The sequence below is a fragment of the Apodemus sylvaticus genome, chromosome 4 (assembly GCF_947179515.1).
Source record: "Apodemus sylvaticus chromosome 4, mApoSyl1.1, whole genome shotgun sequence".
NCBI lineage: Eukaryota > Metazoa > Chordata > Mammalia > Rodentia > Muridae > Apodemus > Apodemus sylvaticus.
Genome location: NC_067475.1, coordinates 156,854,084 through 156,926,172, shown reverse-complemented (window position 1 = coordinate 156,926,172; position 72,089 = coordinate 156,854,084). Strand labels below are relative to the sequence as shown.

The following is a 72,089-nucleotide window of genomic DNA, read 5'->3' as shown; positions in this document are numbered from 1 at the left end:
CTTTTCTGTAAATTGTAGTGTCATGAGCATGATAGAGAGAAACTTCCTTCTCTAATTCTTAAAAAAATTATTCATTTTCCTTTATCCACATCTTTATTGGTTTATTTTTATGGAGGAGAGTTCAACCTTCTTTTGTTGTTGATAGTGGTGGTGTGCTATGGTATATGGTGTGTGTATACATGATACGTGTGTCTGGTATATGTACTTGTGTGTATGGGAGCCTTTGTTTGCATAGGAATGTCAGAATAGAACATTCTATCATTTTTCTATTAATTGCCACTGTATGTCTTCAAGACAGAGCCTGTCTTTGAATATAGAATTTGCTATTTTGTCTCAGCTAGATCAGTAGCCAGGAAGCCCCAGTAATCTCCTTGTTCATGTCTATCCCAATGTTGTCAGCTACAGCAGAACATGATAATGTGCTCAGCATATTACTTGGGTACTGTATCAAAACTCAGATAGTCATGGTTGTATACCAAGTACTTTTAACTTAAACCATCTCTTCAGACCACACTTACCAATCTATGTCTCCAAATTTATTCTAGTGTACAGGAATCCATGCCAACATCTAAAAAGGACCCTTCTGGAATGGGGTTTCTACTGTACCTCCGAAATGGTAAATACTTTAAAGCAGAGTCATCGTTAGCCTGGAAGTCTAACGTGGTGTTTACCAACTCTCAGATTCCCAACATAGAACACTAAAATAAAAGTACATTAAATTCTGAAGGTAGCTATGTTGCAGAGTAGTTTTAAATTAACAATAGTTATAATAATCATTTGTGTTTGAAATTCCAGTCCTAAACCAAGCTTGTGGTCACCTGCAAGATCAGCTCACATGGGAGGCACTACCATGTTCTCAGAGGCAGTGACAGCAGGAGTAGTGGCAGCTACAACGGGCATTGTTATATTACAAGGAGCTATTTTTATTTAATTTTTTTACCATCCAGTCATTATCCCCCACACAGTTTGCCTTCTGATCATTCCTTATCCCATACCCCCCCAATTTCCAAGAGGATGTCCCCATGCTCCACCCCAACCTACTAGACATCCCCACTCCCTGGGGCCTCAAATCTCTTCAGGGTTTGGTACCTTTTCTCTCACTGAGGCCAGACCAGGCAGTCCTCTGCTGTATATGTGTCAGGTGCATCATATCAACTAGTGCATGCTGCCTGGTTGGTGGCTCAGTGTCTGAGAGATCTCAGGGGACAAGATTAGTTGAGACTACTAGTCTTCCTAAAGGGTCATCCTCCTCCTTACCAACTTCCAGTTTTTCCTTAATTCAATTACAGGAGTTCCCAGCTTCTGTCCATTGGTTGGATTTAAGTATATGACTCTTTCAGCTGCCTGTTAGGCTTCTTGGAGAACAGCCATACTATGTTACTGTCAATAGGCACACCACAACATCAGTAATAGTGCCAGGCCTTGGAGCCTTCCTTTGAGCTGGATCCCGATTTGAGTTTGTCCCTCAACCTCCTTTTGCTCAGGCTCCTCTCCGTTTTTGTCCCTGCAGTTGTTTTAGACAGGAACAATTTTTGGTCAGAGGTTTTGACTGTGGGATGGCAACCCCATCTCTCCACTTGACGTCCTATCGTTCTACTGGAGGTAGACGCTACAAGTTCCCTCTCCCCACTGTATGGCTTTTCATCTAAGGTCACTGGCTCTGATTCTTTAGAGTCTTTCACCTCCCAAGTATCTGGTACATTCTAGAGCCCCAGCCATCCTCCTACCTCCTGAGGTTTCCTGTTTCCATTCTTTCTGCTGACCCTCAAGGATTCAGTCCTTCTGTTCCCCACCTCTGAAATATGTGATCATGTTCCTCTTTTCTCCTCCCTGTCTCCTCTTCCCTCCTTCCAACTACCCCCCCCCGCCCCCTTGATTCCTTTCTTCTCCTCCAAAGGGGGATTAAGACATCCTTACTTGGCCCTTTCAGCTTGTTAACCTTCTTCAGTTCTGTGGATTGAACTTCCAAACAATTTTCCTTATGAGTATCAATGCAAACATACTCAATAAAATCCTCACAAACAGAATCACAGACAGAATCAACACCATTATTCATCATGTTCAAGTAGGCTTCAACCCTGAGATGCAATGTCGGAACAATACACTAAAATCCATTAACATAAAACACTATATAAACAAATTCAAAGAAAAATCACATGATGATCTTGCTAAATTTGTTGATAGTGGTGGTGTGCTATGGTATATGGTGTGTGTATACATGATACGTGTGTCTGGTATATGTACTTGTGTGTACAGATGCTCTGAAAAAGCATTTGACAAAATATAACATTCCTTCATGTTAAAAGTATCAGAGAGATCAGGAATTCAAGGCCCATACATAAACACAATAAAAGCAATATACAGCAAACCAATAGCCAGTATCAAATTAAATGTAGAGCGACTTGAAGCAATCCCTCTAAAATCTTACTTTCCCCATATCTATTCAATATAGCACTCAAATTCCTAGCTGGAGTAATAAGACAACAAAGGGAGATCAAGGGGATAAAAATTGGCAAAGAAGTCAAGGTACTACTTGCAGATGATATGATACTATACATAAGCAACCCCAAAAATTCTACCAGAGAATTTCTACAGCTGGTAAACAACATCAGCAAAGTGGCTGGATATAAAACTAACTCAAGCAAATGAATAGAATTCCTTTATATAAATGATAAACTGGTTGAAAAAGAAATTAGGGAAACAACACCCTTTATAATAGTCACAAATAATATAAAATATCTTGGGGTAACTCTAACCAAACAAGTGAAGGATCAGTGAAACAAGTGAAAACAAGTGAAAGAACATGACAATAACTTCACGTCTCTCAAGAAAGAAATTGAAGAAGCCCTCAGAAAATAGAGAGATCTCCCATGCTCATGGATTGGTAGAATTAATATAGTAAAAATGGCATCCTATCAAAAGCAATTTACAGATTCAATGTGATCCCCTTCAAAATTCAAACACAATTCTTCAAAGACATGGAAAGAATAATTTTCAAATTCAGCTGGAAAAACAAAAGCCCAGAATAGGGAAAACAATTTTTAATAATAAAAGAACTTCTGTTGGAGTCACCATACCTGACCTCAAGCTATACAACTATAGTAATCGTTAGATCAAATAAATCTTATTTCCTACCCTGGGCCCACAGAAGGAATAGGACTAATAGCCAATCAAGGAAAGAGCAGTAATAATAGGTCTAGTTACCTTTGAACTATTGTGAGTGGGAGAAAAATCACTGTCTTTATTTGTAGCTAAGCTTGATACACTCTGTCAGATAGGCCCAAACCTAGGTTAACCCAGATGCCTTTCAGTTCATGTTGGTGAGTCACAAATCAACAGGCTTGGCAGAAGTGGAATGGCAGTGGCAGATGAGAGTGCTCAGTACTCAAAGCTGAAAGATGCAAATAGAAAAACATTAAAATTAAAAAATATATAAAAAGTTGATTTTCTATTGTATGAGAAGATTTTCAAAAGAATCCTGTAGACAAGTTTCTATCCCTGATAATTTACCACTCATGCATCCTTATTCTTCCACTCATCCAGTGCTATCTGCCAGACAACAAGGGAAAGGGCACATACAAAATTCCTAAGAATCTTTCTTACTGCCTTGATGCTAAGGATTTGATCCTGGAATTTCTAGAATAATGATAGTCTAAAAAAATATCAAAACTATGTCTGTAAGGAAATGGGATGCAATTTCTCTGAAGTCCAAAACTCCTGTTTATTCTAAAATTATGAATGACATTTCCAAATACTACTCAAATAAAAAGCATGGCCCAAGTGATTCAGAATGACACAATTCTCTAAATTAACTGTCTAAACTAAAATAACTTACTCAGCCAATTTAAAGAGATGTGACTTAAACATATTTAAAATGTCGTAACTCTATCACAAGCGGGCGTCCTCACTTGGGTCCTTTAGCTTGTTGAACTTTCTGACTTCTGTGGGCTCTATATTGGGTATTCAACAGTCTTTGTTGCTTTGTTTTGTTTTGTTTTGGCTAATATCTACTTATTTGTGAGTACATACCATGCATATCCTTTTGGGGTCTGAGTTGCCTGACTCAGGATGATATTTTCTAGTTCCATCCATTTGCCTGCAAAATTCAGAATGTCCTCTTTCTTAATAGCTGAGTAGTTTTCCATTGTGTAAATGAACCTCGTTTTCTGTATCCATTATTCTGTCCTGGGATATCTGGGTTGTTTCCAGCTTCTGACTATCATAAACAAGGCCTCTGTGACCATAATGGAACATGTGCCTCTGTGGCATGGTAGGGATGTGCCTTAGTCCCATTTTGACAGAAAATAAAGCAACCAAAAGGGGGGAGGGAGGAACCTGACAGGGAAAGGGGATGGGGGGCAGATATATGATCTGATATTGGGTGAGGGAAAAGGACTAAAGCCTTGAGCTCTAGCAGAAAGAATGGAAAAAGAGAACTTCAGGAGGTAGGAGGTTGTAGGACCCTCCAGAATGTACCAGAGTCCTGCGAGGTGAGAGACTCTCAGGACTCGAGGAGAGGGACCTAAGATGAAATGTCTTACATTGGGAGAAGGAACTTGTAGGGCCCACCTCCACCAGAAAATGTACCTAAGTCAGAGAAGATGTAACTAACCCTCAAGAGGCTGGAAGCTCCAGGGAGTTTAGAGGTCAGGTGGGGTGGGGAATGGGGGAGGGGGTAGGGACATCCTCATGGAGACTAGGGACTTGGAAAGAGGTATGGGATGTGGAACAGTTGGAGGATAGACAGGGAGGGGAATAAAATCTGGAGTTTAAAAGAAATAAAAGGAAATGTCTAACTCAGTTTATAGAATGACCTCTTTTTCTCATCTACAACTAAACACCAATAACCAGTGTTGTGGCTAGTCATTTGTGGCTAGTCCTTGGTGGCTAGTCTAGTCCTTGGAGCAAAACTTCGCTGTACATGTTATTTTGGTCAAATCAAACTTTCTAAATGATGTTATAAAAGACCTCAACAATAATGAAGTCTCTCTCTCTCTCTCTTTCTCTCTTTCTCTCTTTCTCTCTCTCTCTCTCTCTCTCTCTCTCTCTCTCTCTCTCTCTCTCTCTCTCTCTCTCTCTCTCTCTCTCTCTCTCTCTCTGAGAAGAATGGGCAAACTTGTCTTGTCCTCCATTTTAGTGAGATTGCTTCAAGTGTGTCTCCCTTTAATTTGATATTGGCTGTTGGTTTGCAGGAAATAGCTTTTATTTTGTTTAGGTATGGGACTTAATTTCTTGATCTCTCTAATACTTTAACATGAAAGGTTGTTGTATTTTGTCAGATTCTTTTTCTGCATCTAAGGAGATGATCATTTCTCTGTGTTTGCTTATATAGTGGATTATGTTAATGGATTTTCTTATATTGAACCACTCTTGCTTCTTTGGGATAAAGTCTTCATGATCATGGTGAATGATGATTTTGATTTGTTATTGGATTCAGTTTGCAAGAATTTTATTGAGTAGATTTGCAATGATATTCATAAGCAAGATTGATCTGAAGTTCTGTTTTTTGCTTGGGTCCTTGTGTGGTTTAGGTATCAGAGTAATTGTGGCTTCAGTCAATGAGTAAGGTAGTGTTCTTTCTGTGTCTATTTTATGGACTAGTTTGAGGAATATTGGTATCATGTCTTCTTTGAAGGTTTGGGAGAATTCTACACTAAATGCTTCTATCCCTGGACTTTTATTGGTTGGGAGACATTTATTAACTGTTTCTATTACTGTATGGGTTATGGGACTGTTTAGATAGTTTATCTGATCCCGATTAAACTTTGATACCAGGCATTCATCTAGAAAATTGTCCATTTCATCCAGATTTTCCAGTTTTGTTGATATAGGATTTGTAGTAGGATCTGATGGTTTTTTTTAAGTTCCTCAGTTTCTGTTGTTCTATCTCCCTTTCCATTTCTGATTTTGTTAACTTATATACTGTCTCTGTGCCCTTTGGTTTGTCTGGCGAAAGGTTTATCTGGAGAAAATTTTGTTGATTTTCTCAAAGAACCAGCTCCTGGTTTTGTCGATTCTTTGTATAAATCTTTTTGTTTCTGTTTGGTTAATTCCAGCCCTAAGTTTGATTATTTTCTGCCTTCTACTCATCTTTGAGTAGATAGAAGATATATTTGCTTCTTTTTGTTCTAGAGCTTTCGGGTACGCTGTTAAGCTGCTAGGGTATGCTCCCTCCAGTTTCTCTTTGGAGGCAATCAGTTTTAAGGTTTTCTCTTAGCAGTACTCTCGTTGTATCCCATAAGGTTTAGTAAGTTGTGCCTTCATTTTCATAAATTCTAAAACGTCTTTAATTTCTTTCTTTATTTCTTCCTGGACCAAGTCATCATTGAGTAAAAAGATGCTCAACTTCCATGTATATGTGTGCTTTCTCTTGCTTTCATTGTTATTGAAGGCAAGTCTTAGTCCATGAATTTTATAGAATGCATGGGATTATTTCAAACATCCTGTATCTGTTGAGGCCTGTTTTGTCACTGATTGTATGGTTAATTTTTGGAAAAGGTACCATGAGGTGCTGAGATGAAGGTATATTAGTTTGTTTTAGGATGAAATGTCCTATAGATATCTATTAAATCCATTTGGTTCAGATCTTCCATTAGTTTCACTGTTTCTCTGTTTAGTTTCTGTGGTATGTCCATTGATGAGAATGCAGTGTTGATATCTCCCACTATTATTGTGTGAGGTCTTATTTGTGTTTAGAGCTTAGTAAAGTTTCTTTTGTGAATGTGGGTGCTCTTGCACTTGGAGCATAGATGTTTAGAATTGAGAGTTCATGTTGATAGAGTTTTCTTTTGATGAATATGAAGTAGCCTTCCTTATCTGTTTTGATAAATTTTGGTTGAAAGCTGATTTTTTTTAACATTACAATGGCTACTCCAGCTTGTTTCTTGGGACCATTTGCTTGGAAAATTTTTACTCTGAGGTAGTATTTGTCTTTGACAATGAGGTGCATTTCCTGTATGAAGAAAAATTCTGGATTCTGTTTACATATCCAGTCTGTTAGTCTATGTCTTTTTATTGGAAACTTGAGTCTAGCAATTCTACTAAAATCAGGAGTGGGTCAAAATAAAACTCTCTCCATATCTGTTCAATATATTACTTGAAATTAGTTAGAGAAATAAGACAATTTAACCAGTTCAAGGGAACACAGACTGGAAATGAAAAAGTCAACATATTATTTATTTCCAGATGCCAGACAAGGTAACACAGATTCAGAAAGATAAATATAGTATACATTTTATTATTTGTGTATGGTTCTTTGAATAAGAATGGTGGCTCTCAATAGGCTCATATTTTTGAGTGCTAACTCACCAGAAAGTGTCACTATTTGAAAGAATTAAAAGGATAAGGAGGCAAGCCTTCTTGATTTCCTCCATTTCTGTTTGTTTTTCCTTGATTTTTTTTTATGGGATTTATACGTTTTCTCTTTAAAAACCCCTATCATCTTCATAAAGTTTATGAAAAAAAAATCTGTTAGAGTTAGCCAAGTTTATCAAAAGAACTAGAGTACCTAAATTAAGAAAATTAGAAAAAGAATATTCTTATAGATTCTAATGAAATTGTGAAAATCATAAAGACATTCTTTAAAACCTATATTCCATGCAACTGGCAACCCTAAAGGAATGGATGAATGCCAAGATACAAACAACATATTTAAATAAACGAGATTAGATAAAGAATTTAAATAGATCCCTAATGAACAATGATATTGAATCATTAATTTAAAAGTCATCAAGCAAAGAAAACCAAAGTACAAGATGGATTGATTTTGAAATTCTACCAGAACTTGAAGTAATCATTAACAATAATACTTCTCTACTGAGTTAAATTGAAATGGAAGGAATGCTCTTACATAGTCTTCAGGAAGCTAGTTTTACCTTGATAGAAAAAGGAGATAAAAGGGAAACAAAATAAAATCCCAGACTTATCTCCCCAATAAACACAGGTACAAATGATAATGAGGTTCCACAAGTTTTCTATTTATTCTTAGTCTAAGTGAAGTTTCTAAACAGAGGAACAAATTTTCCAGTCATGTGGCTGGTTCTCACTGTAGCTCTTTAGAAGTGTGGGGAAAGCATGCACAATCCTGTGGGTGGTGAATTTTGTGGTGAGGGCTGGGAAAGCAGACCTCTATTCTGTCCTCAGCATGCCTAGGCTTGGGTTACAGCAGTAAGGACTGGTGCCACGTGAGAAGGCCACTCTTGATGGCGTATAAATGGAAGGGAAAAGAAGAGGAGAAAACCCATGTAATAATGCTCCAGGACATCACACAGAATGGATCTGGCTGTCAGGATTAGTACCATATTAATGCCACTTACAGCATTCTCCATGAACCATACAAAGTTTTGACATTGTAACTAAGTATGGAGACCCTAAATAGAGAGAAATTAATCCTTCAAATTCTGCCTTCACACTTTTTGGTTGGACATCTGTGAACAAAACAGATTGCATATATCTAAATTGTTCTGAAGAGATGTCACAGACTCCCAAGAACCACTGTGAATATTTTAGAGTCTAGCCTGACAGAAGGATCTGTCAATGGGATCTGAGCCCTGAGTGCATCCCTCTAAATCACAGAAATCCACTATTCAGAGAGATCGCTAGAATTGGGAAGAGTCTCTTAACTGCAGTACTGGCTAATCCTTGATTATATGATCAAATGTGTGTTCTTCTATAATATGATTAATGATGGAAATAATGAAGCCTTATCTAGTTTTATTAGTGTAGAATGATAGAAAATGTCAACACTCAAGCATAATTTGTGTTCCCAGAGAGGAGAATAAATTTAAGAAAGTGGAAAAAATGTATAGCATCTGAAATTTTCCAAGAAGAGCAGTACAGGTTTTCCAATATTTTAACTTTGATAAGTTTACTTGTGTTCTGCAAGAGAAGTAAAAGACCTTACTGAAAGAATTTCTAAATCTTTTATTTCTCATCTGTCTATTGCAGGTGTGTTTTACTTATTGTTTAATATATCCTACCTGGCAGTTTTGACACTTCAGGAAATCATTGCATCAGGTGTGTCTGGGTACAAAGGATCATAAACATCCACATCTTCTTGCCTGTAATTAATTTTTAATTCTCTTGCACACAAGCATATCAGGCTCTGAGGATGTTCCAGGCCCTTTGTGGAGCAGATACTTCTGCCTCGAGCATGACGCCTGGAAGCCCTCAGTCTCACAGGGTTGTACTGTAGTCGAGTTGGATTGATTTTACCTTCCTCACCTCCTGAATGCAAGTACATGTCTATCTCATCTGGAGAGTTTGAAAATAATGCAACATCTTTAAATATAACAGCAAGACTGTACTCAAAATTAGAAAGCAGTGAGATCTCTAAATAAGAAGATTTTGATATTCAGATTAAAAATGACCTACAGAAGCCTGGCTTAGCACTTTTATTTTTCAAATACAGAAGAAAATTCTAGATATCTAAATCTTGTGATGGGAATAGCATTAAAAACAATTGAAGAGTAATGCAAAAAATAATATCATAACAGAAATATAACTGTAACAATAAACTTTTAACTATATATTTATATATTAATAAAATCAACATTAATATAAAAAGTTTGGATCTCATTCAAAGGTTTTACATCTCATTCCCACTTTCTGTCAGCTTTCTGCCTACCAATGTTATGTGATTAACACCCCATAATTTTGTTAGAAAACTTTGCCTGATATGATGTACTTTTAAACTGTAAGCAAAAATATAGCCTTCTTTTTTAAAATTAAATTAAATTTTTATTGGATATTTTATGTATATACATTTCAAATGTTATCCCCTTTACTGGTTCCCCCTGGAAATCCCCTCCAGTTCCCCACCCTCTACTTCTTTGAGAGTGCTCCCCTTTCCCCCTGCCCTGGAAGTTACATACACTAGGAAATCAAGCCTTCACAGGACCAAGGACTTGTCCTTCTCTTGAACCCCTGTTCCTCTTCTATTAGTTTCCATGTATCTGGTTTTAAGTGGAGGTCCTTGATTTGCTTGGACATGAACTTAGTACACAGAGATAAGAATGTATCAGTTTGCATTGAGCCAGTACCATTTGTTGAAAATGCTGTCTTTTTTCCACAGGATGGCTTTAACTCGTTTGTCAAAGATAAAAGATCAATTTGAGTTCATTTCTGTGTTTTCAATTATATATCATTAATCTACCTGTCCTGTCACTATACCGATGCCTTATTGTGTTTGTTTGTTTGTTTTTTTGTTTTGTTTTGCTTTTTAAAATCACTATTGCTCTGTAATACAGCTTGAGGTCAGGGATGTTGATTCCCTAAGAAGTTCTTTAATTGTTGAGAATAGTTTTGCTCTGTTGAGTTTTTTGTTATTCCAAATGAATTTGCAAATTGCTTTTTCTATCTCTATGAAGAATTGAAGGGAAATTTTGATGAGGATTGCATTTAATCTGTAGACTGCATGCAACAAGATGACCATTTTTACTATATTATTCCTATGCAATCCATGACCATGCAAGATCTCATGAGATCTTCTTCAATTACTTTCTTCAGATACTTGAAGTTCTTGTTATACAAATCTTTCACATGCTTGGATAGTGTCACACCAAGTTATTTTATATTATTTGTAACTATTATGAAGGGTGTTGTTTCCCTAATTTCTTTTTCAGCCTGTTTATCTTTATAGTATGGGAAAGCTACTGATTTGTTTGAGTTAATTTTATATCCAGACACTTTGCTGAAGTTGTTTACCAGGTTTAGGAGTTCTGTGGTGGAATTTTTGGGGTCACTTAAATATGTGCATATCTTCTGCAAATAGTGATAGTCTGACTTCTTCCATATCAATTTTTATTCCTTTGACCTCCTTTTGTTGTCTAATTGCTCTGGCTAGGAATTCGAATACTATAAATAATAGGTAGGAAGATTTGGGGCAGTCTTGTCTAGTCCCTGATTTTAGTTGGATTGCTTCAAGGTGTTTTCATTTAGTTTGATGTTGTCTACTGGTTTGGTGTATATTGCTTTTGCTATATTTATGTATGGGCCTTGAATTCCTGACCTATCCAAGACTTTTACCATGAAGAGGTGTTGAATTTTGTCAAATGCTTTCTTAGCAAATAATGAGATGATTGTGTGTGTGTGTGTGTGTGTGTGTGTGTGTGTGTGTGTTTTAAGTTTATTTATATAGGGGATTACCTTGGTAGATTTCTGTTGAACCAACCCTGCATTCCTGGATGAAGCCTACTTGATCCTGATGAATGAAAGTTTTGACGTGTCCTTTGATTAGGTTTGCAAGAATTTTATAGAGTATTTTTGTATCGATATTAATAAGGAAAATTAGTCTGAAGTTTATTTTCTTTGTAGGGTCTTTGTGTGGTTTAGGTATAAGTGTAATTGTGGCTTCATAGGATGAACTGGGTAGTGTTCCTTCTGTTCCTGTTTTATAGAATAGTTTGAAGAGTATTTTTATTAGGTGTTCTTTGAAGGTGACAGAATTCTGCACTAAACCCATCTAATACTGGTCCTATTTTTGGTTGGGAGACATTTAGTTACTGCTTCTTTCTTTATGGATTTTGGTACTGTTTAGATGGTTTATGTGATACTGATTTAACTTTGGTACCTGGTATCTGTCTAGGAAATTATGGGAGTAGTGGGAAACACAGAAATTGGAAATACTTTACTCTGAGGCTTGTAGTCTCAGAGTAAAGCCTCTTGAATTTCACCAAGCCTGACTTGAACAAAACTTATTTCCTATATAAATTACTGTCTCCCAGTATGTTTTAGTAAGGGTAGTAGAATCCCCTTCCATTCACCTCAACCTTGTTACTATTTTATTGGGAACTTCATATCAGTTTGTAAATGCTGATGAGTGACATCAATCTGTAGTTGCAAATGGATGCTATGTATTCTGCCAATTTGCTGTCTTCTGTTACTCCATTTGTGTGAAAATTCTGTTGATTTATCCATACATATAAGCATGGCTGTAAAATGGATTATTTTTAATATATGGACATTCATTTAAAAAGATATATTATTTGTGTCTATTGGGAAGAGTGTGTTTCCATGATTTCTTTCTTTGGAGGCTTGCTTTTTGTGTGTAGGAGAGCTACATTTTTGTAATCTTCTTCATGAAGAGTTAATTTTGTATCCAGCTGTTTTGTTGAAAGTGTTCATCAGATATCAAAGTTCTCTGGTGGGAGTTTTATGATTACTTATATGTACATCTGGAAATAATGATATTTTGGCACACACCACCCTATCCCACATGTTTGTGCACCCTTAGTGTTCTGTATTGTCTTATTGCTCTATCTAAAACTTTAAATACTATATTGAATAGTTATTGAGAGAGTGAACATCTTTGCTTTGCTCTTGATTTCAATGGAATTGTTTTTTGTTTCTGTCCTTTTAATTTGATGTTAACCATTGGCTTGTTGTAGATTGTCTTGATGTTGTTACGTATGTTCCTTCTATCCCTAATCTCTTCAAGCATTTATTGAGTATTTTAGGGAGTATTTTTCACTTCTTTGTTCATAAGAGAATTAATTGTTTAGTAACCCTCTCTCTGTTGAGACTTTGTCTTATTTGGTTGTCAAGATAACTGGCATCAAAAAATGAATTGGTCCATGTTTCTGTTTTTTAGAATAAAGGTATTAACTTTTTTAAAAAATAGCTGGTAGAATTCTATGCTCAAACAATTTGAGCTTTAATTAGGGGTAGGGTATATATTAATGACTGTGTCTATTTAACTAGAAATTACAGATGTATTCAAATTGTTTAATGAATCTTGATTTAATTTTAGTAAGTGATACCTATTTTAAAAATAACACAATTCTTTTAGATATTGCAATTTGTTAGAATACAGGTGTTTAAAAATATGTCTTTGTAATTATCTACATTTGTCAGGTGTGTGATGTTACATCTTTTTTATTTCTGATTTTTAACATTTGGATATTCTTTCTTTGCCTTTCTTTGCTTAGTTAGCATGGGCAAAATATAACTGTCTTAACAATTTTCTAGAAGAACAAACTGTTCAATTGATTATTTTTTCTCTATTGATTTGAGCTCTCCGATTTTATTTTTCTCTGCATCTTTTACATGTAACTATTTCTTTTTGCTTCAGGAAGAGCTTTCAGGTATCTTGTTAAGTTCCTATTAGAAGATCTCGCCAGGTCTGCTTGCTTGTTTGTTGGTTTGTTTGTTTCATTGTTTTACCTATGAACTTTCCTCTTAGAACTTCTTTCATTGTGTCCTATAAGATTAGGTCTGTTGTCTATTTTATTTTATCCAACTCAAGAAAGATTTCCATTTCTTTTTGTCTTTACCCAATTTTCATTCAGTAGAGAGTTGTTACATTTACATGAAGTTTCTAAGCTCTCTGTTTCTTCTGTTGTTTTGATATCCAGCTTTAATAGATGGTAGTCAGACATGATGCAGTTATTTATTTTCATATTCTTAAGATGTGCTTTGTGTCAGAACTTATGGTCAGCTTTGGAGAACGTTCCATAAGCTGCAGGATAGAAGGTGTATATGTTTTTGTGTGTTTGGGCGAAATGTTCTGCAATATCTAGTAGGCTCATTTGGGTTATAAAGTCTGTTAAACATTTTTCTGTTTAGTTTTCCTCTTGCTGACATGTCCATTAGTGACAGTGGAGTATTGAATCTCCCCCTACCAGTGTATGAGAGTAAATATGTCATTTTAGCTGTAGTATTATTTCTTCTATAAACTTAGTTGCCTATGTGTTTGGGTATAGATGTTAAAAATTGAAATGTGGCGGCGGCGGCGGCGGCGGCGGCAGCGGTGGCAGCGGCAGTGCAGCAGTGGCTGGTCCAGCTGAAGGGCCATCAGCAGTGGAACCAAGGCGACACAGGGTCCAGTTAGGCCCTGCGCCCACAGCCACTGACCTTCGCTGACCAGCCGGGCAGCAAGCAGCTGCAGTTGTGCGGCGCCTTTCCTGCACGGAAGCCACTTCAGAACTCGGCCTCCCACCAGTCAGGAGAGGTGCATCCATCTTGGTTCCGGACTCCAGGGATCAGACAGACTGAGATCAGCCTGGGTGGCAGTACCACATCTCCAAGTCCTGCAAGAGGCTAGCTGGGCTTCCGGGCGAACAGCTGGGAGAAATCAGTGTGCTCCAGTGAATCCAGCGGGCCCCAGCGGGAGCCTTCGGGTGCCTGCTTTGGAATTGAACAGCCTGGGCAGCTGCACCCTGTCTACAAGCAGTGCAGGAGGTAAGCTGTGCACCAGAGGCCAACTGGGAAGGGGCAGCTTGCACTGGGGAGTCCAGCACTGACAAGACAAACTAACACCAGTGAGAACTAGATGGCAAAAGGCAAACGCAGGAACTTCACTAACAGAAATCAAGGCAATATGGCAACATCTGAACCCAATTCTCCTCCACCAACATGTCCTGGATACCCCATCACACCAGTAAAACAAGATTTGGATTTAAAATCACTGGTCATGATGCTGGTACAGGAACACATGAAGGACATACTTAAAGAAATTCAGGAGAAAATGGATCAAAAGTTAGAAGCCCTTGCAAGGGAAACACAAAAATCATTCAAAGAAATCCAGGAGAATACAAAAGCCAACAAGGAGGAAATGCAAAAAACACTTAAAGAAATACAGGAGAACTTTGCTCAACAGGCTGAGGTCATGAAAGAGGAAAGACAAAAATCTCTTAAAGAATTACAGGAAAGCACAAACAAGCAAGTGAAGGACCTAAGCAAAACCATCCAGGATCTAAAATCAGAAGTAGAAACAACTAAGAAAACTCAAAGGGAGACAACTTTGGAGATAGAAAGCCTTGGGAAGAAATCAGGGGACAGAGATGCAAATATCAACAACAGAATACAAGAGATAGAAGAAAGAATCTCGGATGCCTAAGATTCCATAGAAACCATGGACTCAACAGTTAAAGAAAATGCAAAATGCAAAAAGCTTGTAACCCAAAATATCCAGGAAATCCAGGACACAATGAGAAGACCAAACCTAAGGATTATAGGCATAGATGAGAGTGAAGATTTACAACTTAAAGGGCCAGCAAATATCTTCAATAAAATTATGGAAGAAAACTTCCCTAACCTAAAGAGAGAGATGCCCATGAATATACAAGAAGCCTACAGAACTCCAAACAGACTGGACCAGAACAGAAATACTTCCCGTCACATAATAATCAAAACACCAAATGTTCTAAACAAAGAAAGAATACTAAAGGCAGTAAGAGAAAAAGGCCAAGTAACATATAAAGGAAGACCCATCAGAATCACAGCAGACTTTTCACCTGAGACTATGAAGGCTAGAAGGTCCTGGGCAGATCTCATGCAGACTCTAAGAGAACACAAATGCCAACCAAAACTACTATATCCAGCAAAACTCTCAATCACCATAGATGGAGAAACTAAGATATTTCATGACAAAACCAAGTTTACCCAATATCTATCCACAAACCCAGCCCTAAAAAGGATAATAGGAGGACAACACCAATACAAGGAGGGAAACTTCACCCTGGAAAAAGCAAGATAGTAACCTTTCATCAAACCCAAAAGAAGTTAAGCATTCAAATTTAAAAAATAACTTCAAAAATGATAGGAAGTAACACTCACTATTCCTTAATATCTCTTAACATCAATGGACTTAATGCCCCAATAAAAAGACACAGACTAACTGAATGGATACGTAAACAGGAACCTACATTTTGCTGCTTACAGGAAAAACACCTCAGGGTCAAAGACAAACACTACCTTAGAATAAAAGGCTGGGAGACAATTTTACAAGCAAATGGTCTCAGGAAACAAGCTGGAGTAGCCATTTTAATATCAGATAAAATTGACTTTCAACCCAAAGTCATCAAAAGAGACCCTGAGGGACACTTCTTGCTGGTCAAAGGAAAAATACAAAAAGAAGAACTGTCAATCCTGAACATCTATGCCCCAAATGCAAGGGCACCCTCTTTCGTAAAAGAAACTTTATTAAAACTAAAAGCACACATTGCACCTAACACAATAATTGTGGGTGACTTCAACACTGCACTTTCCTCAATGGACCGATCAGGAAAACAAAAACTAAACAGGGACACAATGAAACTAATTGAAGCTTTGGACCAATTAGATTTAACAGACATATATAGAACATTCTATCCTAAAACAAAAGAATATACCTTTTTCTCAGCACCTCATGGTACCTTCTCAAAAATCGACCATGTAATTGGTCACAAGACAGACCTCAACAAATATAAGAAGATAGAACTAATCCCATGCCTCCTATCTGATCACTATGGAGTAAAAGTGGTCTTCAATAGTAACAGAAACAACAGAAAACCCACATACACGTGGAAACTGAACAATACTCTACTCAATGATACCTTGGTCAAGGGAGAAATAAAGAAAGAAATTAAAGACTTTTTAGAACACAATGAAAATGAAAACACAACATAACCAAATCTATGGGACACAATGAAAGCAGTGCTCAGAGGAAAACTCATAGCCCTGAGTGCCTCCAAAAAGAAAATGGAGAGAGCATACATAACCAACTTAATGACAGACCTGAAAGCCCTAGAACAAAAAGAAGCTATTTCGCCCAGGAGGAGTAGAAGGCAGGAAATCATCAAACTCAGGGCCAAAATCAATCAAGTAGAAACAAAGAGAACCATACAAAAAAATCAATAAAACCAGGAGCTGGTTCTTTGAGAGAATCAGCAAGATAGATAAACCCTTAGCCAGACTGACCAAAGGGCACAGAGAAAGTATCCAAATTAACAAACTTAGAAATGAAAAGGGAGATATAACAACGGAAACTGAGGAAATCCAAAAAATCATCAGATCCTACTACAAGAGCCTGTACTCAACACAACTGGAGAATCTGGAGGAAATGGACAATTTCCTTGACAGATACCAAATACTAAATTTAATCAGGACCAACTAGACCATCTAAACAGTCCCATAATGCCTAAAGAAATAGAAGGAGTCATAGAAAGTCTTCCAACCAAAAAAAGCACAGGACCAGATGGCTTCAGTGCAGAATTCTACCAGACCTTCAAAGAAGAGTTAACACCAATACTCTTCAAACTATTCCACAAAATAGAAACAGAAGGAACACTACCCAATTCCTTCTACGAAGCCACAATTATGCTGATACCAAACCCACAAAAAGATCCAACAAAGAAAGAGAACTTCAGACCAAATTCCCTTATGAACATCGATGCAAAAATACTCTATAAAATTCTTGCCAACCGAATCCAAGAACACATCAAAACGATCATCCACCATGATCAAGTAGGCTTTATCCCGGGAATGCAGGGTTGGTTCAATATACGGAAATCCATCAATAAAATCCACTACATAAACAAACTCAAAGAACAAAACCACATGGTCATTTCATTGGATGCTGAAAAAGCATTTGACAAAATTCAGCATCCCTTCATGCTTAAAGTCTTGGAGAGAACACGAATTCAAGGCCCATACCTAAACATAGTAAAAGCAATATACAGCAAACCGGTAGCCAGCATCAAACTAAATGGAGAGAAACTTGAAGCAATCCCACTGAAAACAGGGACCAGACAAGGCTGCTCCCTTTCTCCTTATCTTTTCAATATTGTACTTGAGGTACTAGCTCGGGCAATTCGACAACATAAGGAGGTCAAAGGGATACAAATTGGAAAGGAAGAAGTCAAACTATCATTATTTGCAGAAGGCATAATCGTCTACCTAAGTGACCCAAAGAACTCCACTAGAGAGCTCCTACAGCTGATAAACAACTTCAGCAAAGTGGCAGGTTATAAAATCAACTCAATTCTGGATCTTCAATCCTGTTCCATTGATCCTCCTGCCTGTCACTGTACCAATACCATGCAGTTTTTAACACTATTGGTCTGTAGTATTGCTGGAGAACTATTAGCTCAAACTTTCCATGTTTTATGTAATCTCTGGCTTTAAGTAAACAACTTGAGGGGCTGCAGAGGGCCTCAGAAGTATAGAGCATTTTTTATATTTCCAGAGGACCAGAGTTCAAGTCCTAACATCCATATCAGGCAGCCAATAACTTCCTGTAACGGTTGCTCCAGGAGACCTAAGACTTCCAGGTTCCACTCCTCTGCATATGCCCACATACATACATACACATAAATGAAAATATAATCATAAAAAGAGTGGGAGATGATGGCGATGTGGCCCATCCATCAAGAACTTTGGTTATTCTTCCAGAGGTTCCATATGGCTGTCTTCCATTGCTAGCCATCATGAAAGCGTAATGCTTCCCATCTGCTTCATTGAGATTCCATGTCAGAACAGTCAAAAGTCTCAACTTCATGAAAGCAAACAACAAATTCTTGTACAGATACAGGTCAAGGTGAAATCACATATACGGTTGATATGACTGTGAACTCAGGTGACCATTAAAATAATCACCGTAGCACTTTCAGAAAATTTAGGAATAAGTTTCATTTTTTAACTCCTGGTTACATGCACAAATGATATAAGATGGCATAGCACAGACATACTTGTACATACATGTTTATTACTACACTCTCAAAACCTCAAACATGGAATTAATTTGATATCCATCAAAGAATAAATGAATAAATAAAATGTGGTATACATACCAATTAGAATTTTATTCAGTTTTTAAAAAGATTGAGATCATGAACATTCCAGAAAAGTGCATGAAATTTGGATCATTATAAGTCATATAAAGCAATAAGTTATATAAGGCAGACCAAGTTAGGCAAATATTACATTTTCTCTCATATGTAAAACGTACCTAAAAATGTATACTTGTATATATGTGTATGTTCTAATGTGTAGAAAAAGGGAGAAAATTTTGTGGGTTGTAGAGTGTAACTGTCATGGAAAAAGAAAAGGAATTACTTTGCAGGAAGTTGAGAATCAGAAAGAAGAAAGCATTAAAGAGATTGGAGCACACTGGGGAAGATAAAATTATACATACATACGTATATGTATATGTGTGTGTGTGTGTGTGTGTGTGTGCATCACAATGAAACTCAAAATATTGCTAAGAAAAATAAAACAGGAAATAATTGTGTAGTATATAATTTTACATTTTAATATTTTATTTTATATATTTATGGGGAGAGTGTTATAACTTGATTAGTTGTGATATTTAATGTTGTAATCAGGGTAGTCAACATTTCTAGCTGAAACATTATACAGGTTGGTATTGTGTCAATTTGACACAAGTTAGAGTAATCAGAGAGGAAGGAGCCTCAATTGAGAAAATGTCTCTGTGAGATCCAGCTATAAGGAATTTTTTCCATTAGTGACTAATGGGGTGGGCCAGCCCATTGTGAGTGGTATCATTCCTGGGCTGGTTGGTAGTCCTGAGTTCTATCAGAAAACAGGCTGAGCAAGCTGTGGGAAGCAAACCAGTAAACAGGACCCCTCCATTGTTTGTTTTCAGTCATGTTTTGTCATAGAAACATTAGAAACAAAGAAACATTGTTACAAGAATAGAAACCCTGAATAAGACAAACATTTAAAAAATATCTTGGTGAAGGAACCAATAAAAATATTTATGGGATATAGCCTTATATCCAACTGTGTGTGTGTGTGTGTGTGTGTTTGTATGCATGTGTGTGTATGTGTGTGTACGTGTGTATGTGTGTGTGTGTGTGTGTGTGTGTGTGTACTGATCCAAATAGAGACATTCACCTTTTTTCTTGTATGCCTAATATGTTAAATAATAGTTTGCTTTATACAATAAATTTGTTTTCATAGGACAGGAACTCAGTGTTTTTTGAAAAGTATTTACCAGATGCTATATGGTCTCGTTCAGTGTTGTTTTTTGTAATAATTGCTACAGCTCCCCAAAATCTGCATATGCAAGTAACTCACACATTACAATAGGTCATGAATCATTACTTGTTAAATCATCAAGTAAAATTTTGGTCATTCAGAATTCTGGACATTATAAACCCTTTCAAATTAGCAGTATCTATAGGGCTGACTAACTTTCTCTGAAAAATCAGTGAGAACATATTTTCAGCATTGAATGTTGTGTGATCTCTGTCATCACTTTTGAAGTCTATCACTGTAGAGGGAGAGTAGTCAGCAATGAATCACTGACTCTGGCTCTGTGGACTGAGTACAACTATTTCTTTACATATGCCGCACATAACACAAACTTTTGCTTTTTGTAAAATTATCCTAAATTTGAATTGTGACAAATTTACCAAAAAGTTCTAAGTTTTTCTGCATGTCGAAGTATATTTGCCAACATGATAAAACACTGTGGACACTTATTTCTCTCTTAATGAGAAATAAAATTTCCATATTCTTTTAGTTTGTGTTCATAAACTTTAATCTTATTTCTACCAATTATTCATAGGCTAAAGATGTTTAAGAGGTAGAATTGAAAATTTGCAGCAAATTTCAAATAATGGTGGGAATAATGTGAGCATGTGTTTAAGAGTGTATATGTCTAATTGCAATAAGATTGTACTCAGTTTTAAAATAATATTGTTTCTTCTTTTCATATATATGTCTTTAGTCAGCATGTAGAGAAGGAATTGATTTTTCTGGGTCTTCAGATGGGGAGACATTGAAAAGTAATTGGCAGTAGCAAGTGATTGTGTCAAAACAAGCAGTGTGTCCCTTAAAGTTAGCTTGAATCCAATAGCACAGAAGTCCACAGAAAAGAAACACAACTTGATAAACATGCTCTATATTAGGTGCCTGAATCACTGGTGTGAAAATGAGAAAAAGTGATGAAGCTAAAAATCCATATATAAATGGCAGCCACACCTGAAAAACAAAATGAAGATTTTTTTGTAGTCATGATAAGTTCTTACTGCAAAAGGGCCTTTATATATGTTACAAAACCAAGAGGAAGTGAATGCACACAAAAGGTTTAAAGTAGGTAGTCATGATATTAGCTCATACAAATAAATTGATTACAGATTAAGCATTATTTAAAATAATCAATGTCAATTTAATTATTTACCTTTAGTGTTCATGAGTGTTTACTCTATCCATCACCTAGAGTCAGCATTCACTAAGCCAGTACTTCATTATCAAACATTACCAAAACCTGTCCCTTAGTTGACATTGCCATAAATAAAATAATATCATAGAAATTTTAATCTTTATGATCTTTTACTGAATTATGAAAACTAACTATATATTTAGACCTAGGCAACATTTTCCTTCACATATTCCTTCCCTCCTTTTCCTCCCTCTCTTCTTTTATCTATTATTTTGTCTCTTTTATTAATTTTCAGTTGGCATAGTATAGTGGTATGTTTGTAGGTATAGTGATGCTTACTCTTGTAATTTATATATATATATAATTCTATTGTGTTCTTATTCTACCCCACATTCCCTTTCCCTTTTTGTTTATCCATTCCCTTCTTGAAAATTGTTCCCACTTAGACTTTTGAATATATGTTTTATTATCTTCTCTTGTTTTCATAAATCTGTCTTTTAGGCATTATCATTTATTCTGTTTTCATTTCTGTGTTTATGCCCTATATATGCATATGTATAAACGCATATTGAAAAAATAAGTGTGATTTCAAACCTTAAGACTAGTTATGTATAATATTACATTTATTGATTTAAATATGGCCAATTATCCTTTCATTCCCATAATTAACCCAAAATTTCTGGTTGTGTCTTATTCTCTTGATATACTCTCAAATTTAGATTGGAAGTTTTATATTACAAACTTTTTGTGTATATTCACAAACAAAATTGTTTAAATTTTTTTAACTTTTGTTGGATTTTCTTATTATTATGGATTATTATTGTAGCATTATGGTAATGGTGGCTTTGTAGAATTGTTTTTAGCATGTCCATCCTTTAGATTTTATGGAAAGGTTTGAGAAGCATTAGTGTCAACACTTAAAGGTTGTTAGAAGTAAACAGTGCCTTAAAGAGTTCTTTACAATACCAAGAATACTACTGGGGAGTGAAGGCTCTAGGTACGCACTAGCTCAACATCTCTGTTGAGTGAGTTGTGATGGTGTTGTCTTCAATAGGGACATATTGTCAGTCTGCAAAACACAGAAAATAGCATAGATTCTTTGGTGGTTTCCATGTAGCCCTTTTTACAAACAACTTTTTTTGATGTAACCCATTTCTGGTACTTAAACTTTATTTGGTGAAAAGAGATATCCATTTGGGCCTTTCTCTCCCCCATTATTTTTTGGTTTAATTTATTTCACCTTCATATATGTATGCATTTTGGAAGCATCCATTGAATTACTTTATGCTCAGAAAGCCCTTAGTTTTAGTTGATCTCTCCTTCCCCAAATTCTATGTGTTCCTACACTTCCTCTGGCTACTTCTTTTTACTGTACACACACACACACACACACACACACACACACACACACACACAGATTACATTTTGAAGGCTTGCATTGTTACCTAAATTTATAGACTTTTGAGAGAAAAGCATAGTTTGTGGATATTAGATGGAACATTCTGAAGATACCTTCATTAATTTTTAGTTTGGATGGACGACATAAAGATCACAGTGCTATGTGGAGTCACTCAGCAATATTACAGCAGAACCTATCTGATATTTTAAGTATGTTAGTGTTTAATGACTTTAAAATGAAATTAAGAAGACCAGTCATTTATTAAATATTTGCTATTCTTATATACTCCTGATGAATTGCTCATTTCAATAATTTGTAGTGCTTTACTAAATATTTTGTTTAATTGCGAAGGCATATGTCAGTATCTGAATAGTCACACCAGCTAGTTTTCAACTTCCCTTTGTTCAATAAGGTATCCTGCACTCTTTACTAATTTATAGGCAATTTTGCTAATGATATATGTTTTTTTAATGATGCCAAGCAGCTAGATATTATTTCTCATCTATTAAGCTAGTCTTTTTCTGTCTTTGGTGATTTGAAGCTCTTTGCATTTAATTTAACATTAGGTATGACTTAAAACATAAAATTTTGATTTTTTTCTTGTTATCTAGATTATTGTGTTTTCTTCTTTCTCTTCTGTTTGTATGAGTAGTTCACTTGATAACCATGTTAGTAATGGATTCACTCCTATTCCTTCTTTCGCATTTATTTCTCCCGTGAAGTATATTTTTTCTGGTGGTTTCTTTTCTTTTTTTTTTTTTTTTTACACTGTGGCCACTGTGGTTTATAGTCAGCAACCACACATACACTCAAGTTGCTAATCAAGAATTTCTTTCTGCATTGGTGTTTTTTTTATTCGATATAATTTTCTATTTACATTTCAAATGATTTCCCCTTTTCTGGCCCCCCACTCCTCGAAAGTCCCGTAAGCCCCCTTCTCTTCCCCTGTCCTCCTACCCACCCCTTCCCACTTCCCCGTTCTGGTTTTGCCGAATACTGCTTTACTGAGCCTTTCCAGAACCAGGGGCCACTCCTCCTTTCTTCTTGTACCTCATTTGATGTGTGGATTATGTTTAGGGTATTCCAGTTCTAGGTTAATATCCACTTATTAGTGAGTGCATACCATGATTCATCTTTTGAGTCTGGGTTACCTCACTTAGTATGATGTTCTCTAGCTCCATCCATTTGCCTAAGAATTTCATGAATTCATTGTTTCTAATGGCTGAATAGTACTCCATTGTGTAGATATACCACATTTTTTGCATCCACTCTTCTGTTGAGGGATACCTGGGTTCTTTCCAGCATCTGGCAATTATAAATAGGGCTGCTATGAACATAGTAGAGCATGTATCCTTATTACATGGTGGGGAATCCTCTGCGTATATGCCCAGGAGTGGTATAGCAGGATCTTCTGGAAGTGAGGTGCCCAGTTTTCTGAGGAACTGCCAGACTGATTTCCAGAGTGGTGTACCAATTTGCAACCCCACCAGCAGTGGAGGAGTGTTCCTCTTGCTCCACACCCTCTCTAACACCTGCTGTCTCCTGAATTTTTAATCTTAGCCATTCTGACTGGTGTAAGATGAAATCTCAGGGTTGTTTTGAATTGCATTTCCCTAATGACTAATTAAGTTGAGCATTTTTTAAGATGCTTCTCCTCCATCCGGAGTTCTTCAGGTGAGAATTCTTTGTTTAACTCTGTACACCATTTTTTAATAGGGTTGTTTGGTTTTTTGGAGTCTAACTTCTTGACTTCCTTATATATATTGAATATTAGCCCTCTGTCTGATGTAGGATTGGTGAAGATCTTTTCCCAATTTGTTGGTTGCCGATTTGTCCTCTTGATGGTGTCCTTTGCCTTACAGAAACGTTGTAATTTTATGAGGTCCCATTTGTCAATTCTTGCCCTTAGAGCATACGCTATTGGTGTTCTGCTCAGAAATTTTCTCCCTGTACCGATGTCCTCAAGGGTCTTCCCCAGTTTCTTTTCTATTAGCTTCAGAGTATCTGGCTTTATGTGGAGGTCCGTGATCGATTTGGATTTGAGCTTAGTACAAGGAGACAAGGATGGATCAATTCGCATTCTTCTGCATGCTGACCTCCAGTTGAACCAGCACCAGTTGTTGAAAAGGCTATCTTTTCTCCATTGGATGTTTTTGGCCTCTTTGTCGAGGATCAAGTGGCCATAGGTGTGTGGGTTCATTTCTGGATCTTCAATCCTGTTCCATTGATCCTCCTGCCTGTCACTGTACCAATACCATGCAGTTTTTAACACTATTGCTCTGTAGTATTGCTTGAGGTCAGGGATACTGATTCCCCCAGACTTTCCTTTGTTGCTGAGAATAGTTTTAGCTATCCTGGGTTTTTTGTTGTTCCAGATGAATTTGATAATTGCTCTTTCTAACTCTGTGAAAAATTGAGTTGGGATTTTGATGGGTATTGCATTGAATCTGTGTATTGCTTTTGCCAAAATGGCCATTTTAACTATATTGATTCTACCGATCCAGGAGCATGGGAGGTTTTCCCATTTTTTGAGGTCTTCTTCCATTTCCTTCTTCTGAGTATTGAAGTTCTTGTCATACAGATCTTTCACATGTTTGGTAAGAGTCACACCAAGATATTTTATACTGTTTATGGCTATTGTGAAGGGGGTCATTTCCCTAATTTCTTTCTCAGCCTGCTTATCCTTTGAGTATAGGAAGGCCACTGATTTGCTTGAGTTGATTTTATAACCTGCCACTTTGCTGAAGTTGTTTATCAGCTGTAGGAGCTCTCTAGTGGAGTTCTTTGGGTCACTTAGGTAGACTATCATGTTGTCTGCAAATAATGATAGTTTGATTTCTTCCTTTCCAATTTGTATCCCTTTGACCTCCTTATGTTGTTGAATTGCCCGAGCTAGTACCTCAAGTACAATATTGAAAAGATAAGGAGAAAGGGGGCAGCCTTGTCTGGCCCCTGATTTCAGGGGGATTGCTTCAAGTTTCTCTCCATTTAGTTTGATGCTGGCTACCGGTTTGCTGTATATTGCTTTTACTATGTTTAGGTATGGGCCTTGAATTCCTGTTCTCTCCAAGACTTTAAGCATGAAAGGATGCTGAATTTTGTCAAATGCTTTTCCAGCATCCAATGAAATGACCATGTGGTTTTTTTTCTTTGAGTTTGTTTATGTAGTGGATTGCATTGATGGATTTCCATATATTGAACCAACCCTGCATTCCTGGGATAAAGCCTACTTGATCATGGTGGCTGATCGTTTTGATGTGTTCTTGGATTCGGTTGGAAAGAATTTTATTGAGTATTTTTTCATTGATGTTCATAAGGGAAATTGGTCTGAAGTTCTCTTTCTTTGTTGGATCTTTGTGTGGCTTTGGTATCAGCGTAATTGTGGCTTCGTAGAAGGAATTGGGTAGTGTTCCTTCCGTTTCTATTTTGTGGAATAGTTTGAAGAGTATTGGTGTTAACTCTTCTTTGAAGGTCTGATAGAATTCTGCACTGAAACCATCTGGTCCTGTGCTTTTTTTGGTTGGAATACTTTCTATGACTTTCTATATCTATACCTTCTATTTCTTTAGGGGTTATGGGACTGTTTAGATGATCTATTTGGTCCTGATTTAATTTTGGTATTTGGTATCTGTCAAGGAAATTGTCCACTTCCTCCAGATTCTCCAGGTGTGTTGAGTACAGGCTCTTGTAGTAGGATCTGATGATTTTTTGGATTTCCTCAGTTTCTGTTGTTATATCTCCCTTTTCATTTCTAAGTTTGTTAATTTGGATACTTTCTCTGTGCCCTTTGGTCAGTCTGGCTAAGGGTTTATCTATCTTGTTGATTTTCCCAAAGAACCAGCTCCTGGTTTTGTTGATTTTTTTGTATGGTTCTCTTTGTTTCTACTTGATTGATTTCGGCCCTGAGTTTGATGATTTCCTGCCTTCTACTCCTCCTGGGTGAAATAGCTTCTTTTTGTTCTAGGGCTTTCAGGTGTGTCATTAAGCTGGTAATGTATGCTCTCTCCATTTTCTTTTTGGAGACACTCAGGGCTATGAATTTTCCTCTTAGCACTGCTTTCATTGTGTCCCATAGATTTGGGTATGTTGTGTCTTCATTTTCATTGTGTTCTAAAATGTCTTTAATTTCTTTCTTTATTTCTTCCTTGACCAAGGTATCATTGAGTAGAATATTGTTCAGTTTCCATGTGTATGTGGGTTTTCTGTTGTTTTTGTTGCTATTGAAGACCACTTTTACTCCATAGTGATCTTATAGGAGGCATGGGATTAATTCGATCTTCTTATATTTGTTGAGGTCTGTCTTGTGACCAATTATATGGTCAATTTTGGAGAAGGTACCATGAGGTGCTGAGAAAAAGGTATATTCTTTTGCTTTAGGATAGAATGTTCTATATATATCTGTTAAATCTAATTGGTCCAAAGTTTCAATTAGATTCAATGTGTCCCTGTTTAGTTTCTGTTTTCCTGATCGGTCAATTGAGGAAAGTGCAGTGTTGAAGTCACCCACAATTATTGTGTTAGGTGCAATGTGTGCTTTGAGTTGTAATAAAGCTTCTTTTACGAAAGAGGGTGCCCTTGCATTTGGATCATAGATGTTCAGGATTGAGAGTTCTTCTTGTTATATTTTTCCTTTGACCAGCAAGAAGTGTCCCTCAGAGTCTCTTTTGATGACTTTGGGTTGAAAGTCAATTTTATCTGATATTAAAATGGCTACTCCAGCTTGTTTCCTGAGACCATTTGCTTGTAAAATTGTCTTCCAGCCTTTTATTCTAAGGTAGTGTTTGTCTTTGACCCTGAGGTGTTTTTCCTGTAAGCAGAAAAATGTAGGGTCCTGTTTACATATGCAGTCAGTTAGTCTGTGTCTTTTTATTGGGGCATTAAATCCATTGATGTTAAGAGATATTAAGGGATAGTGATTGTTACTTCCTATCATTTTTGACGTTATTTTTTAAATTTGATTGGTTAACTTCTTTTGGGTTTGATGAAAGGTTACTATCTTGCTTTTTCCAGGGTGAAGTTTCCCTCCTTGTATTGGTGTTTTCCTCCTATTATTCTTTGTAGGGCTGGGTTTATGGATAGATATTGAATAAACTTGGTTTTGTCATGAAATATCTTAGTTTCTCCATCTACGGTGATTGAGAGTTTTGCTGGATATAGTAGTTTTGGCTGGCATTTGTGTTCTCCTAGAGTCTGCATGAGATCTGCCCAGGACCTTCTAGCCTTCATAGTCTCAGGTGAAAAGTCTGCTGTGATTCTGATAGGTCTTTCTTTATATGTTACTTGGCCTTTTTCTTTTACAGCCTTTAATATTCTTTCTTTGTTTAGTACATTTGGTGTTTTGATTATTATGTGACGGGAAGTATTTCTGTTCTGGTCCAGTCTGTTTGGAGTTCTGTAGGCTTCTTGTATATTCATGGGCATCTCTCTCTTTAGGTTAGGGAAGTTTTCTTCCATAATTTTATTGAAGATATTTGCTGGCCCTTTAAGTTGTAAATCTTCACTCTCATCTATGCCTATAATCCTTGGGTTTGGTTTTCTCATTGTGTCCTGGATTTCCTGGATATTTTGGGTTACAAGCTTTGTGCATTTTGCATTTTCTTTAACTGTTGAGTCCATAGTTTCTATGGAATCTTCAGCATCTGAGATTCTTTCTTCTATCTCTTGTATTCTGTTGTTGATATTTGCATCTCTGTCCCCTGATTTCTTCCCAAGGCTTTCTATCTCCAAAGTTGTCTCCCTTTGAGTTTTCTTAGTTGTTTCTACTTCTGATTTTAGATCCTGGATGGTTTTGCTTAGCTCCATCACTTGCTTGTTTGTGCTTTCCTGTAATTCTTTAAGAGATTTTTGTGTTTCCTCTTTCATGACCTCAGCCTGTTGACCAAAGTTCTCCTGTATTTCTTTAAGTGTTTTTTGCGTTTCCTCATTATTGGCTTTTGTATTCTCCTGGATTTCTTTCAATGATTTTTGTGTTTCCCTTGCAAGGGCTTCTAACTTTTGATCCATTTTCTCCTGAATTTCTTTAAATATGTCCTTCATGTGTTCCTGTACCAGCATCATGACCAGTGTTTTTAAATCCAAATCTTGTTTTACTGGTGTGATGGAATATCCAGGACATGCTGGTAGAGGAGAATTGGGTTCAGATGTTGCCATATTGCCTTGATTTCTGTTAGTGAAGTTCATGCGTTTGCCTTTTGCCATCTAGTTCTCACTGGTGTTAGTTGGTCTTGTCAGTGCTGGACTCACCAGTGCAAGCTGCCCCTTCCCAGGTGGCCTCTGGTGCACAGCTTACCTCCTGCACTGCCTGGAGACAGGGTGCTGTTGCCCAGGCTGTTCAAATCCCGAAGCAGACACCTGAAGGCTCCTGCTGGGGCCCGCTGGATTCACTGGAGCACACCGACTTCTTCCCGCTGGCCGCCCGGAAGCCCCTTTTGCCTCTTGCAGGACCTGGAGATGTGGTGTTGCCGCCCAGGCTGATCTGGATCCGGAAGTGGAGAGAGTTGAGCTGAGGGCTCCCGTGTTCACCCTCTGTATCTTCTACTTTCAAAAGTTATTTTCATTTCAGATTTGAAATATATCATCCTATGCTTATATAACATGTAGTATTTCTGATGAGTGACCTGAAATAATTTTGATGTGTTTGGATTTTAAAAATTCAATATTATATTATATATTACAAAGATGATGTGGATGTCCTTTACTTCTACCATTACTAATATTTGTCCTTTTTCCATTGTTTCTAAGAAATATATTTCTTATCTACAACTTACCAATTTATATATAACTCTAACAAGTATCTTAGTGGAAAATATTAACTCTATCACAAGGTCATGGTCTAGAATGTATAATTATAAAATAGAATATGATAATTTTATGATGTTTGGGCATCTTTTTAAGAGGTATTTTTAGCAATACATCAATATTCTGGATAGTTGAAACACCTTCATAATCATTTGATTTAAAAATATGATTTAAAATTTGGTGGTAATATCCATCTGTGATTTCTCTTGGACTTTGTAATCAAAGAAACACCTGAAGATTTAATAGACAGGGTTATATTCATTATTGACAACAGAAGAGTCGTGAGTAGTTCAATTCTCAGGATTATGTCCTTTCTGAGTACAAGTTTTCAGTGGAAGAAGTAGTGGATGATGAGCTTATTTGAATATCTCTTGTTTCCAAAATATTCTGAAAGTCAGTGATGCTTTAACCCAAGTGTTAGAATTTACTGTTTTCTAGAGAGCAATTTCCAAAGTAGAGTCCCTCCAATTTGCTTTATACCTCTAGCTCTTGTCTGTTGCCAAGTTAATTCAGAGAGCACCTCATAAATGACCAATATATTTGTATTATCTTTTGGCATGCCAGGATGTCACAAAGAATTGATTTGGTGTTTTTTTTCCCAAAGTTCTTGTTATCTATTTATATGTCCTATTAATATATGAAAGAACAGTGTATTTAACAGAAGAATTTAAATGGTTTCTCCTTAGCAGTAGTGAATCACAACATTCTTTTACACAATACTGACATTTCATGATATAGAAGGTCTTTTACTAGGTTTTGGCTCTTGAATGTATGGAGAGCTTGGCTATTTTACCCTCGGTTTTCTGTGTCAATGTCAAGTGCTGTTCTCTCTCTCTTATGGAGGTACCATCTCAAATTTTTCTATTTGTTGTTGCATGATGATGTTTCTAAGTCTATTTTTTTTCTCTTTGTGGAAACAATTGTTCCTAAATGAATTCAAAATCAGATGGACATGTTTAACTTTTGTGTTTTTAGAAACTGTCTCTCAGTTTTATACATTATAAATGCTACACAGAAGATGTCTTCTTTTTTTCACTATGAATATTTTCTGTATATCTGTTTTATAATGCCTGATAACAAATAGGTCTTAATGTAGGTATGAGCATTATTTTAACACTTTTGCTTAGTTATTACCCAGTTTTCCAGTGACTTCATACTGTCAGAAAGCTAGTGATTCCAGTGTAAGCATCTATCAGATTGAAATACTCCTATTTATCATGTACTATGACCAATGCTCATAAATAATACAGAAAATAAATAAACAGGAACTTGAGATGCATCATGCATGTACCTATATAATGACTTATTCAACTTGTTTTTTCAGATTTTTTTATGTTAAAATGGCATCTAGGGACTGGAGAAATGGTTCAGCATTTGAGATCTCTGGCTGCTCTTACAGAATCCCTGAGTTCAATTCTTAGCAGCCACATGTTTTCTCCCAACTATCTGTCATGGGATCAAATGCCCTCTTCTGGTGCATCTGAAGACCACTATGGTGTACTCATATACATAAAATAATTAAATAAATCATTAAAATAGTATCTAATTTGATTTTGATATTTGAAATGAATATGACAGAATCACATTGTGCTCAACAAAACGAAATTTTATAAAGATCTTGAGTGATGTATATATGCTTCCTTTTTATTAGGTTATGAATTTAGTAAGATTAAAAATATGTCTCCATTTATAAAAGCAGCTATTATTCAGCAGATATAATTATAATCTCAGAGTCTCACTTCTAAATAAGCTCACACTTTCTAGATCTTACTGTGGTTAACTAGTTCAACTCAACTGTTTCGTATCAAATACCATTCTAAGATGATTCAATATGGTTTTGCTAGTCTTCTCATTTCATTGCTCTGCTTGGCCTCAAACTAATTTGGTCAAATTATTTTAATCTTCTGTCTCCTTATACTCTGACTACAGCAATTTACTGAATTATGCACATGAGTATCTGAAATATAGCAGGTGTATATTACTTATCTAAGATATCATTTGCCTTTGTTAATATAGGATACACTTGAAGAATAAATGTTTAGAAAAAGTAAAAATGTGGAATCTAGAATAGAATGACACTCTATTATGTGTCAAAATATGGTCAATGATCTGCTATTGACCCAAAATGACTGATATCAGTACACATTCTGTGGGACAATAGAGACAGAATGAATCAGAACCCAGTAAGAAATCTGTGAATATGGATTTTATTAACAATACTCATGTGATTAATATGCTTGTTATAATAATATGTTGAGCTTTTATATTTTAATGTTATCTTAGCAACCACAAACTGCCTCTGAGATTATAATTATATCTTGTGAATAAAGGCTTATATCTTGATTAAATTTATTGGAATACTAAGAAGGAAAAGAAAGATGATAGAATGTCCTTAGATTTATGTTTTATTAATGTGTGCCTTACACATTACAAACAAAATACAAATTAAACTAATTTAAGATTAGTCTTAAAATCTTGAATTAAATAAAATATCAAAAGTTGGAAAGGAAGTCATAGGGCACATACAGGTTTTGCAACTTGTTACAAGAGTATCACAGAGATTGAACAAGGTGACGTTCAACACTAGTATTTACTTGTTGACTTACCTTATAAGGTCTTGGTAGATCAGGATTCTGGTACCTTAGCTTAAGCAACCCGATCATCTGCAGCAAATGTAGACACCATGCTCCTAGACTAACATATTTTATTAAATAGATTATACTTGAAGATATTACTGCAGCAGAAGATAAAATAACAATCAAGATGACAGCTACAACCGGAGAGTGATGGTCATTAAGCATTGAGCAGATAAAAGGAAATTGTCCCTCTCGACTTGCAGAGTAGAATAATCTTGATGCAGAAACTATTCCACAAGAAGCAGAGCCGACTAGGAAAGCTGAGATCACCAAAGAAACTAGCCATTGCATGGAAGGAAAGACTCTGGTCATCCATGTGACACCAACAGAATCTACAAAAGTTAAATGAAAAGTCAGAATGTCAAAGTTATTTTTTGCTTGATAGAAAACAAAAGAGCATTCCTTAATTTTGCTGTAGCCATACAGTTTATAATGTGACTTGGCAAATTATTTCTTGGAGGATTCTCTTACTGCTTGAATATGTTTTGTTGTGTGATTGTTTCCATCCAATAAAGAACATAAGAAGCAGATATTTGTGAACTTCAAGACAACTCAATGGCATAAAAATGAATTCTTGCTCCCCTGATTGTTATGGTGCCAATCTCATATATTAGCAAAACCCACCTCTTTGTCAATAATAGTTCAGAAAAAAAAGGACATCCTATTTGTGGAACTCTGGCAATGCATGATAGAGATATTCCAGTACAAATGGTCTAAAACTAAACTACTATACTGTAGAATGAGTTGCAAAATTGTGTAATACCATGTCTCCCTCAAATAACTTTCTTTAAAGTTATTGTGTTGCAGATATACTTGTAAATACTCCAATCCAATGTCTTCTTTGAGTAAGTGCTTTTTGCCAAACCTTCCTTATGCATCTATGTCATTTTATAATCATCTACATGAGAATGAAGCTATCCTAAAGAAAAACTATGTGTGTCTCTTCCTTTGATTAACAGACTATTCAAAAATCAATGGCCCTCCTGTGGAATAGAATTTTACCCAATATTTTCATAGAAGAGAAGACTGAAGCTTTGGTTCCAACCAGAATAGGTATATACTCCTCAGGAAAGGGTTTTATATATTTCTGACAACTTATCAGGATAAACAAAGCACAGTCAATGATCAATATGTTATGAAGGCTTCACACTCCTAGTGGGATTATGATGACTAATTTTTGAAGTGCAGATCATGAAAATTGCCACTCATATTTATTTCATCACTGCTCACATTAATAACATACCATCGACCATAACAGTGAGCTGCAATGTGGAAAATGAGTCTGAGAACTGGCTGTGACTCACTTGTCTGTCCAATTGCAGATGGTTGCAAATTATAGCCTTATCTAAATTTTCGGCACTCATTTCTGCATCTAAGAAACTAAGAATCTCTTGCCTATTTGGACAGCTGGACTTATGTAAAGACGTAGTGAAAGATAAAGCATCAGTGCATAGTATCTATCAGTGTGTTCTTGCTTTGCGTATTCATACATCTTCTCATCTTTTTCTTTACTCATGTCCTCATCTTTTTATTTCCTTTATTTTAGTTTTTGTTGCTAAATGTACTATTTGTTCTGTAATTAGTTGTTAAAATGTGATTGATTATTTTTAATAGATGATTTATGCAATTGTGTTCTCCTGGATTCCTTGAATGGTCCAAAACATAAATATCTGATATCACTCTAGTATAACCAAAATATTTGCAGGTCATGAAATTTATTCCTGTTGGACACAGTTCAATGGTGCCATATGAAAATGCTGAGTGCTTGTGGGAAAACTTTAAGAAAATAGGAGTCCTGTGACCTCAGTTTCTTCAAAACACAGAATTTTTCTCAGAATGTGTTTTCTTACTCAAGTGATTCTTTTCAATCCTCAGCACATAAATTTCCTGATCTTTTGAAAAAAAGGACACTATTACATGAGACTTTAGTCCACTTCAATTTTAGGTCTGACTGTCCCAGTTTCATATAGCTTAAAAGAACATTAAATTGACCCATGTTTTTCCCCTCGGGTACAGAGAGGTTTTTATTTCCTATTTACCTTACTCCAACATACCTGAAGACATGATTTCCTGGGATGTCAAAACTGTCAAGTATGATATATTAGTCAGTAAGTATACCACAGTCACAGTGGATAGCCCGTAAATTAATGTTTTAGGAATATCTGTTGGCCTTTTTATTTCTCCTAAAACAAGAAAGAAACACATTAGAAAAGGAAACACTTGGCATGTGAAGTTTCCAAAGTTCCATGTCCTGGATTTAGTGGCATTAGGTCTTTAATAAAGTAATTATTTTTTGTCACTATGGATTGCCTAAGTCTTCCTTTTACTGAGACAGCAGCATTGATGGCTTAGCTACCCAACACGTGTACTCATGTATTCAGTGAGTCTAAGGAATGTAAAATAGTGCTGGGTTATCATCAATACTTTTTCAACACAGGAGTCTAGACATATGCACTTTGTTTCAGGTATGTATTGTTGAACAAATTGTCTGATGAGACAATATGAAAGACACCATTTTGTTCATTCATAATCGGCAATCTTATCTAATAACTCTATAAGGTTCATATTATAATTTCGTAAATGGCATTACGTAGTGTGGTCTCTGATATCCACTGCCATTCAGACAATGTTCCCAAAGCTCAGACTCTCGAGTTGTGGGTTATGATCATGTATGAGGCCATTTAGCTGAAAGTGGGGATCACGAGAAGTTGGCAACAATAATAGGTTTTTGGAGATGCAATGCCAAATATTAATTCAAAATCAAACACATAACAATCTTGAGGAATTTATCATAGTGCTCAAGGGTTTTGATAATGCAACTTTACTACAGCCAAGTAAATGAAGGTATAACACAGGCACATTGCACAGTTCATGGTTGTCACCCTGCTGAGTATCATCAACAAATGCCAATCCTGATACCTCAGCTCACCATCTCTATTTATTTCTAAGCTCTGGCTGTCCAAGTTTGTCCTCCCCCCAGCATTAGATGAGTTTTCCTCTTGGCGAACATTCTCACCAGTATGAGTTGCACTTGAATCATAGCCATTTAGACAAGTGTAAGATTGAAACTCAAAGAAATTTTGAGTTACATTTCCCTAAGGACTAAGGATGTTGAACACTATTTTAAGCTCTCAGCCAAATGAGTTTCTTCTATTGAGAACTATGTATTTACATCTGTACTACATTTTTTAATTAGATAATTTGATTTTTTAATACTATGTTTCATTATTTCTTTATATATTTTAGATAGTGTCCTTCAATTGGATGTAAAGCTAGAAAAAAGTCTTCTCCCATTGTGTAGTTACCAGTTCCTCTACATGATGCTGCCCTTCACCTTATAGAAGTCTTTTAGTTTTATGAAGTCTCATTTATTAATAGTTGATCTTAGGGACAGTGTTAGTGAAGTTCTGTTCAGTAATGCATCTTTTTGGCATGATAGGACACCATATCCTATAACAAGTACACTTGCTTAAACATGTCATTTTCCCCCTATTCATACTAGTTTCAAATTGGAAACATCTGATATTTACTTCAACAGAAGAATGGATAACAATAATGTGGCAAGGTAACTGAGGTCCAGAATGATAAATATGGCTTAGATTTTATTATATGTGGATATTAACCATTATATAAATGATAAGCAAGCTATAATCCTTTGACATGTAGATATTATATGTAAAGGAAGGATCTGGGAGACACATATATTTCCCTGAGATGGGGAGAAATAGAATACAATAGATTCTTAAATTTACTGAGACCATAGAGTGGGATGGAATCAGAAGGATACAGGGAGCAGAGTGGTTAGCATTTGGAAATGGTCTCTGCCATCTTAGCTCCCAGACATACCAGACAGGCAATACCAGGTACACAGAGATATCCCAAGTATCTTGTGACACAGCCCACCAGACTTCTGTCTGCACGCAAGGACTGGGCAGCTCTGCATATTATCTGTGTGCCAGGCCTGTTGGGGGATGTTTGCCCTGCAGAATGATCAGCACTTGGAAGGGGTCCGCGCTGCCTCTGCCATCTTGGCTCCTGGATAGACAAGACAGGCAACACCAGGTACACAGAGATAACCTGAGTATAACATTGCTTGGGGCAAGGCACACCAGGGTTCAAATGCGCCCAAGAGTAGGGGACCCTGCCATCAATCTGTGACAGGGGAAACCCAGTCACCCAGAGGTGCAGAAATAGACTTACAGGCAGGCTCACAGGAGGTTCAAGCACCAGCCAGTGACAACAGAAACAACTAATGCCAGAGATAATCAGATGGCAAAAGGCAAACATAAGAATGTTACTAACAGATTATTAGCTTAAGATCTCTGGGAGTGCAAACCGTCAGGGATCTGCCAGCGCCCAGGACCTGAGCACATAAGCAGTTCATTTACCAGCCCGCTGGTCCTGGGGCCTGTGTTCTGTGTGGAGAGCAGCAGAGGGAGAGACTCCCCATGGCCATATTTGCTGCCTGCCAAAGCAGAAAAGCATCACTAGCAGGTCAGTTGTAGGGCCTGTGTCCTGCACAGAGAACAGCTGAGGGAGCAACTCCTCCCCGCAGCTATCTTCCTGACCTGCTGGGGCAGAAACACTTTACTAGATACTGTATTATCCCCAGCTTAAGATCTCTGGGGGTGCAAACCACCAGGGATTTGCCTGCGCCCAGGACCTGAGCACATAGATGGTTCATCTGCCAGCTTGCCAATCGTGGGGCCTGTGTCCTGAGTGGAGAGCAACAGAGGGAGAGTCTCCCCACAGCCATATTCGCTACCTACCAGGGTAAAAAAGCATCACTAACAGGTCAGTCTTGGGGCCTATGTCCTGCGCAGAGAGCAGCAGAGGGAGCAACTCCCAGCGGCCACCTTCGTGGCCTGCCAGGGCAGAAAAGCATCACTAGGGACTGTATTATCCTGAGCTTAAGATCTCTGGGGGTTCAAACCGCCAGAGGTGTGCCTGTGCCCAGGACCTGAAAACATTAGTCGTTCATCTGCCAGCCGGTCATGGGTCTGTGTCCTACATGAGAATCAACAGAGGGAGTAAGACCCCATCACCACCATCTTTGCTCCATGACAGAGCAGTCCATGAACACCTGGTTCACCTTGACAACCCAAGTATAACATTGCTTGAGGCAAGACTGAGCAGGGCTCCAAAGGCACAAAAGAGAAAGACAGCATATCAGTAATATGTGCCAGAGGAAACTCAGTAATCCTGTGTCACGGAAATAGCCTTAAAGGTCCACAGTAGGTTGAAGCAGCAGACAGTGACAATAAGACCAGCTAACACCAGTAAGAACTAGATGGCTAAAGGCAAACATAGGAACAGGACTAACAGAAACCAAGGCCTTATGGCAGCATCTGAACCTAATTCTCCAACAACAGCAAGTCCTGGATACCCCAACACAACAGAAAAACAAGAGTTGGATTTAAAATCACTGGTAAGGATGCTGTTAGAGGAAGACATGAAGGACATAAATAAATCTCTTAAAGAAATTCAGGAGAAAAACGGTCAAAAGCTTGAAGCCCTTACAAGGGAAACACAAAAATCACTTAAAGAAATTCAGGAGAATATGGGTCAGAATAAGGAGGAAATGCAAAAATCACTTAAAGAAATACAGGAGAACTTTGATCAACAGGCAGAAGTCATGAAAGAGGAAACACAAAAATCTCTCAAAGAATTGCAGGAAAACAAACAAGCAAATGACACAACTGAGCAAAAACTTCCAGGATCTAAAAACAGAAGTAGAAACAACTAAGAAAGCACAAAAGGAGACAACTTTGGAGATAGAAAACCTTGGGAAGAAATCAGGGGCCATAGATGCAAATATCAACAACAGAATACAAGAGATAGAAGAAAGAATCTCAGATGCCAAAGATACCATAGAAACCATGGACACAACAGTCAAAGAAAATAAAAAATGCAAAAAGCTGGTAACCCAAAACATCCAGGAAATCCAGGACACAATGAGAAAGCCAAACCTAAGGATTATAGGTATTGATGAGAGTGAAGATTTACAACTGAAAGTGCCAGCAAATATCTTCAACAAAATTAGGGAAGAAAACTTCCCTCACCTAAAGAGAGAGATGCCCATGAATATACAAGAATCCTACAGAACTCCAAATAGACTGGACCAGAACAGAAATACTTCCTGTCACATAATAATCAAAACCCCAAATATACTAAACAAAGAAAGAATACTTAGGGCAGTCAGAGAAAATGGACAAGTAACATATAAAGGAAGACCTATCAGAATTACACCAGACTTCTCACCAGAGACCATGAAAGCTAGAAGATCCTGGGCAGAGCTCAGGCAGACTCTAAGAGAACACAAATGCCAGCCAAGACTACTATACCCAGCAAAACTCTCAATCACTATAGATGGAGAAACCAAAATATTCCATGACAAAAACAAATTTACACAATATCTTTCCACAAACCCAGCCCTACAAAGGATGATAGGGAGAAAACACCATTACAACAAAGGTAACCATACCCTGGAAAAAGCAGGATATTAAACTTCTTTCATCAAACCCAAAAGAAGATAACCACACAAGTATAAAATTAAAATCAAAAATGATAGGAAGCAATAACCACTACTCCTTAATATCTCTTAACATCAATGGTCTCAAGTCCCCAATAAAAAGACATAGACTAACAGACTGGTTAAGTAAACAAGACCCTACATTTTGCTGCATACAGGAAACACACCTCAGTGTCAAAGACAAACACTACCTTAGAGTAAAAGGCTGGAAGACAATTCTACAAGCAAATGGTCTCAGGAAACAAGCCAGAGTAGCCATTATAATATCAGATAAAATTGACTTTCAGGCTAAAGTCATCAAAAGAGACATGGAAGGATAATTCTTGCTGGTCAAAGGAAAAATCCAACAAGAAGAAATCTCAATCCTGAACATCTATGCTTCAAATAAAAGGGCACCCTCATTCATAAAAGAAACTTTACTAAAGCTTAAAGCATACTTTGCACCTAACACAATAATTGTGGGTACTTCAACACTCCACTCTCAGCAATGGACTGATCAGGAAAACAGAAATTAAACAAGGAGACATTGAAACTTTGGACCAATTGGATTTAACAGATATATATAGAACTTTTCATCCCAAAGCAAAAGAATATACCTTTTTCTCAGCACCTCATGGTACCTTCTCAAAAATCAATCATATAGTTGGTCACAAGACAAACCTCAATAAATATAAGAAGATTGAAATAATCCCATGCCTCCTATCAGATCACTATGGAGTAAAAGTGGTCTTTAATAGCAATAAAAACAACAGAAAGCCCACATACACATGGAAACTGAACAATACTCTGATCAGTGAAACCTTGGACAAGGAAGAAATAAAGAAAGAAATCAAAGAGTTTTTAAAATTTAACAAAAATGAAGGCACATCATACCCAAATCTATGGGACACAATGAAATCAGTACTAAGAGGAAAACTCATAGCTTTGAGTGCCTCCAAAATAAATTGGAGAGAGCATACACTAGAAGATTAATGGAACAACCGAAAGCCCTGGAACAAAAAGAAGCTAATTCACCCAGGAGGAGGAGAAAACAGGAAATCATCAAACTCAGGGCTGAAATCATTCAAGTAGAAACTAAGAACCATACAAAGAATCAACAAAACCAGGAGCTGGTTCTTTGAAAAAAATCAACAAAATATATAAACCCTTAGCTAGACAAACCAAAGGGCACAGAGACAGTATCCAAATTAACAAAATCAGAAATGAAAAGGGAGATATTAAAACAGAAACTGAGGAAATTCAAAAAATCATCAGATCCTACTACAAAAGCCTGTACTCAAGACAACTGGAAAATCTGGAGGAAATGAACAATTTCTTAGACAGATACCAAATACCAAAATTAAATCAGGATCAAATAGATCATCTAAACTGACCCATAACCCCTAAAGAAATAGAAGGGGTCATAGGTAGCCTTCTGACCAAAAAAAGCACAGGACCAGATGCTTTCAGTGCAGAATTCTATCAGACCTTCAAAGAAGGTCTTAATACCAGTACTCTTCAAACTATTCCACCAAATAGAAACATAAGGAACACTAGCCAGCTCCTTCTACGAAGAAAGAATTACGCTGATAAAAAAAAAAAAAACAAAAAAAACAAAAAAAAAAAACAAAAAAAAACCACAAAGACCCAACTAAGAAAGAGAATTTCAGCCAATTTCCCTTATGAATATCAATGCAAAAATACTCAATAAAATTCTTGCCCACCAAATCCAAGAACATATCAAAACGATCATTCACCATGATCAAGTAGGCTTCATCTTAGGGATGCAGGGATGTTTCAATATACAGAAATCCATCAATGTTATCCACTACCTAAACAAACTCAAAGAAAAAAACCACATGATCATTTCATTAGATGCTGAAAAAGCATTTGACAAAATTCAACATCCTTTCATGCTAAAAGTTTTGGAAAGGGCAGGAATTCAAGGCCCATATCTAAACATAGTAAAAGCAATATACAGCAAACTGGTAGCCAACATCAAACTAAATGGAGAGAAAATTGAAGCAAACCCAGTAAAATCAGGGACTAGACAAGGCTGGCCCCTGTCTCCATATCTTTTCAATATAGTTCTTGAAGTCCTAGCTAGAGCAATTAGACTACCTAAGGACCTCAAAGGGATACAAATCCGAAAGGAAGAAGTCAAACTATCACTATTTGCTGATGATATGATAGTATAATTAAGTGACCCTAAAAACTCTACTAGAGAACTCCTACAGCTGATAAACAACTTCAGCAAAGTGGCTGGCAACAAAATCAACTCGAGCAAATCAGTAGCCTTTATATACTCAAAGGATAAGCAGACTGAGAAAGAAATTAGGGAAATTACACCCTTCATAATAGTGACAAACAGCATAAAGTATCTTGGTGTGACTCTAACAAAATAAGTGAAAGACCTATATGACAAAAACTTCAGATCTTTGAAAAAGGAAATCGAAGAACACCTCAGAAAATGGAAAAATCTTCCATGCTCATGGATTGGCAGAATTAATATAGTTAAAATGGCCATCTTGCCAAAGGCAATCTACAGATTCAATGCAATCCCCATCAAAATCCCAAGTCAGTTCTTCATATAGCTAAAAAGAGCAATTCTCAAATTCATCTGGAATAACAAAAAAACCCAGGATAGCTAAAACTATTCTCAACAGTAAAAGAACTTCAGGGGGATTCAGTATCCCAGACCTCAAACTTTACTACAGAGCAATAGTGATAAAAACTGCACGGTATTGGGACAATGTCAGGCAAGCAGATCAATGGAATAGGATTGAAGACCCAGAAACAAATCCAGACACCTATGGTCACTTGATCTTCAACAAAGGAGCAGAAAACATCCAGTGGAAAAAAGACAGCCTTTTCAACAAATTGTGCTGGTTCAATTGGAGGTCAGCATGCAGAAGAATGTGAATTGATCCATTCTGATCTCCTCGTACTAAGCTCAACTCCAAATGGATCAAGGACCTCCACATAAAACCTGACACACTGAAACTAATAGAAAAGAAACTGGGGAAGACCCTTGAGGACATGGGCACAGGGGAAACGTTCCTGAATAGAACACCAATAGTTTATTCTCTAAGAGCCAGAATAGACAAATGGTACCTCATAAAAGTACAAAGTTTCTGTAAGGCAAAGAACACTGTCAAAAGGACAAAACGTCAATCAACAGATTGGGAAAGGATCTTCACCAACCCTAAATCCTACAGAGGGCTAATATCTAATATATACAAAGAACTCAAGAAGGTAGAAACAAGAGAACCAAATAAGCCCAATAAAAATGGGGTACAGAGCTAAACAAAGAATTTTTACATGAAGAATTTCAGAGGACTGAGAAGCACCTTAAGAAATGTTCAACATCATTAATCATTAGGGAAATGCAAATCAAAACAACCCTGAGATTTTACCTCACACCAGTCAGAATGGCTAAGATCAAAAACTCAGGAGACAGCAGGTGTTGGCGAGGATGTGGAGAAAGAGGAACACTCCTCCACTGCTGGTGGGATTGCAAGATGGTACATCCACTTTGGAAATCACTCTGGCAGTTCCTCAGAAAATGACCCTTCTGGATAACCCCACTATACCACTCCTGGGCATATACCCAGAGGATTCCCCGGCATGCAATAAGGACGCATGCTCCACTATGTTCATAGCAGCCTTATTGGTAGTAGCCAGAAGCTGGAAAGAACCCAGGTGTCCCTCAATGGAGGAATGGATACAAAAAATGTGGTATATTTGCACAATGGAGTACTATTCAGCCATTAGAAACAATGAATTCATAAAATTCTTAGACAAATGGATGGAGCTGGAGAACATCATACTAAGTGAGGTAATCCAGTCTCAAAAGATCAATCATGGTATGCACTCATTGATAATTGGATATTAGCATAGAAACTTTGAATAGCCAAGGCATAATCCACATATTAAATGATGTCCACGAAGAACAGAGGAGTGGCCCCTCGTTCTGGAAAGACTCAGTGCAGCAGTATAGGGGAATACCAGAACAGGGAAGTGGGAAGGAGTAGATGGGGTGACAGGGGGAGGGAAGAGGGCTTATGGGACTTTTGGGGAGTGGGGAGCCAGAAAAGGGGAAATTATTTGAAATGTAAATAAAGAATATACTGAATTTAAAAACAAAAGAATGTTACTAACAGAAATCAAAGCAATATGGCAGCATCTGAACCCAATTCTCCGACAACAGGAAGTCCTGGATACCCCAACACACCAGAGAAACAAGATCTGGATTTAAAATCACGTATCATGTTGCTATTAAAGGATTACAAAAAGGACATAAATAAATCACTTAAAGAAATATAGGAGAACATGAGTCAAAAGGTAGAAGTCCTTACAAAGGAAACATAAAAATTATTTAAAGAAATGCAGGAGAATATGGGACAACAGATAGAAGCCAATAAAGAGGAAATGCAAAAATCACTTTAAGAAATAAAGGAGCACTTGGGTCAACAAGGCAGAAGACATGAAAGAGGAAACACATAAATCCCGTAACAAAATTCAGGAAAAGACAACCAAACAGGGGAAGGAATTGAACAAATCCATCCACATTCTAAATACTTTCTTCTATCCCTTGTATTCTGATACTGATGCTTGCATCTATGACTCCTGAATTCTTTCCAAGGTTTTCTATTTCCAGAGATGTCTCACTTTGTGATTTCTTTATTGTTTTTACTTCCAGTATCAGATCATGGATGGTTTTGTTCAGTTCCTTCACTTGATTGTGCTTTCCTGTAATTCTTTAAGATATTTTTGTGTTTCTTCTTCAAGGGCTTCTGCCTGTTGACCTATGACTTCTTATATTTCTTTAAGGGATTTTTATGTTGCAAAGATTTCCAACTTAAAGGGCCAGAAAATCTCTTCAAAAAAATTATATAAGAAAACTTCCCTAACCTAGAACAAGAGATGCCAATGAACATACAAAAAACTTTCAGAGCTCCAAACAGACTGGACCAGAACAGAAAGTCCTCCCAGCACGTAATAATCAAAGCACCAAATTCACTAAACAAAGAAAGAATATTAAAAGCAGTAAGGGAAAGGGGGCAAGTAACTTATAAAGGCAGACCTATCAGAATCACACCAGAATTTTCACCAGAGAAGATGAAAGCTAGAAGATCCTGGGCAGACCTCATACAGACCATAAGAGAACACAAATGCCAGCCCAGGCTACTATACCCAGCAAAATTCTCAATCATCATAGATGGAGAAACCAAACTATTCCATGATAAAGTCAAATTTACACAATATCTGTTCACAAATCCAGCCCTACAAGGGATAATAGATGGAAAATGCCAACACAAGGAAAGAAACTATACCCTAGAAAAAGCAAGAAAGTAATCTTCCAACAAACCCAAAAGAAGATACTCACATAAACATAAAAATAACATTAAAAAAAATAACAAGAAGCAACAATCACTAGTCCTTAATATCTCTTAACAATAATGGACACAACTCCTCAATAAAAACACATAGACTACAGAAATACTTTTCATGTAAATCTTCAATTTTATCAGAAAATGTTTGTAATTCCCTTTTAATTAATTCAGTACTGTTTTTATGTCTACCATTTTATCTGCATTATTTTTCATGATAATCTTCAATTTTAATATGACTTTCTATATATTTCCTCTATTTTATCAGAAATGATTTCAATGCATATCTTTGATTTTATCACAACTGTTTCTAATTCCAACTTCAATTAATTTAGAAAGAGTTTTTATATCTACCATTTTATATGTAAAATTTTCCATGAAATATCCAATTTTAACATGTTTGTATATATATTTCTTTAATTTTACCAGAAATATTTTCCAGGTAAATCTTCAATTTTATCTAAAAATATTTATAATTCCAACTTCAATCGACTTAGAATTACCTTTATTCTAAGAAATCATTTTATCAGCATAATTTCCATGATAATCCTTAATTTTAACATGATTTTCTATATATTTCTTCAATTTTATCAGAAATATTTTCCAGGTAAGTCTTTAAGTTTACCAGAAAATGTTTATAATTCCACTTTCAATCAACTTAGGAATTCTTTTATGCCTACCATTATTATACCTATATAAAATTTTCCATGATATTCTTCAATTCTAATATGTTTTCAACATTTTTCTACAATTTTATCAGAAATATTTTGCATGTAATTCTTCAATTCTATCACAAAATGTTTCTATTTCATATTTCAATTAATTTAACAATGTTTTACATGTCTACAACTTTCCTCTTTAATTTTCCATGAAAATTGCCAATTTTAACATGGTTTTCTATGTATCTCTCCTATTTTATCTGAAATTTTTTACATGTAAATCTTTAATTTTATCATAAATTGTTTTTACTTCCCTTTTCTTTTTTTCCCAAATTAATGTTTTATTTATAATGGCAAAAGTTTGCATAACCTGAATGTCTGCCTAAAAGCACAGTTTAGCAGTAAGAAGGAATTAACCACTGATTTTCATAACATTACTGACAATTCTCAAAACCAAAAAGCTGAACCCAAAAAATGAAGGATTAAAAGGAACATAGTGAGATATTTATTCCATTAGTCAGAAAGACCATTCTGAGTTACAGTGAAAGAACTGTCCCAGCTGTCGCCCATGTATATATGAACAACATTAACAGCAATAACATAATGGGTTATTGAAAAATAAAAGAAGAAAGCATAAAGATGAGAGAGGAACTTTTTATAATTATCCAGAAGAGTTAGTTGAAAGGGCAAATATGTATGGATATGATTATATTTTGCTATATTATATACAAGTTTTGCAAAAATTAAAAATAAATAAAATATTTATTGATTATGGTGGTGACTGCGTGGTATTTTTTAATATTTATAAGTGTTATTGGTTTGGTTTCTCTTTATAAATGAATACTAATTTAAACATAATTATATATTAAGATATATAATATATATTAAATTATAAATGTACATAAAATGTACAATTATGTGTTCCGGTAAATCTAGTATCTATTCAAAATGAGAAGCCAAATTAATAAAACAAAAATTTTAAATATTGTAAAATGCTATAAATATTGCGAATGATCAAAATACAGTCTGAACAATCAGATAAGATTTTTATGTATTTTCTAGAACATAATTTTTCTATAATTTTTGACTACATAGTCTTTTTTTAAATTTTTTTTATTCGATATAATCTATTTACATTTCAAATGATTTCCCCTTTTCTAGCCCCCCCACTCCCCGAAAGTCCCGCAAGCCCTCCTCTCCTCCCCTGTCCTCCCACCCACCCTTTCCCACTTCCCTGTTCCGGTCCCTTTTCAATGAGAAAACCAACAAAACCTTGAGCTTGTTTTTTGAGAAAATCAACAAGAGAGTTAAACTTTTTGCCAGAGTAACCAGAGGGTACAGAGACAATATCCACATTAACAAAATCAGAAATGAAAAGGGAGTCATAAAAACAGAAACTGAAGAAATTCAAAAAATCATGAGGTTTTACTACAAAAGCCCATACCTAAAAGTACTGAAAAATCTTGATGAGATGGATGATTTTTCTAGACAGATACAAGGTATCAAAGTTATATCAGGATCAGATAAACCTTCTAAATTGTCCCATAATCCCTAAGGAAATAGAAACAGTAATTAAAAGTCTCCCAACCAAAAAATCTCAAAGACAAGATGGTGCAGAATTTTATTGGACATTCAAAGAAGACCTAATACCATTACTTCTCAAATTATATCATAAAATAGAAACATAAGGAATACTACTGAATACATTCTATGAAGCCACAGATACATTGATACCTAAACCATACAAAAAGGAAATCACCCAACAAAGATAGAGAACTTCAGAACAATTTTCTTCATGAATATCAATGCATAAATACTTAATGAAATTCTTGCAAACTGTACCCAAGAATACATAAAAAATGATCATTTAACATGCTCAAGTAGACTTCATCCCAGGGATACAGGGATAGTTCAATATATGTAAATCCATCAACATAATCCACTAACATAAACAAACAAAACAATGATCTATAATCGCCTCATTAGATGCAGAAAAAGCCTTTGACTTCATGCTAAAAAGTATTGTCGAGATCAGGAAGTCAAGATCCTCCCTAAACATAATAAAAGCAATATTCAGCAAGCAAATAACTAACATCAAACTAAATGGAGAGAAACTTGAAGTAATCCCACTAAAATCAGGGACAAGACAAGGCTGTCCACTCTTCCCCTATCTATTCAATATAGTACTAGCCAGAACAATTAGACAAGCAAAGGAGGTCAAAAGATTTCAATTGGAAAGGGAGAAGTATTTTTAAAACTTTTTAAAATAAGATATATTCTTTATTTACATTTCAAGTGTTGTCCCCTTTCCTGGTTTACACCCCAAAATCCCTTAACCCATCATCCCTCTCTCTGCTCAGCAATCCACCTACTTAGGCTTCCCTGTCCTGGCATTCCCCTATACTGAGGCACTGAGCCTTCTCAGGACCAAGGGCCTCTCTTCCCTTTGATGTCCAAAAAGCCCATCCTCTGCTGCACATGCATCTGGAGCCATGGTTCCCTCCATGTGTTCTCTTTGGTTGATGGTTTAGTCCCTCGGAGCACTGGGAATACTGGATTGCTCATATTGTTGTTCCTCCTATGGTGCCGCAAACCTTGTCAGCTCCTTGGGTCCTTTCTCTAGCTCTTCCATTGTAAACCCTGTGCTCAGTTCAAGGATTGGCTGAGAATGTGCCCCTCTGTAGTTGTCATGCACTGGCAGATCCTCTCAGGTAGCAGCTATACCAGGCTCCTGTTAGCAAGCACTTGTTGGCATCCAGAATAGGGTCTGGGTTTTGTAACTGTATGTGGGATGGATCCCTAGTTAGGGCAGTCTATGGATAGTCTTTCCTTGGGTCCATACACCACACTTTGTCTCTGTGTCTCTGTGGGTATTTTGTTCACCACAGACTATCCATACTTGACAGATGATATCAGAGTATACTCAATTGACCCCTAAACTTCCACCAGAGAACTCTTAAACCTGATAAACAACTTCAGCAAAATGGTTGAATAGAAAATTAACTCAAAAAAATCAGTACCCTTCTTCTACTTAAAAGATAGAGAGGATGGTAAAGAAATTAGGGAAATGACACCCTTCACATTAGTCACAAATAATAAGATATATTTTGGTGTGGCACTAACCCATCAAGTGAAGGGTCCACATGACAAAAACGTCAAATCTCTGAAGAAAGAAATAGAAGAAGTCCTCAGAAGATGGAAAGATCTCTCATGCTCATGTATTGACAGGATTAATATAGTAAAAAATAATCATCTTACCAAAAGTAATCTATGGATTCAGTATAATCCCCATGAATATACCAATTCAATTCTTCACAGAGATAGAAAGAGAAATTCTCAGATTTATCTTGAATAACAAGAAACCCAGGATAACAAAAACTACTATTGACAATAAAAGAACTTCTGGGTAAATCACCATTCATGACCTCAATCTATACTACAGAGCAATAGTGATAAACACTGCATTGTGTTAGTACAGAGACAGGCAGGACGATCAATGGAATAGAATTGAAGACTCAGAAATTAACCTACATAACTTTGATCACTTGATCTTTGACAAAGAAGCTAAAACCAGTGGAAAAAAGACATCATTTTCAGTATATGGTGCTAGCTCACCTGTCTGTCAGCATTTAAAACAATGCAAATTTAACCATTCTTATCTTCTTGCACAATGCTCAAGTCCAAAATCAAGGATCTCCACATATAAGCAGATATGATAAACATAATTGAAGAGAAAGTTAGAAACAACCTTGAACACATTGGCACAGGGGGTAATTTCATGAACAGAACTCCAGTGACTTATGCTCTACCATCAACAATTGACAAATGGGACTTCATAAAATTGAAAAGCTTCTGTAAGGCAAAGGACCCTGTCACTATGACAAAATGGCAACCCACAGATTGGGAAAAAAATCTTTACCAACCCTACATCTGATTGACTGCTAATATCTAAAATGTACTAGGAGCTCAAGAAGTTAGACTCCAGAGAACCCAATAACCCTATTAAAAATGGGGTACAGAGCTAACTAAAGAATTCTCAACTGAGAAATGCCAAATGCCCGAGAAGCACCTAAAGAAATATTCAACAACTTTAGTCATCATAGCAATGCAAATCAAAATGAGCTTGAGATTCTGATCAGAGTGGCTAACATAAAATGCTCAGGTGACAGCAGATGCTGACGAGGTTGTGGAGAAAGAGGAACACTCCTACATTGCTGATGGGATTGCAAGGTGGTGCAACCTCTCTGGAAATCAGTCTGCAGGTTCCTCAGAAAATTGCAAATAGTTTTATCTGAGGACCAAGCAATACCACTCCTGGGCATATTCCCAAAATATGCTCCAACATATAACAAGAACACATGCTCCACTATGTTCATAGCAGCCTGATTTATAATAGCCAGGAGATGGAAGAACCGAGATGTCGCTCAAAAGAGGAATGGATACAGAAAATGTGCTAAATTTCACAATGGAGAACTACTTAGCTATGAAAAACAATGAGTTCATAAAATTTGCAAGCAAATAGATGTAATTTGAAAATATCATCCTGAGTGAGGTAACTCAGTCACCAAAAACTATGCATGGTATGTACTCATTGTTATTAGCAAAAAAAAAAAAAAGAAGCTCAGAATACTCAAGATACCATTCACAGACCATATGAAACCCATGAAGATAGAGAACCACACCAAGGTGTAAATGTTGCAGTCCTACTTAGAAGAAAGAAGAACATGATCCCAGGATGTAGAGGAAGAGAGTGATTTGGGAGGGAGAGAGGAGGGGATGGAAAAAGAAGGGTCTGTTCAGATATGGGAGGAGGAGATTGGGGAGAAATACAGAAGGTCAGGGATTTGAAAGGAGGAGAGTAGCAGTAGGGGAGGGCGAACTGGGAGTAACTACTATAAATTCCCAGATTCCAGGGAATCTGTTTTAGGATTGCCAACAATGTTTGGGATGTTTTAAGGACCCAACAGAGAAGTCATTAGCTGAAATACCCAACAAAAGGGAGATAGAACCTGTAGAGACAATATCCAGTGGATAAGCATGGCCCCCTAGTTGGGGGATGGGGCTATCCACCTCAAAAATACTAATCCAGAATTCCTCCTGTCTACAGGAAATACAGGGACTAAGTGTGGAGGAAAGACTGCAAAAAAGGATATCCAGAGATTCCCCAATCTAGTGATTCATCCTGTCTGTACACACCAGATACTATTGCTGATACCAGGAAACGCTTGGAAGAGTCTAGTATAGCTGTCCTGTGAGAGAGTCTGCCAGAAACTGAACAATACAGATGCTGAAATTCATACTTCAGACAGAGCACGGGGACCCCAATGGAGATGTCAGGGCAAGGACTGAAGGAGCAAAAACACTCACTGTCACTAGATGATAAAACATTTAAAATATAAATGGTACTAGTTAAAATGGATGACAAATTATGTATGGTCATGACAGTATCTATTAGTTCTCCAAAATTAGATTGCAACTTCTGTTCAATCACATTAAATTACAAACAGAAGCTTTTTTAGAACTATAAATCTTATTTTAAAATTCATACCATTTAAAATATAAGAGGGTGATCAGCAAAACTGGATGTAACATTATAAATCTATCCTTTTTATAAAAATTAAACAATGGTTGAATCAAAGGTTTAGGAATAAAACTTAATATGCTGAATTTACCAGTCATTTTTGTCATTTAAATTAAAATGTGGGAATAGTATTGCATATTTAATAGGTTGAAACAACCATTTAGAAAAAAATGTACAAAACCATAACAGTATATTTATGTTAATAGAAAATGTAAAAGAAAATATCTTCTGGGCATAACCTGGTAGCTGCACATTTGAACTCAAACCATTAGTTATATTGAATACAAAACTGCAACAAATCTCAGCATGAAGAGGGAAGTTGTGCATACAATCCAATCTCTAGTTATGGAACAATAGACAATTCTGAATATGTTGGATGACAAAGTAAGGACTCATCTGGTAGACAAGGGTGAAGACTTTCTGAATATAACAGAACTACGGTAGTAATTAAGACCTACAAATGATGAATATGACCTTGTGACATTTAAAAACGCCTGCAAATATCAAATAAGCAAAACCATTTGTACAGCAAAGAAAATCATCAAAACAATGAAAATGAAGCTGACAAAATTGAGAAAAACCTAATTAGCTTTATGTCTGACAGAGAAGTGATGTTAGAGTATACATAAACACTTTAAAAGGTTAGAAGAGAGCAACAGAAAATGAAGTTTTAAACTATGGGGAATGGTGAGAGGGCAAGATAGGTGAGGGAATAGTGGAAGGGAGAAATAACATTAAAGGCCATTAAAATGTCTGTACAAATACCTGTGACTGTAGGGGCTTCCTAATGTAGCAATATATTTACCCACACACTCAGTGAGAGAGAGAAGGATAGAGAGAGGTATAGAGAGTTAAAATGGCATTGCACTGTTATTATATAACAATACAAATACTAGAGAAAATAAACAAAAAATTCTGATAACAATGATGAGTGAATTTTTTGAGCTCTCGATAAGCAACTTTCCATAACATTCTCAACCCCACACCCCTCCAAAAAATTTACTAGCTACTGCCAAAGCTGTTGTTGAAAATACCACATGCTTGAGTTATAAAATATGAAGACATAAAGCAAGTTTCAGTGCTATTTTTTCAAGGTTCTGGAAGGATCTAGGACCAGACTTCAGAGAAAAAAAAATGTAATTATCAGTTTACCAAGCTGTGCAACCTGTAAGCAACTGAAACAACTGGCCTGCATAGAGTCCTCACTGGTACAGTAGTGCCAAAAACATCATAAATGTAATCATACTTTTTGCTGATTGAAATACATATCTTGGAAAAAAACTGTATGGGATTGATACAGAGACAGACAGGAAGATCAATGGAATAGAATGGAAGACTCAGAAATGAAACCACACACCTATAGTCACTTGATCTTTGACCAAGGAGATAAAACCATCCAGTGTAAAAACAACAGCATTTTCAACAAATAGTATTGGTTCAACTGAATGTCAGCATATAGAAGAATGCAAATGAATCCATTCTTATCTCTTTGTACAAAGCTCAAGTTCAAGTGAATCAAGGACCTCCACATAAAACTAGATACACTTAAATTAATAGAAGAGAAAGTCGGGAAGAGCCTCAAATACTGAGCACAGGGAAAAAGTCCCTCAAGGGAGCAAATACCGAACCAAATTGTAGAGGACAGATTGTAGCAAAGGCCATCCAGAGACTTTCCCACCTGGGGATCCATCCCATATAGATTCATCAAATCCAGACACTATTGTGGATGCCAAGATGTGCATGCTGACAGGAGCATGATAAAGCTGTCTCTTGAGAGGCTCTTTCAGGACCTGACAAATACAGAGGTCTTTGCAAACATTGGACTGAGCATAGGGTCTCCAATGGTGGGGTTAGAGAAAGGATGGAAGGAGCTGAAGATGTTAGCAACCATAGGAAGAAGAAAAATATCAACCAACCTGACCCCCAGATTAGTTGGGGTTCCAGGTGGTCCACATGGTCCAGGTTAGTTTGTGGTTTAGTCCCCGGGAGCTCTGTACCACCCAAGAAGTACACATGGAGGGACCCATGGCTCCAGCTGCATAAGTCCAGTAAGATATATGAGGAATAAATTTTATCTGGTTTTTTACTGTTTCTAGTAACACATATACAAGAAATCACAATTTAGATTTCAATATAAACACACTGAGAGTGATGGTGACCCACAGGAAGCATGAGAGTGGGTATTTCTGGGAAGAGAACAAAGTTTCCAAGCTGAGGTGAAGTATATTAAAATCTGAGACTTGCAATAGCTTTATAAATATAATCTTACTAATGGATTCCTTATATAATTACTAAATTCAAGATGGTTGGATTATATGAAATAAAATTGAGAATATAGTACAACCTTTTTTGAAAATTCTTAGCATTCCCAAGTTTTATACAGAAGATAGGACTTGAGGAAAGGTAAAATCTATACAGCCTACATGTATGAGTATACATGAGTGTTTTAATCAAATAGTGTTATAGAGAAGATTGAATTTCACTACAAAACATGATATAAACATATTAGCCTTTCCTCCAAGTTCTATGCTTATTTTATTAGTGGATTTACCCATTATTGACAATCCCTTCTGTGTAATGCCAAATAGTTTTAAGAATAGATTTACCTGATAGGACGATGATGACTGCTGCTCCTATATATGAATAGTATACTTGGAGAATGGCATCAATAAACTGTGAAATATTAGGAAGTTCAGCGTCCAAAGCATTCTCAAACCTGGACACATTCTCCTTTTTGCCATTCACTAACAGCACAATCCCAGTCAGAGAAATGAAGCCAAGAACACTCAACTTCATTATACTGCTGACAGTATTAAACCAAGCTACAGTTTTTATCCCTTGAGCACCGAGAATTCCAAATGACCACAAAATAGCCAAAGCCAGACATTTCTTTGCTAGCTCTGGAGCAGGGCACCCAGAATAGAAACACTGGATTATAGTAGTAGCTATTAGCAAACACTGAGCACTGATGCTTAGAAAATGGGTCAAAAGACTAATCCAGAGATTGAGAAAAGCAACGGAGGATCCAAGAGATCTTTTGAGGAAATAATAAGGTGCTCCACTCACAGGAAAGGTGGTTCCCATCTCTGCAAGACAGAGAGCATTCATTATGCTCAGAAGGCCACATCCTGCCCAAATACTTAAGAAGACAGGGATGTTCAGTGAGGAGTATTGTAACACACCTTTAGGAGAAACGAAAATCCCTGTCCCCAAGGTGGTACTAATTAAGATCATGCTTACATGGAAAAATCCTAGTGCCCTCAAGAGTTGCATGGCTATGCCTTTTTGCTCTATTTAAAAAAATGAAAAATAGAGTTTTTCTTTATGATGCTTTTCTATCAATTTGTGAAAAACCCTGTCAAACAGGCTGTTGCCTTTGCTAAAGCATTTGTCCTTTATAAAAGGTCTTACAATCTGAATCTAACTTGGGTTTGATAATATTTAACTTCTGAATTATTCTGAGGAATTGTGACTTCTTTCTAAAACCATACCAAACAGATTTCTTGTTAATAAATTTTTTATTACTTTTATTTTTTTACAGTCCACTCGTTGCCCTTCTTCTGCTTGCCCTCCCTCAGCACCTCATACCATTCCTCCTGGCCCCTGTCTTCAAGAAAATGTTCCCCTTGCCCTCCCACAGCCCTCCACATTCCCTGGGACCTAAAGGAATCTCTCAAGGGTCAGGCGCGTCTTCTCCCACTGAGGCCAGACCAGGCAGCCAGCTTCAGTATATGTGTCTGGGAGCCTTGGACCAGCTAGTATATGCTACCTGTTTGGTGGCTCAGTGTCTTAGAGATCTTGGTGGTGCAGGTTAGTTGAGACTGCTTGGTCTTCTTATAGGGTCACCCTCCTCCTCAGCTTCTTCCAGCCTTTCCCTAATTGAATCACAGGGGTCCCCAACTTCACTCCAATGGTTGGTTTTACGTATCTGCTCCTGTCTCAGTCAGCTGATTTTTGGGCCTCTCAGAGGACAGCTATGCTAGGCTCCTGTCTGTACGTTCACAAAAGCATCAGTAATGGTGTCAGGCTTTGGAGCCTTCCCTTGTTATATGTCCCAATTTGAGCTGGTCACTGGATCCCCTTTCCCTCAGTCTCTTTTCCATGTTTGACCCTGTAGTTCTTTTATAGACAGGAACCATTCTGGTTCAGAGTTATTGACTGTGGGATGGCGATCGCATCCCTCCACTTGATGCTAATGGAGGTATTTCTATTGGAAGTTGATTCTCCATGTTCTGTCTCCCCACCGTTGGGCATTTTATCTAATGCTCCCCCCTCCTTTGAGTCCTGGGAGTGTCTCACCTCCTGGGTCTCTGGTACTTTTTAGCCTGTCTCCTCACCTCCCAGCCCCTGGAGTTTCATATTTCCATTCATTCTGCTGGCCCTCCAGGATTCTCTCCTGTCTCCTCCCCCATACCTGATTATGTCCCCCTTTTTCCTTCCACCTCCCTCTCCTACCCAGGTCCCTCCCCCCCCCCCCCGCCCCCGTGTATGGAACTAGAAAATATCCTGAGTGAGGTAACTCAGACCCAAATGGACATGCATGGTATGTGCTCACTAATTAGTGGATAATTGCCAAGAGTACAGACTAGCTGGGATACAGTCTATAGAACTAAAGAAGTTTAACAAACAGAGAAGGTCCCAAGTGAGGATGCTTCAATCACTTCAATCAAACAAGGAGAAAATGATCTTGTTAATTTAAAAATATCAGCCGGGCAGTGCTGGCACACACCTTTAATACCAGCACTTGGGAGGCAGAGGCAGGTGGGTTTCTGAGTTCGAAGCCAGCCTGGTCTACAGAGTGAGTTCTAGGACAGCCAGGGCTACTCAGAGAAACCCTGTCTCGAAAAAACCAAAAACAAAAACAAACAAAACAAAACAAAAATATCAAATATACTGATGGCCAAGTTATTTGATATTAATCAGAAGTATTTTTTGTAGTTCAGAAAGGTACTTTTGAGGGCAAAATACTGCTAGATACAGTTTGTTTCCTTTCTGGGCCAAATCGAATACATGTGAGGTCATTGGAGGGAAATAAACAAGAGTTTTCAAGAACTAGATCCTGGAAGGATATTATGAATGGGCTTTTATAACGTGATGTACAGGGCAGCAAGATGAACATTGTGGAAAAGGCTGGTCATGTTCCTCTTTTCTTTTTGCCTTTCTTGTCCCTGTCATAAATAATGCAACTCATCTTGACCTGTTGAAATTAGTTCCTGGAATTCTTCAGTCAAGTGCATTTTTCTCCAAGTTAAACATTATGACAGCTTATCTACTTTCTGTCAGTTGATACACATGACTGAAGAGTGAAGAGCCCTGACCATTGTAATGAGAATTGGTTAGCAAGTGTTCTGGCTTCTGCCAATCAAAACAAAATTATTCAGCATTGAAACTCTTAGTTATGATTACTTCTCTTTAGAATATACAATGCAGTATTGAAGGGGCAATTTAGTCTGATAAAAACAACCTGGAAGAAAATAATTACTGCTGTAATATCATTACACAACCCTGAAATATTACTTTATGCATTTACATCAAGACAATGTCTTATAGCTGTATTTGATTCTGTTTAGTTTGAATTCAAGTGGGAAAAGAGTTGAACTTCACTTTGCCTTTTAACAATTTTATGATATTCTAATTTCAAGAAATAATCCATTTCGTATACTTATTGGTGCACATTACTCATACCCAGCAATGCATTTCAAATGTGATAGTCTGACACATGAATGTATCATGCTATGGTTGACAGAGGGGGTCTCAGTGATATTCCTTTTGAGTTGATTTTTGAGTTCTCTGTAGATTGAACAAAATGAGAAATACATGGAGTCCTAAGTGAAAATTTATTTTTCTTGAAAGCTGAGGGCAAAACCATAAACCATCTCCACAGGATGGTATAAGGCTTGAGTAATCATGCCACTTCAAAGTTCAATCTCTCCTGGCTCAATGTTTTTATTCATTAAAAATGTTATGGAGTGACTCCTGTGACTGAGCAGACAGATGCAGTCAGGAACACAGGGAACACCCCTGTGTAAGATCACTTGGGGCAAGGTCCGCCAGGGCCCCACCTGCACCCAGCAGCTAGGCAGCACCACAGCTGTCTATGCACCTATACTGAAAGGGGACGTCTGCTCTGCAGGGAGTCCCCAGGTTCAAGGTGAGGACACCATTTTCATGCCTCTGACTGAGTGGGCTGTTACAGCCAGGAATGCAGGGAACATCTGAATGTCAGATCAGTTGGAACTCAGTCCATCATGGTTCCACCTGCACCCAGGAGCTGGGCAGCCCCACAGCCATCTGTGCACTTATCCTGCTGGGGACATCTGCCTTGCAAGGAGTCCTGCATTTAGAGGGAGTTCCTCAGTTAGAGGTGAGACTATCATCTTCACTCCTGCAACTGAGCAGGCTGTTACAGACAAGAACACAGGGAAGACTGGAGTGTAAGAACACTTGAGACACTGTCCTCCAGTGCCCCTCCTGAACCCAGGAGCTGGGCATCACCATAGCACTCTGTGCCAGGGGAGAGCTGGTCACCAAGGGATGCTGAGACAGGCTTGCAGGCACACAGGAGGGACAAGCACCAGGCAGAGACAGCAGGACCACCAGAGTTAAACGGATGGCAAAAGGTAAACATAGGAATGTTACTAACACAAATCAAGGCAACATGGCACCATCCAAACCCAATTCTCCCACAGTAAGTCCTGGATACCCCAACACACCAGACAAACAAGATCTGGATTTAAAATCACAGTTCATTATGCTGATAGGGGATTTCAAGAAGGACATAAATAACTGCCTGAAATAAGTTCAGGAGAACATGTTTCAACAGGTAGAAGCCCTTAAAAAGGAAACACAAAAAATCACTTAAATAAGTACATGGAAACATGGGTCAACAGGTAGAAGCCCATAAAGAGGAAACACAAAAATCACTTGAAGAAATATAGGAGAACATGGGTCAACAGGAAGAAGCCCTGAAAGAGGGAACACAAAATCCCTTAAAGAACTACAGGAAAACACAAACAAACAAGTGAAGGAACTAAATAAAGCCACTCAGTATCTGAAAATGGAAATAGAAATAACTAAGAAATCCCAAAATGAGTCAACTCGGAGATAGAAAACATTGGAAAGAAACCAGGAGTCATAGATGCAAACACCAACAAAGGGAGAGAAACTAGACACAAGAAAAAGCAAGAAAGTAATCCCCTTTCAACAAACCAAAAAGAAGATAACCACACAAACATAAAAATTACATCAAAAACAGCAGGAAGCAACAATCACTATTCCTTCATATCTCTTAACATCAATGGACTCAATTCCCAAATAAAAAGACATAGACTAATGGAGTGGATACATAAACAAGACCCAACACTTTGCTGCATACAGGAAATGAATCTCAATGTCAAAGACAAATGCTACCTTAGAGTAAAAGGCTGGAAAACAGTCCTCCAAGCAAATGGCCCCAGGAAACAAGCTGGAGTAGCCATTCTAATATCAGATAAAATAGACTTTCAACCAAAAGTCATCAAAAAAGATACAGAAGGCCACTAATCAAAGGAAAAGTCTACCAGGAAGAACTCTCAATTTTGAACATCTATGCCCCAAGTACAAGGGTACCTGCATTCATAAAGGAAACCTTACTAAAGCTTAAAGCATACATCACACCCCACACAATAATTGTAGGGGACTTAAACACCCCAGCCTCTTCAATGGACAGATCAGGGAAACACAAACTAAATGGAGTCACAGTGAAACTAACAGACGTTTTGGAACAAATGGACTTAATATATATCTATAGAATATTTCATCCTAAATCAAAAGAATATACCTTCTTCTCAGTACCTCATGGTACTTTCTCCAAAATTGACCATATAATTGGTCATAAAACAGACCTCAACAGATATAAGATGATCGAATTAAGTCCATGTCTTCTATCAGATCACTATGGAATAAGGGTTGTCTTCAATAGCAACAAAAACAACAAAAAGCCCACATACACATGGAAGCTGAAAAACTCTACTCAATGACACCTTTGTCAAGGAAGAAATAAGGAAAGAAATCAAAGACTTTTTAGAATTTGATGAAAATGAAGGCACAACATACCCAAAGTTATGGGACTCAATGAAAGCAGTGCTTAGAGGAAAACTCATAGCTCTGAGTGCCTACAAAAAGAAGCTGGAGAGAGAATACACTTGCAGTTTAACAGAACACCTGAAAGCTGGTTCTTTGAGAAAATCAACAAGATAGATAAACCTTTAACCAGACTAACCAGAGGGCACAGAGACATTATCCAAATTAACAAAACCAGAAATGAAAAGGGTGATATAACAACAGAAACTGAGGAAATCCAAAAAATTATCATATCCTACTACAAAAACCTACACTCAACAAAACTGGAAATTCTGGAGGAAATGGACAATTTCCTAGACATAAACCAATTACCAAAATTTAATCAGGATCAGATAGACCATCTAAATCGACCCCTAAAAAATAGAAGTGGTCATTGACAGTCTCCCAACCACAAAAAGCACAGGACCAGATGGCTTTAGTGCAGAATTCTAGCAGACATTCAAAGAAGACCTAATGCCAATACTCTTCAAACAATTCCACAAAATAGAAACAGAAGGAACATTACCCAACTCATTCTATGAAGCCACAATTTTGCTGATACCAAAACCACACAAAGATCCAACAAAAAGAGAACCTTAGACCAATTTCCCTTATGAATATCAATGCAAAAATACTCAATAAAATTCTTGCCAACCGAATCCAAGAATACAACAAAACAATCATTCACCAAGATCAAGAAAGCTTCATCCCAGGGATGCAGGGATGGTTCAATATGTGGAAATCCATCAATGTAATCCACTACAAAAACAAACTCAAAGAAAAAACACATGGTCATTTCATTAGATGCTGAAAAAGCATTTGACAAAATTCAGCATCCTTTCATGTTAAAGGACTTGGAAATAACAGAAATTCAAGGCCCATACCTAAACATAATAAAAGCAATATACAGCACACCAATAGCCAACATCAAACTAAATGGAGAGAAACTTGAAGCAATACCACTAAAATCAGGGACCAGACAAGGCTGCCCTCTCTCTCTCCATATTTATTAAATATAGTACTTGAAGTTGTAGCTAAAGCAATTAGACAATACAAGGAAGTCAAAGTGATACAAATTGAAAAGGAAGAAGTCAAACTATCACTATTTGCAGATGATATGATAGTGACCCAAAAAACTCCACCAGAGAACTCGTACAACTGATAAATAACTTCAGCAAGGTGGCTGGTTATAAAATTAACTCAAGAAAATCATTAGCATTCCTATACTCCAAGGATAAACAGGCTGAAAAAGAAATTAGGGACATGACACCCTTCACAATAGCCACAAACAATATAAAGTATCTTGGTGTGACTCTAACCAAACAAGTGAAAGATCTGTATAACAGGAACTTCAAGTCTTTGAAGAAAGAAATCAAAGAAGACCTCAGAAGATGAAAAAAATCTCCCTTGCTCTTGATTGGCAGGATTAATATAGCAAAAATGGCCATCTTGCCAAAAGCAATCTACAGATTCAATGCAATCTCCATCAAAATCCCAACTCAATTCTTCATAGAGTTAGAAAGAGCAATTCTCAAATTCATCTGGAATAACAAAAAACCCTGGAGAGCTAAAACCATTCTCAATAGTAAAAGAACTTCTGGGGAAATCAGTATCGCCAACCTCAAGCGGTACTACAGAGCAATTGTGTTTTAAACTGCATGGTATTGGTACAGTGACAGGCAAGTAGATCAATGGAACAGAATTGAAGATCCGGAAATGAACCCACAGAATTATGGTCACTTGATCTTTGATAAAGGAGCTGCAACCATCCGCTGGAAAACAGATAGCCTGTTCAACAAGTGGTGCTGGCTCAACTGCAGGTCAGCATGCAAAAGAATGCAAGTTGATCCATTCTTATCTCGTTGTACTAAGCTCAAGTCCAAGTGGATCAAGAACCTCCACATAAAACCAGACACACTGAAACTAATACAAAAGAAACTGGGGAAGACCCTTGAGGACATAGGCACAGGGGAAAATTACCTCAACAGAACACCAATAGCTTATGCTCTAAGATCAAGAATTGACAAATGGAACCTCATTAAACAACAAGGTTTCTTTAAGGCAAAGGACATTGTCAAAAAGACAAAATGGCAACCAGTAAATTGGGAAAAGATCTTTACCAACACTACATCTGACAGAGGGCTTATATCCAAGATATACAAAGAACTCAAAAAGGTAGACTGCAAAGAGCCAAATATCCCCCTTAAAAATGGGGTACAGAGCTAAAGATTTTCACCTGAGGAATATCGAATGGCTGAGAAGCACCTAAAGAAATGTTCAACATCCTTAGTCATCAGGGAAATGCAAACAAAACAACCCTGAGATTTCACCTCACACCAGTCAGAATGGCTAAGATCAAAAAGTCAGGAGAATACAGGTGCTGGAGAAGATGTGGAGAAAGAGGAACACTCCTCCACTGCTGGTGGGGTTGCAAGCTGGTACTACCACTCTGGAAGTCAATCTGGCGGTTCTTAAGAAAACTGGAAATGATACTTCCAGAGGACCCCGCTATACCATTCCTGGGCATATACCCAGAGGATTCCCCAGCATGTAATAAGGATACATGCTCCACTATGTTCACAGCAGCCCTATTTATAATAGCCAGGAGCTGGAAAGAACCCAGGTGTCCCTCAATGGAGGAATGGATACAAAAAATGTAGTATATTTACACAGTGGAGTACTATTCAGCCATCCCTTACTGCTTTTAATATTATTTTTTTGTTTAGTGAATTTAGTGTTTTGATTATTACATGCTGGGAGGACTTTCTGTTCTGGTCCAGTCTCTTTGGAGATATGAAGGCTTCTTATATTTTCATGGGCATCTCTTTCTCTAGGTTAGGAAAGTTTTCTTATATAATTCACACTCATTGATAAGTGGATATTAGCCTAGAAACTTGGAATATCCAAGACATAATCCACATATTAAATGATGTCCAAGATGAATGGAGGAGTGGCCCCTGGTTCTGGAAAGACTCAGTACAGCAGTATAGGGGAATACCAGAACAGGGAAGTGGGAAGGGGTGAATGGGGCAACAGGGGAAGGGAAGAGGGCTTATGGGACTTATATATATATTTATATATAATACATATATACTTATATATAATACATATATGCATTATATATAAATAAATTATATATAAATATATAAATATATAATTTATTTATATATAATACATATTGTCTTATATTATATACCTAGTCTCTGTATAATTTATATTATATATACATATGTATATATGCATGTATACATATAAAGTATCTATATAATATTATGTATAATATATGATAATATATTTAATACATAATATGTTGTATATAGCATATTATATAAAATATAAACACATATTATATATTATACTTATTATATAATTATATATTTATATACTATGTGTATAAATTATGTAATATATCATATAAGTGTATCACTAATATGTAATTATATAACATATACAATATAATATATATCATATAACATATATATAACTATACATATAATTATGATTAATTATATTATATATTATATAACTGCATATACAATTATAATTAATACATATCAATTAATTAATATTTCTGCATTAATACATATAATTAAGACATATGCATATGTATTAACCTAGACTCTCCTTCAATAATCTCAGGAAAGCAGAGACATATGATCCTAAATCTGAGGAGTGGGTAGTTGTGGGGCAAGTGCAACCAGGGAATGGGTTTAGAATAAGAGTGAGGTTGAGAATTATTCAAACCCTGAAAATGTTATCTTGAGACCAAATTTTCATTCACCTGTGTGATTTGCTCCTTCCTGTTCTCAGCCTTCATGTCCCAGGGTACATGTAGCCCCATGTAGCCTCTGCCTCCTTTTTTTTTTTTTTTGAAGAAGCTCTTTATCCTCTTTGCCAAATAACAGGTTTAAGTACCTGGGATTCCTCTTCATTTAAACAAAACATTCCCAGAACCTCAGCCACAGCCAATAATGTACATGGATAGAGCTAGAGAACATCATACTAAGTGAGGTAACCCATAATCAAAAGGTGACTCATGGTATGCACTCACTAATAAGTGGATATTAACCTAGAAAACTGGAATACCCCAAACATAATCCACACATCAAATGAGGTACAAGAAGAAAGGAGGAGTGGCCCCTTGTTCTGGAAAGACTCAGTGAAGCAGTATAGGGCAAAACCAGAACGGAGAAGTGGGAAGGGGTGGGTGGGAGGATAGGGGGAGAGAAGGGGGCTTATGGGACTTTCGGGGAGTGGGGGTCTAGAAAAGGGGAAATCATTTGAAATGTAAATAAAAAATATATCGAATAAAAAAAGAAAAAAAGAAGGAAAAAAAAGAGCTATTGACAATTGGCAGCCACTGGAGGGAGGAGGAGTCTCAGAAGATATGAAGGTGGGAGATGTCTGGAGAGTATTGTAAAAGGATTGGATAGATATTATCAAGATATAGTGATGGGTGTGTGTGTGTGTGTTTGTGTGTGTGTGTATGTGGGTGTGTGTGTTAGCTATTTTTCCGTTGCTGTTATGAAGCACCATGACTAGAAGCAACTTAGAGGAGGAAGGGTTTACTTGGGCTCATAATTCCAGAAGTATAGAGTTCCGTCTTTGCAGGGAAACATGGTAGCAAGTGGCAAGCTCAGCTCTTCAAACACAAGCAGGAGGAAGAAGAGAAAAGAAATTGAAAGTGGCGATTTCAAAGCAGTGATGTACTTTTTCCTGTAACACTGCCCCACCTAAACCTCCCAGAACTTGTTTGAGACCAAGTGTTTAAATGTCTAAGGCCTATTGGAGCATTTCTCAATCATACTATCATATGTATGACATCATCAAAGAATAAATAAAAAGTAGTTTTAAAAAAATAATAATGGGGCGGCGGCGGCGGCGGCGGCGGCGGCGGTAGCAGTGGCTGCTCCAGCTGAAGGGCCATCAGCGGTGGAACCAAGGCGACACAGGGTCCAGTTAGGCCCTGCGCCCACGACCACTGACCTTCGCTGACCAGCCGGGCGGCAAACAACTGCGGTTCTGCGGAGCCTTTCGCTGCACAGAAGCCACTTCAGAACTCGGCTTCCCGCCAGTCAGGAGAGACTCACCTCCATCTTGACCCCGGGCTCCAGAGATCGGTCAGACTGAGGTACACAAACATAATCCTAGGCCCAACACCAGAGGGGTCTGAGCCAGACGGGCATTGGCCTGCACCCAGGCCCTGGGCTGTTCGAGTGGCCATCGGGGCGCCAACCCAGCCAGGAGTTTTTTTTGCCCCGGCCGGCGCACGCGCCGCCATTTTGCCTACAGGAGCCAGAGTGCTCGGGAGGGCAGAGACTGCTAACAAGCGTAGCCTGAGGCTAACAAAACGGGGGTCTAGGCCCCAAAAGGCACAGGACTGACCCCAAGAACTGGGCGGCTTGGTGGGCCATCTGTGTGTCAACCCGCCCAGGAGGTTATTAGCACAACAGACTCTCCCGGTGCTTTCGGGGAGCGCGGACACGCACGCCCGCCATCCGGGTCACCTGGCGGACCCAAATAACAGACATAGCCCCAGGGGAACTTTGCTCGGACCTTGGCCTCCCAGGCGTTTGCCTGGACTCAGGGCCCGGGCGACAAGGCTAACCTAGTGTGCGCCAGCCCGGTTGGGGAAATCGGCTGCCCAGCGGAGTGAGCTGAGCACAGGGGAGGTCACAGCAACATTCACCTTCGGAGCTCCCTGGGGGTGCACACGGGTTCCACCTGGTCCACAGACACAATCTGGGGCAAGGCCTCAGGCAGAAGCCCCCAGCTCAACTCTCTCCGCTTCAGATCAGCCTGGGTGGCTGCCACATCTCCAGGTCCCTCAAGAGGCTAGTGGGGGCTTCCGGGCGGCCAGCTGGGAGAAGTCGGTGTGCTCCAATAAATCCTGCGGGCCCCAGCGGGAGCCTTCAGGTGCCTGCTTCGGGATCTGAACAGCCTGGACAACAGCACCCTGTCTACAGGCAGTGCAGAGTGTAAGCTGTGCACCAGAGGCCAACGGGGAAGGGGCAGCTTGCACTGGTGAGTCCAGCACTGACAAGACCAAGTAACACCAGTGAGAGCTAGATGGCAAAAGGCAAACGCAGGAACGTCACTAAAAGAAATCAAGGCAATATGGCAACATCTGAACCAAATTCTCCTCTACCAGCAAGTCCTGGATACCCCATCACACCTGTAAAACAAGATTTGGATTTAAAATCACTGGTCATGATGCTGGTACAGGAACACATGAAGGACATTCAGGAGAAAATGGATCAAAAGTTAGAAGCCCTTGCAAGGGAAACACAAAAATCATTGAAAGAAATCCAGGAGAATACAAAAGCCAACAAGGAGGAAATGCAAAAAACACTTAAAGAAATACAGGAGAACTTTCGTCAACAGGCTGAGGTCATGAAAGACGAAACACAAAAATCTCTTAAAGAAATACAGGAGAACTTTGGTCAACAGGCTGAGGTCATGAAAGAAAAAACACAAAAATCTCTTAAAGAATTACAGGAAAGCACAAACAAGCAAGTGAAGGAGCTAAGCAAAACCATCCAGGATCTAAAAACAGAAGTAGAAACAACTAAGAAAACTCAAAAGGAGACAACTTTGGAGATAGAAAGCCTTGGGAAGAAATCAGGGGACAGAGATGCAAATATCAACAACAGAATACAAGAAATAGAAGAAAGAATCTCAGATGCTGAAGATTCCATAGAAACCATGGACTCAACAGTTAAAGAAAATGCAAAATGCAAAAAGCTTGTAACCCAAAATATCCAGGAAATCCAGGACACAATGAGAAGACCAAACCTAAGGATTATAGGCATAGATGAGAGTGAAGATTTACAACTTAAAGGGCCAGCAAATATCTTCAATAAAATTATGGAAGAAAACTTCCCTAACCTAAAGAGAGAGATGCCCATGAATATACAAGAAGCCTACAGAACTCCAAACAGACTGGACCAGAACAGAAATACTTCCCGTCACATAATAATCAAAACACCAAATGTTCTAAACAAAGAAAGAATATTAAAGGCAGTAAGAGAAAAAGGCCAAGTAACATATAAAGGAAGACCTATCAGAATCACAGCAGACTTTTCACCTGAGACTATGAAGGCTAGAAGGTCCTGGGCAGATCTCATGCAGACTCTAAGAGAACACAAATGCCAACCAAAACTACTATATCCAGCAAAACTCTCAATCACCATAGATGGAGAAACTAAGATATTTCACGACAAAACCAACTTCACCCAATATCTATCCACAAACCCAGCCCTAAAAAGGATAATAGGAGGACAACACCAATACAAGGAGGGAAACTTCACCCTGGAAAAAGCAAGATAGTAACCTTTCATCAAACCCAAAAGAAGTTAAGCAATCAAATTTAAAAAATAACGTCAAAAATGATAGGAAGTAACAATCACTATTCCTTAATATCTCTTAACATCAATGGACTCAATGCCCCAATAAAAAGACACAGACTAACTGACTGGATACGTAAACAGGACCCTACATTTTGCTGCTTACAGGAAACACACCTCAGGGTCAAAGACAAACACTACCTTAGAGTAAAAGGCTGGAAGACAATTTTACAAGCAAATGGTCTCAGGAAACAAGCTGGAGTAGCCATTTTAATATCAGATAAAATTGACTTTCAACCCAAAGTCATCAAAAGAGACTCTGAGGGACACTTCTTGCTGGTCAAAGGAAAAATACAACAAGAAGAACTCTCAATCCTGAACATCTATGCTCCAAATGCAAGGGCACCCTCTTTCATAAAAGAAACTTTATTAAAACTCAAAGCACACATTGCACCTAACACAATAATTGTGGGTGACTTCAACACTGCACTTTCCTCAATGGACCGATCAGGAAAACAGAAACTAAACAAGGACACAATGAAACTAATTGAAGCTTTGGACCAATTAGATTTAACTGATATATATAGAACATTCTATCCTAAAACAAAAGAATATACCTTTTTTTCAGCACCTCATGGTACCTTCTCCAAAATCGACCATATAATTGGTCACAAGACAGACCTCAACAAATATAAGAAGATAGAACTAATCCCATGCCTCCTATCTGATCACTATGGAATAAAAGTGGTCTTCAATAGCAACAGAAACAACAGAAAACCCACATACACGTGGAAATTGAACAATACTCTACTCAATGACACCTTGGTCAAGGAAGAAATAAAGAAAGAAATTAAAGACTTTTTAGAACACAATGAAAATGAAAACACAACATACCCAAATCTATGGGACACAATGAAAGCAGTGCTAAGAGGAAAACTCATAGCCCTGAGTGCCTCCAAAAAGAAAATGGAGAGAGCATACATTACCAACTTAATGACACACCTGAAAGCCCTAGAACAAAAAGAAGCTATTTCACCCAGGAGGAGTAGAAGGCAGGAAATCATCAAACTCAGGGCCGAAATCAATCAAGTAGAAACAAAGAGAACCATACAAAAAATCAACAAAACCAGGAGCTGGTTCTTTGAGAAAATCAACAAGATAGATAAACCCTTAGCCAGACTGACCAAAGGGCACAGAGAAAGTATCCAAATTAACAAACTTAGAAATGAAAAGGGAGACATAACAACGGAAACTGAGGAAATCCAAAAAATCATCAGATCCTACTACAAGAGCCTGTACTCAACACAACTGGAGAATCTGGAGGAAATGGACAATTTCCTTGACAGATACCAAATACCAAAATTAAATCAGGACCAACTAGACCATCTAAACAGTCCCATAAAGCCTAAAGAAATAGAAGGAGTCATAGAAAGTCTTCCAACCAAAAAAAGCACAGGACCAGATGGTTTCAGTGCAGAATTCTACCAGACCTTCAAAGAAGAGTTAACACCAATACTCTTCAAACTATTCCACAAAATAGAAACAGAAGGAACACTACCCAATTCCTTCTACGAAGCCACAATTACGCTGATACCAAAGCCACACAAAGATCCAACAAAGAAAGAGAACTTCAGACCAATTTCCCTTATGAACATCGATGCAAAAATACTCAATAAAATTCTTGCCAACCGAATCCAAGAACACATCAAAACGATCATCCACCATGATCAAGTAGGCTTTATCCCGGGAATGCAGGGTTGGTTCAATATACGGAAATCCATCAATACAATCCACTACATAAACAAACTCAAAGAACAAAACCACATGGTCATTTCATTGGATGCAGAAAAAGCATTTGACAAAATTCAGCATCCTTTCATGCTTAAAGTCTTGGAGAGAACAGGAATTCAAGGCCCATACTTAAACATAGTAAAAGCAATATACAGCAAACCGGTAGCCAGCATCAAACTAAACGGAGAGAAACTTGAAGCAATCCCACTGAAATCAGGGACCAGACAAGGCTGCCCCCTTTCTCCTTATCTTTTCAATATTGTACTTGAGGTACTAGCTCGGGCAATTCGACAACATAAGGAGGTCAAAGGGATACAAATTGGAAAGGAGGAAGTCAAACTATCATTATTTGCAGACGACATGATCGTCTACCTAAGTGACCCAAAGAACTCCACTAGAGAGCTCCTACAGCTGATGAACAACTTCAGCAAAGTGGCAGGTTACAAAATCAACTCAAGCAAATCAGTGGCCTTCCTATACTCAAAGGATAAGCAGGCTGAGAAAGAAATTAGGGAAATGACCCCCTTCACAATAGCCACAAACAGTATAAAGTATCTTGGGGTGACTCTTACCAAACATGTGAAAGATCTGTATGACAAGAACTTCAAGACTCTGAAGAAGGAAATGGAAGAAGACCTCAAAAAATGGGAAAACCTCCCATGCTCATGGATCGGTAGAATCAATATAGTTAAAATGGCCATTTTGCCTAAAGCACTATACAGATTCAATGCAATACCCATCAAAATCCCAACTCAATTCTTCACAGAGTTAGAAAGAGCAATTATCAAATTCATCTGGAACAACAAAAAACCCAGGATAGCTAAAACTATTCTCAGCAACAAAAGAAAATCTGGGGGAATCAGTATCCCTGACCTCAAGCAATACTACAGAGCAATAGTGTTAAAAACTGCATGGTATTGGTACAGTGACAGGCAGGAGGATCAATGGAACAGGATTGAAGATCCAGAAATGAACCCACACACCTATGGCCACTTGATCCTCGACAAAGAGGCTGAAAACATCCAATGGAAAAAAGATAGCCTTTTCAACAAATGGTGCTGGTTCAACTGGAGGTCAGCATGCAGAAGAATGCGAATTGATCCATCCTTGTCTCCTTGTACTAAGCTCAAATCCAAATGGATCAAGGACCTCCACATAAAGCCAGACACTCTGAAGCTAATAGAAAAGAAACTGGGGAAGACCCTTGAGGACATCGGTACAGGGAGAAAGTTTCTGAACAGAACACCAATAGTGTATGCTCTAAGAGCAAGAATTGACAAATGGGACCTCACAAGGTTACAGAGTTTCTGTAAGGCAAAGGACACCATCAAGAGGACAGATCGGCAACCAACAAATTGGGAAAAGATCTTCACCAATCCTACATCAGATAGAGGGCTAATATCCAATATATATAAAGAACTCAAGAAGTTAGACTCCAGAAAACCGAACAACCCTATTAAAAAATGGGGTACAGAGTTAAACAAAGAATTCTCACCTGAAGAACTTCGGATGGCGGAGAAGCATCTTAAAAAATGCTCAACTTCATTAGTCATTAGGGAAATGCAAATCAAAACAACCCTAAGATTTCATCTTACACCAGTCAGAATGGCTAAGATTAAAAATTCAGGAGACAGCAGGTGTTGGAGAGGGTGCGGAGAAAGAGGAACACTCCTCCACTGCTGGTGGGGTTGCAAATTGGTACAACCACTCTGGAAAGCAGTCTGGCGGTTCCTCCGAAAACTGGGCACCTCACTTCCAGAAGATCCTGCTATACCACTCCTGGGCATATACCCAGAGGATTCCCCACCATGTAATAAGGATACATGCTCTACTATGTTCATAGCAGCCCTATTTATAATTGCCAGATGCTGGAAAGAACCCAGGTATCCCTCAACAGAAGAGTGGATACAAAAAATGTGGTATATCTACACAATGGAGTACTATTCAGCCATTAGAAACAATGAATTCATGAAATTCTTAGGCAAATGGATGGAGCTAGAGAACATCATACTAAGTGAGGTAACCCAGACTCAAAAGGTGAATCATGGTATGCACTCACTAATAAGTGGTTATTAACCTAGAAAGCTGGAATACCCAAAACATAATCCACACATCAAATGAGATACAAGAAGAAAGCAGGAGTGGTCCCTGGTTCTGGAAAGACTCAGTGAAACAGTATTTGGCAAAACCAGAACGGGGAACTGGGAAGGGGTGGGAGGGAGGACAGGGGAAGAGAAGGGGGCTTACGGGACTTTCGGGGAGTGGGGGGGGGGCTAGAAAAGGGGAAATCATTTGAAATGTAAATAAATTATATCGAATAAAAAAAAAGAAAAAAAAATAATAATGTACACTCTTTTTGGAAACTGCTATTCACCCACACAAGGTTTTGATCACCCTTGTTACCACTTAAAAATGATAGCTATTGTTTCAGCGAATATCATCTAAGAGCTTATTTCACTGACTATCCTTTCTAGAAGACCTGTTTCACTTTCCCCTGATTAAAAGAGAGCTGCAACACCAAAAACCTTGGAGAAGGCCTTGTTGCTTGGCACTGACAGCCAGATTGAGATCTTGCTAGTCCACCTATTTCATCTTTGCTTCATCCTTTCCATTTCAGAGTGCTTGGACTACCCAAGGGAAGAAGTATAACTCAGAAACAAAGGTGATTATTGGCAGTCTTTCTTTAATGAGAAACATCTCTAAAGATTGATACCAAGATGCACTGATAGTTCAGAGACTCAGTAAAACTCTATTCGTCAGTTATGTGCCTAACAAATTTTGAATAATAGGGCATGCAGAAATCAATCTTGTTCTTACATTAAAGCTTCATCCCTACTGGGCATCCTATATACTGGGCTGGAAAGTGCTATGCACAAAAATAGAGAATAAAAGTTGTCATCAGTATCACTCAGCTGCAAACTGGTATATTATAACCATAATAAAAACAAGTAATGGCCAGATATGACCATTACTGCAATAGTGATATGAGAGTCATTGGAGAAACCAACTGCTTTCTGCTTGGATCTAATGCCCACTATATGAGAAGAAACCAATGCCAACAAACTATGGCTAGATGATCACAGATATAATAGTATTATTCTGCTAAGTAGGTGTGATATTAAAAGAAATACAAATAACTTACTGTTATATCCATTCATCAGGGCATCTCTCAACTCTCATCAGAGAAAACTCTACTTGGAGTAAATGACAATTAATATAGAAATTCCCAATTGATTAATATATATATAGAGAGAGAGTAAAAGCCAGTGTTCAATTCTAAATGGAATGTACATATCACATTCTCTCCTCCAATGTTAAAAGATCTTATTGGTAGAGAGGAAAGAAAGACTGGAAAGGCCAGAAGTGGATATTTAAAGGAATAAGTTTTTCTGAACACAAGAAGGTCACTAGTACATGTGAAGTTAGAGCAATTGTGGGAGCATATACAAGACTTCTCAAAGCTCAAGCCAACAAAATCCAAACACGTAGAGAGGTACTATGTGGAGATATAATCCTATCACTTGCTGAGGAGCCATAGCTACAGGAAAAGGGAGAGTTGGATATCATTAATGTTCTAAGCTCTGGTAGAGTAACCACATTCCAGGGCAAGTTCCATTCCAAAGAGTAGTTGAGAAACATAAATTGGATTGATGAAGAAAGGAGAGACAGACAGAGAGAGAGAGAGAGAGAGAGAGAGAGAGAGAGAGAGAGAGAGAAGAAGAAGAAGAAGAAGAAGAAGAAGAAGAAGAAGAAGAAGAAGAAGAAGAAGAAGAGGGAAGGAAGGAAGGAAAGAAGGAAAAAAAGAAAGCAGGAAAACAAGCAAACAAGCAAGCAAGCAAGTATGAAAGAAAGAAAGAAAGAAAGAAAGAAAGAAAGAAAGAAAGAAAGAAAGAAAGAAAGAAAGAAAGAAAGAAAGAAAGAAAAGAAGGAAGAAAGGAAGGAAGGGAGGAAGGAAGCAAGGAAGTAAGAAAGAAAGAAAGAAAGAAAGAAAGAAAGAAAGAAAGAAAGAAAGAAAGAAAGAAAGAAAGAAAGAAAGAAAGAAAGAAGCAAAACTTTGAAGTGACCAGAGACTAAAGAGAGGGGAATGAAAAGAGTTAATCTCTCAAAAACTGTGGGAGGGAGAATGAACAAAAATATGTTGTATGAAATTGTCAAAGAATTAACAAATCTACTTCAAGAGAGACTATATACTGGTGATTGGTATATATGTTGTCCTCTATGATAGTTTGAATATGGTTGGACCATAGGGAGTGGTACTGTTAGTAAGTGTGGCCTTGCTAAGGAAGTGTGTCATTTTTGTGGTGGGCTTTGAAGCTCTGCCCAATGTGGAAGATACAGTCTTCTCTGGTCTGCTTTTGGATCAAGATGTAGAACTCTCAGCTCCTGCATCTGCATATAGGCATCTATAGCTCATGCCTGCCTGGAAGCTGCCATGATCCTGCCTTGATGATAATGAACTGAACTTCTGAGCCTGTAAGCCAGCCCCAATTAAATGCTGTCCTTTATAAGAGTTGTTTTGGTGATGGTAGCTCTTCACAGCAATGTAAACCCCAACTAAGATAGCATCTAAAATTAACAATCTAGACACATACCATCTAATTGATTTATGTATGATGGATCAAAATTATCAGGACTGAACTTGAATGAGTGAATTCCTTCTAACTATAATAACTGCACTGTAACCCACAAAGTTCCAAAAGTGTAAGAGCAATTTAATATACTATGATGTTAAAGCAGGTCTAGTTGATTAAGCCAAATCTATTAAGTCTGATATCCTGGAGCATTGTCTTAAAATCATCTTTATCTTCATACTCACGGCACTGATGTGCCAGAAAAGAAAGCAAACCTTGGAATAAAATACTGGTCTAGAAAAAACCATCATAACAACAAAGTAAGAGAAATAAAAAGTACTTCTATTGATAGCTCTTTTCTTCAATGGTCTCAATTTACTAATAAATGGACAGTAACAGACTAAAAAAATTGAATGC

General features: G+C 37.5%; 1 protein-coding gene across 1 annotated transcript; it reads right to left on the bottom strand.

The window, feature by feature from the left end:
• Nucleotides 1-20,448: 20,448 nt before the first annotated feature.
• On the bottom strand, nucleotides 20,449-53,137 carry LOC127682424 (solute carrier family 7 member 13-like). The gene is made up of 4 exons (XM_052178798.1): nucleotides 52,471-53,137; nucleotides 33,775-33,903; nucleotides 31,691-32,052; nucleotides 20,449-20,706 (listed from the first exon to the last, which is right to left on the bottom strand). The coding sequence occupies exons 1-4, from the start codon at nucleotides 53,135-53,137 to the stop codon at nucleotides 20,449-20,451; spliced, it is 1,416 nt and encodes a 471-aa protein (XP_052034758.1).
• Nucleotides 53,138-72,089: the final 18,952 nt, after the last annotated feature.

What these genes read in the sequence shown, in the direction of transcription:
- LOC127682424 (XM_052178798.1), bottom strand. Translation starts at nt 53,137, where the DNA reads ATGCAACTCTTGAGGGCACTAGGATTTTTCCATGTAAGCATGATCTTA. An exon ending in AGTCATCATCGTCCTATCAG is followed by an intron (nt 33,904 to 52,470) that starts GTAAATCTATTC and finishes TTCTTGTTTTAG; the next exon opens with GAGAAATAAAAAGGCCAACA. An exon ending in ATCTACCAAGACCTTATAAG is followed by an intron (nt 20,707 to 31,690) that starts GTAAGTCAACAA and finishes TTTGTTTTTCAG; the next exon opens with GTGTGGCTGCCATTTATATA.